Here is a 72,089-nt window from a genome sequence, read left to right as displayed (position 1 = left end):
AAGACTGTCATAACACCATCATACTTATGAGATGACACTGCCTTAAGCGTTAATGAATGCGTATCACGTTATTTTGTGCCATCCGGCAAATGATCTCACTTTTGAATCGATGTAAAACAAGCATGTCCAAAGTCGAAAAGACGAAAAATTTTGAATCCTGCCTCCAAAGTGGAAGAATTTTGATTGCGGGGGATTGATGGGGGCTTGCTACGCATGAATATCAAAAGCTCCTGCTGCGCAAAACCGCGCCGATAAAGTCAGCACTCGTACATGTCACATTGGACGTGCGCAGCGGTGCTACTTAACATTAAAAACAGCAAATATGGCGGGATATCGGCTTTAATTTACTGTTTTAATAATATTTGTAAATTAAATATGTTGAATGTTTCCATTTTTGTGCCTTTTTGATCAAAAGAAAAATGCCATTGCTTCGAGTGGGCGGGTATATTTTTTTTCCTTGCTGAGGAGCTTCTTGGCGTCAAAGTGCATCATTCGCTGTCACCTTGTAAATCTGCACTGCCCCCTAGGGCCAGGCATGAACGTTTTCATGCGGAATTTCCACATTGTTCGAATGGAGACGGGTCCATATAAATGCAAATTTGAAATTTTTCGTGCTGCGTCACCAGTAGGTGGACGGCAATGTAGTGTAAAGCGCTTTGAGAGCCTTGAAAGGTGGAAAAGCGCAATACAAGTATAACACCATTTACCATGGTCGCTGTTTTTAAAGAGTTCAATGTGAGGCGATATTACCAAACAAGACACCCTGACATGTACGACAAGATTACAGGGAAGATATGTAGCGAGAAATTGAAGCAACTTGAAGCTAGTTTAATTTCACAGCAGCAGTATTTCGCAAGAGCCCGAGAGTTGAAAGAGAACCCCACAAAGGCTAGTTGCAAGATTCTTGAAATTATTAATTAAAAAATAAATAAAGCAAATGCGACACAGAATGGCTTGCTAAAATTTGCTTAAATATATTGTTCTACATAAAGGACATCAGCCATCTGGCCCCCTTTGCAAAACGTTTGGACACCCCTGATGTAAAAGATACAAGCTCGACATAAATGGAGTTAGTGACGTCATTTACCGGATGACACTAAATGACATCGGTCACCTTCTAGCCAGACCACCGGAATCGCGCCAGCTCCAACGACCCGGGCCGGCAGGACCCCGGCAATCCAGCCAGAAGGGCAATCTCCGCACGTTCACCTTAGTCTTAACCCTTAGTACTGACTCCATTTTGAAAGGTTTAAAGAGGGCTCACTGAGAACAAGTTGACAATTTATTCGGATTAACAGTGATCAAACAGAAAGGCGAAACAGGCACAGACTCAGGCGAGGAGGAAAACTCGTTCCGAGGTCATCAATAAAAGGTTCCCGAGAAAAATGACAACGCTTAGTTTAAACATTCAGTCTTTTGAAGCCTCTCACCGGCCGGCCCTGGGCAGGAAGAAGGGTGTGTTTGGGATTATTGTCTGTTTGTGGATTGGACAGGAGGATTCAGGAGTTACTGTTGTCCGGGCAAATAGGGTTGTGGATTTTGCCACTTCAGCATCAAAAGGGCTCTTGGAGTCTTGTCAGTCATGTTATCAGTTGGATATCGGTCATTCTACGGGGCTCCTTGTGATGGGACAGAGCGTCCCGCCGGGAGAACTGATTGCGAGAGTCGGTGCATCAATCTTGCTCATGACGAACACGTTGGGCTTCCGTGATAAGAAGGTGTCGTGTATCTTTTATGCCTTATATTCTGCTTGTTTTGCTTAAAAATGGTATACGTGCTATTTATTTTAGATTGGGTGTGTTAGAGTCTCCTTCACCACATTAGTCAAAGTGAGGGAAAAAAGTAGCAGTTTATAGTCAGAAAATTACGGTACCTTTTAACCTGTTGAATATTCTGACAACTTCTTCATATGGATGATCATAATTCATTCAGTTATTGTCAAGAATTTCGTTGTTTGTTTAATTGGCTTATTAGAAAATGGAGTGCACTATTTGTACTTTACCGGCAGAGGAAGTGTACTATAGCTTTGGCTTCAACAGGTATGTTTCTTCTTAATAACTGCAACATTAGCGATTGGAAGTTGTTTGAAGATCTCAGCTAATACAAGAGTACCACATTGCAGTTAACATTTAGTCAAAATTTCACATAGATGTAGTCCCCTGTTTACGAATAAGTCCTGTTCCTGACGGGGCGATGTAACCCGGATTTCCGTGTAAATCAGAATAAACCCTTTATATACCTAAAAACAACGTCTGAATAAAAAAAAAAAACTATACAAAAACATGTATTACACGTCATTGGACTGTCCTCGCCAAGACGCTAGCGAGCTAAGCTCCGAAATGACGATGTCCGTGTAGTTTGCCGACTTTATTCAGCTGCTCATGACATCAGCACTTGCAGAATGAAACTAATATTGAATGAAATTACATTAGTCTTATCTTCAATAACAGCAATTCAAATTTGCTTTGACAAGTAGCTGCTGATACAGCAATAACAAACGATTAGCATGTAGCAGTTAGTATCAGCACATCCTCAAAAGTAATCACATAAGGTCGTACCAAGTATTCGACCACAATTGAAAATGCAGTACAAAAGGGATTATGAACAACCGTTGCCCCCGGATGCTTCACAAGCAACAAATGTGCGCGCAGGCTGTCACCTCTGTCACGGCTGCTCGGTCTGTGTGGGTATGGGGTAGGTTGGCGCGTTTGTACATGCAATCACTTCCTGTTCATAGACTTCATAATGTATTGAAGGGGGGGGGCGGGGCCGATTCATAGGGGGCCTATCTCAGTCAAGGCTGACCGAGTGGAAACACAGACAAAGAGCTTTTCTGGTGAAAATTCTTATGAATAAAGTCTTAAATCCCTGAATTCTTTATCGATATGGATGTAAAACAGTCTCGATTCTTGGTTAAAAGCACAAAAGAAAAATGGGCAGTTCACATTTATTTTACGTAAATATGTCGAATATGCTGCTAATTAAGTCACTATGGCGGCCCTCTTAGTTCAACAAAGAGTTTTTTGCATGATAGCTATGATACTAGTCAGTAAGCAAATTAGCAGCCAGCAAATGTAAACAAAAAGCTTTTTGCATTGTTTAAAATTCTTGTGATTAAATACTTAAACCCCTGTATTCTTTATAGATATGGACGTGAAACAGTCTCGATTCTTGGTTAAAAGCAAATAAATTGTGCAGTTAGCATTTATATTACGTAAATATTGCGAACTACGATGCCAGTCAGGAAGCAAATTAGGGGCCGCCAAATGTAAACAAAGAGCTTTTTCCGCTGAAAATTATTTTGAATAAATGCTTAAATCCCTGAAGTCTTTATAGATATGGATATGAAACAGTCTCGATTCTTGGTTAAAAGCAAAAAACGGGCCGTTATCATTTATTTTACGTAAATATGTCGAATGTGCTGCTAGTTAAGTCACTGTGGCGGCCCATTTAGTACAACAAAGAGCTTTTTGCGTTGAAAATTCTTGTGAATAAATGCTTAAATCCCTGCATTCTTTATATATATGGACTTAAAAACAATCTCGATTCTTGGTTAAAAGCAAAAAAAAACCGGGCAGTTGGCAGTTATTTTATATAAATTTGTCGAAGAATGACACCAATGGCTCCCATTGATTTTTTTCATAACATTTCAAAATGCATGCATGGTAGGAAAAACCTTGAATGTTCGAACAAATCACTCCTGTGGCAATCCTTCCTTATGGTATACGGTACATCTTTCGTACTTTTTCAACCTAAATCCGGCGTTAGATCACTGCATGTGACCGACTACTAATAAATAAAGCAGAAGGCGTGACGCAGTGAATGTGTCATGGCAATACATTACGAAGTCTATGTCCTGTTCTATGCTTCCTGCGCTAAAATAAAAGCTTGCATCACAAAACAAAAGTCAATGTTTAATAAAAAAAAATATGAGTGGCACCGTAAAGTCAAAATCGCGTAAGCCGGGTCCGTCATAACCCAGGGACTACCCGTTTTCTCATTTTTTTTGTTTAGGCTAAAATTATGAGTTGCCAAAAGCGACATTAGCGTTAGTTGAAAAGCTCCGATTTGACACATGTACTGCTTTGCTAGCATCCAGTAGCATTTTTAGGCAATTACAAACCTTTTAGGTGGCATTACACACTGTTTTCTACCTTTTGTAGGCCCGGTCCACCACAAATAAAGGACAAAAACAGTACAACAATAGCACACATACAGGTGTTCTGAAGAAAAAAAAAAACTTAATTGCTTCTATTCACGTTGGTGATCTTGTTTATCTACACATGCACTGCTACGATCTCTTTCATACCAGAGTCCTTCAACATACTGACTGGCTTGCCCTTTCCTTCATGTCTCTTAAATGTTTGACAGCCTTCAAGAAAGAATTTCATAAACATGCCCTCCCCTTCCGAATTCTCCATATCCCTCTGAATGAACATAAAGCTATCTATCAGCTAGCAGTAAAGGGCAGTGGAGGAGACTAGGCCATAGCGTGAGGCTAAGCCGTGTGCATGTGAGCATTTAACAACGGGGGATCAATATGAAAGGTAAGGTGTCATTGCAATCACACTTCCTGACTTGGGTGTCAAAGACATGTGCTTCCTTAAAGCGACTTTTAAGTTTGCAGGTCAAAGATTAATATATGTACAGTGGGACAAATAAGTATTTATTCAACCACCAATTGTGCAAGTTCTGCTACTTGAAAATATTAGAGGCCTGTTATTGTCAACATGGGTAAACCTCAACCATGAGAGACAGAATGTGGAAAAAACCCAGAAAATCACATTGTTTGATTTTTAAAGAATGTATTTGCAAATCATGCTGGAAAATAAGTATTTGGTCAATAGCAAAAGTTCATCTCAATACTTTGTTATGTACCCTTTGTTGGCAATAACGGAGGCCAAACGTTGTCTGTAACTCTTCACAAGCTTTTCACAAACTGTTGCTGGTATTTTGGCCCATTCCTCCTTGCAGATCTCCTCTAGAGCAGTGATGTTTTGGGGCTGTCGTTGGGCAACACGGACTTTCAACTCCCTCCGCAGATTTTCAATGGGGTTGAGATCTGGAGACTGGCTAGGCCACTCCAGGACCTTGAAATGCTTCTTACGAAGCCACTCTTTTGTTGCCCTGGCTGTGTGTTTGGAATCATTGTCATGCTGAAAGACCCTGCGACGTCTCATCTTCAATGCCCTTGCTGATGGACGGAGAATTCCACTTAAAAATCTCTCGATACATGGCCCCATTCATTCTTTCCTCTACACAGATCAGTCATCCTGGTCCCTTTGCAGAAAAACAGCCCCAAAGCATGCTGTTTCCACCCCCATGCTTCACAGAGGGTATGGTGATCTTCGGATGCAATTCAGTATTCTTTCTCCTCCAAACACGAGAACCTGTGTTTCTACCAAAAAGTTCTATTTTGGTTTCATCTGATCATAACACATTCTCCCAGTCCTCTTCTGGATCATTCAAATGCTCTCTAGCAAACCGCAGACCGGCCTGGACGTGTACTTTCTTCAGAAGGGGGACACGTCTGGCAGTGCAGAATTTGATTACCTGGCGGCACATTGTGTTACTGATAGTAGCCTTTGCTACTGTGGTCCCAGCTCTCTGCAGGCCATTCACTAGGTCCCCCTTTGTGGTTCTGGGATTTTTGCTCACCGTTCTTGTTATCATTTTGACGCCATGGGGTGAGATCTTGCATGGAGCCCCAGATCTAGGGAGATTATCAGTGGTCTTTTATGTCATCTATTTTCTAATAATTGCTCCCACAGTTGATTTCTTTACTACAAGTTTTTTTACCTATTGCAGATTCGGTCTTCCCAGCCTGGTTCAGTCTACAATTTTGTCTCCGGTCTCCTTCGACAGCTCTTTGGTCTTGGCCATAGTGGAGTTTGGAGTGTGACTGACTGAGGTTGTGGACAGGTGTCTTTTATACCGACAATGAGTTAAAACAGGTGCCATTAATACAGGTAATGAGTGGAGCCTCGTTAGACCTCGTTAGAAGAAGTTAGACCTCTTTGACAACCAGAAATCTTGCTTGTTTGTAGGTGACCAAATACTCATTTTTCACTCTAATTTGGAAATAAATTCTTTAAAAAAAATCCAACAATGTGATTTTCTGTTTTTTTTTTTTTTTTTCCACGTTCTGTCTCTCGTGGTTGACGTTTACCCATGTTGACAATTACAGGCCTCTCTAATCTTTTCAAGTAGGAAAACTTGCACAATTGGTGGTTGACTAAATACTTATTTGCCCCACTGTATATACAGGCAGTCCCCGGGTTACAACGTACTAGACTTACGCAATCTGGACCAGAGTCTCATCCGACATTTTGTCTCTAGTTAGTTTTTTTTTCATAGTTTCATAGCAAATCGCTCACACGTAGCCAGAGATGGGTAACTAGTAATGCCTTAAATGTACTCTGTTAGATTTACTTGAGTTACTTTTTGTGAAAAATGTACTCCTAAGAGTAGTTTTACCAAGCCATACTTTTTACTTGAGTAGATTTGTGAAGAAACATTTTTACATTTTACTTCTTTATTCTTCATATTAAACTTTGCGAGCGAGTAGCTCTACCAATTCCATCAATGAGACGTCACAACAATAATCACATAACTCCATCATAAGAATCGGACGCAAGCTTGCCGTTCTATTATCATGCCAGGGTATGTGGGGGTATGTGGCATTTTTGGGGGGTATATGTCAGTTTTGAAGGCCATGCACTTCCATGCCACTGACAGCTATGCCCATAATAATTTTCCATTTGTATTAAATGGCAGAAAAACGTGTGGATGTGATTTTTAAACATGCACTTAGCATTACAGTGTATTGACATTCAACTGGCAACCAAATCAGGCTATATCATTGACGGCTATACACATCCAGATTTTCCAAAATCCCAATCTATTTTGCCACATGGCAAAAAAAAAATGCCACATGCCAAAATCCATTTTGCCACATGGCAAAAAAAAAAAAAAAAGTCACATGGCAAAGAAAAAATGCCACATGGCAAAATCCATTTTGCCACATGGCAAACGCCACTTTTGGTTGCTCGCTGTCTCTCCATTTTTTTCTCTCACAGGAATTCAAAGTTTTTTGTTGTTGTTTTTTTTTGGTCTGTATTTCTCCGGCTTAATGTGGTTATGTAATAGGTTATTGTGCAGCATCATTATAACAACAGTTCATATAGATAACTTTGTGCTGAGAAAAAAAATACCATTGTTTAAAAACTTATCAAACAAAAATGAAAGCATTTACTCACAATGTTACTCATTACTTGAGTATTCTTCTCAAGATATACTTTTTTACTTGTGCTTGAGTACATTTCTCTGATGACTACTTATACTTGGGTAATATTCTCTTGAATTAAGGTACTCTTACTTGAGTCCAATTTTTGGCTACTTTACCCTCTTCTGCAAGTAACTCCAAAAACTGTAGCTGTAAACTTACTTAGAAATGCATACACCAGGGGTCCCCAAACTACGGCCCGCGAGCCAGATGCGGCCCACCTCCACATTTGGTCCGGCCCCCTGAACATTACCAGAGAGCATTTTGATGTTTTTTTTTTTTTTTTTTCTTAATAGTGTTATTTATTTGATGTTTTTTTTTTTCTGTGAAGAACCCAGAGAGGGCTATTTGGATATTATCAATTTAATTGTGTTATTATTATTTATTCTTATTATTATTAGGGCTGTCAAGCGATTAAAAATTTTAATCGAGTTAATTACAGCTTAAAAATTACTTAATTGTAATTAATTGCAATTCAAACCATCTATAAAATAAGTCATATTTTTCTGTAAATTATTGTTTGATTGGAAAGATAAGGCACAAGACGGATATATACATTCAACATACAGTACATAAGTACTGTATGTTTATTATAACAATAAATCAACAAGATGGCATTAACATTATTAACATTCTGTTAAAGTGATCCATGGATAGAAAGACTTGTAGGTCTTAAAAGATAAATGTTACTACAAGTTTTAGAAATTTTATATTAAAACCCCTCTTAATGTTTTCGTTTTATTAAAATGTGTAAAATTTTCAATCAAAAAATAAACTAGTAGCTTGCCATTGTTGATGTCGATAATTACACCATAGTCACTCATGGTGTAACACAATAAAATCAGTTGGACCCAAGCGCCAGCAGAGGGCGCCAAACACCAAAAAACAAGTAACAAGCCAACATTACACTGCTGTCATTTTAATCTGTTTGAGCGGGGCATGTGCATTAATTGCGTCAAATATTTTAACGTGATTAATTTAAAAAATTAATTACTGCCCGTTAACGCGATAATTTTGACAGCCCTAATTATTATATTATATTATGTATTATTATTATTTTTATTTCCGTTTTATTTTAGTTCCGTGAAGAACCCAGAAAGGGTTATTTGATTGTGGCTTTCTGAAAAACAATATTTTTTTTACGTTTAGGCACTCCTGCAATTGTCACACTTTTTCTGTTACATACGGACCCCGGCCCCTCATCAGAGAAGGGAAAAGTTATGTGGCCCTCACAGGACCCCTGGCATACACAAACATATTAGCAGAAACAACTTACAGCCTTATGTTGGCCAAACCAGATGGCAGCTATCCTTTATCCAGTCAGATGTCTGAGTTTGCGTCTCAGTCATATGAGACGACAGTCCAGCCAGACCCAGTGATGCCACCAGAGGGCAGTGTATCCTCTGTCATTAAACAAACTACAATACTTTTGGACTTTTTGTATAGTTATTTTGGGGTGCCTAAAGGGTTAATTCCGATTTACGCAGGAATTTGGGTTACGTCGCCAATGTAGGAACGGAAGTTCAGAACCTAGGGACTACCTGTACTGTATCTTGATGCCATAGCAACTACAATATCTTCTCAGGCACGTGTTGAGCTGTTGAAATTATTTTATATATAGGTGTAATTAACTTGGCAAATAAATAGTTGTTTTTTTATGTCAGTATAAATGGCATTTCAGGCCTTTTCTACATGTGGTTTTCTTAGAGGATAAAATAAAGTCAACAGAAATCCAATTTGCATGATTATGAAAAGAACTATCATCGCTGTCATTTTGCAAACATTTGCCTGCGCTAATAGTTAACCTAAAACGCAATCCCTGAATTGGATTTGGGCTTGCATTTTGAAGAGGTCCACGGGGCATGGATTCTCAATTTGTCATGCTGCTTTGAACTGTCACTATTCTTAGAACGGTGCAAAGATCATAAACCAGTAAAACATCAGAGCACAGGATGCGGCTGAGGGTGACTAAGCACAGCGGAGGCCCCGCACTACTCCTTACCACCAGTCACTACACACACTGGCCTGAAGTCAACACTATCTTATCTTGGGAAAGGGAGCAAGTCTGGGCTGGTCGGCAGGAAAGCAAACGCACATGGCCTTAGTGGGAATCTGGCATGTTTTTTTCAAAGAGGGCTCATTTAAACACATCGATTTCCAATCATTTGTATCATTGTATGTGTAAATGACGAATGCAATCAGTGGATAACCTGAGAGTCGAATTCTACTAAATGTTTATTTGGCTAAAAGAAAACGAGTATCATTGAAAAACAGTACTGGAAACTAGAAAATGCAATTTCAGGGAAAATTGCGATGGTAGCATTGCTTTGGCAGGTGAGTAAAATTTGGGGCAAATGGGGGTCATTATAGTCCTATAATTTTGGACAAAATTGCACAATTTACACATTAAAAAATTGCAGGACGGTAAGGGGCATAGAAGTTGTGAATAGAATTTTCCAAAACTTTACGGTCCCCCCAAAATTTGTCAAAATCTGTCCCATTCATTTCCAGTCAGAAATTGACAGCCACGTATACATTTCCCATTCATTTTCAATGGCAGGAAAACAAATGTCCTTGTGATTTTTGACCATTTACCATGACAACCCATTGCAATTAAACAGGCGCCTAAGTAAGTCAATGCCTGTGACAGTCCATGCCATTGACGGCCATGCACGTCCAAATTTCCCGTTCATTTTCAATGGCAGTAAAACCAGTGTGGTTGTGATTTTTGACCAAAAACAGGACATAGATATTCAACTGGCACCCAAGTAGTTCAATGCCATTGACAGCCATGCAGCAGGACGTGTCCCCAAAATGTCCCCAAATCAACAGAAAGGGACCTGACAGCCATGTACGTCCAAATTTCCCATTCATTTTCATTGGCAGGAAAACATAGGCTTTGCGATTTTTCAACATTTACCATGACAACCCATTGACATTAAACAGGCCCCCAAGTAAGTCGATGCCTGTGACAGCCTTGTACGTTCAGATTTCCCATTAATTTTCAATGGCAGAAAAACCTGTGTGATTGTTATTTTTGACCAAAAAATTACAGCCCATTGACATTCAACTGGCACCTAAGTAAGTTGATGCCATTGACACCCATGCAACAGGACATGTCCCAGAAATGTCCCCAAATCAACAGGAAGTGACCTGTTGACGGTATAGGCGGATCTACTATTCAGGCAAAGTAGCCTTTGGCCCCCAACCAGTTGGGGGCCCCCAACCAGCTGCCCTTGCCCCAACGAGCAAGGGCTTGTGCCACCGGAGCCAGCAGCACCCCCAACTATTCGTCATGCATAATTATGTCAGCATACCAAACAAACAAATAACACAACAAAAAAGAAAGCCATTTGAATGCTGCATTTATATTACCCCCCCCCCCCACACCAAACACACACTACATTGGACTGTTCCACGAAGACGGACTGAGTATCAGTCGCATAGCTTCATTAAGCGCCGTTTAGCTTCGCTTAGCTCCGCTTAGCTGTTCGTTAGCTTCACTTAGCTCTCCTGCGTTTTTCACGCCACTAAGCTAGCAATTTTTACAACATACTTGCTACTTTGCATGTCGGCTATCGTTTATTTCGAACACATGGGTGAACGGGCTCTCCATGAGAGCCAAAGTGCAGTGAGCGAGGGAGAAGTTGAGAACAGGCCGCTAACGCCTCTTTTAACTTTCTTCTTCTTCACACCGAACATAAAATATATGACAGCACACCCTGTGGCGAAACAATGCAGTACAGTTCCAATCAGTCATGCAATAACACTCAACATCTGGTTAACAGCAAAAGCACATCATGTTTGTCATATAAATAATGATTTCTGGAGTTAATCCCACATACTTCAGAATTAATATTATAATATGTTGAGTAAATACTACATAACACAGATTCTACACTAAGAATAGCTTTCAAATGACACTCTTCATGACAAATATGATTAGCAATGAATAATTATTATAATTATTATACTATTATATATAGTAGTATACTATAATAATATTGCCAGAATTTTTTTTTAAGAATTGTTTTGAATAATGTTGGAAAGGCAAAGTCAGTGTTCTGAATCTTTTTACTTTCCATTCTTTTGCACTAGTAAACGCTATCAGAATTTAACCTCATTGTTTATTTGTGATTAATTATTGATATTTACAGGATTATTTGTACTTTAATAAAGAATTTAAGTGTTCCAAAATGGTTTTGTGAATTAATAAGCGTCAACAAAAATGTCATTGCTCAATTAGAAAAAAAAAAAAAAAAAAAAAAATTAGATTAGTCGACTAATCGTAAAACTAGTCGGCAGACTAATCAGGAGAAAATTTGTCATTTAGGACTGGTACACATTTCCTCCACACCCTTCTCACCTTTTTAACCCCTGACCCATGAAGAGGGCCCCTGGATATGTTCGCCTTAGGCCCCAAAATTGCCAAGTCCGCCACTGGTTGACGGCCATGCTTGTCCAAATTTCCCATTCATGTTCAATGGCAGAAAAACCTGTGTGGTTGTGATTTTTGACCAAAAACCTACAAGTAGGCACCCAACTAAGTCGATGCCATTAACAGCCATGCAGCAGGACGTGTCCCCAAATTGTCCCCAAATCAGCAAGACGTGACCTGATAAATCTGTATCTACCACAGTAAAGCCCCATCATAATTTCTCCAGAAATTGCAGTTTCTAGCTATTTTATATATTTTTAATTCTGGACACATAGTCATTTGAGCACAAGGATATCATGGTTCTAGTTTCATCTTTTGCCCGGAGAGTCTCCATGAACTTACAAACTGATTTTCTAGTCTTCCCATTTGAAAGAGCCATCTTTCATTAGCATGTAAATGATCTCCTTGTAGACTGACACACATTTTATAGACTTGCAAATGAAACTTCCCCTCACCCATCACATCCCAATTGTGTCCTCCAGTGTGTGAATGAGCTCAAGACTGGACCTGCAGCCGTATGATCCATCAGCATTAGTCGCACACAGTCTCCAGACTAAACACACTCTCATTACGAAGGCCGCGAAGCGCCCGGAGGGCACTTCCTCCACAAGTTTGCTAAAGCAAGACACACTGTATATTACAACCTCAGGAGTGCAGGACTCGTATAGTAAACAATGTTTCCATGTCAGCATCACCGCAGCTACATGATTAAAGGATTTAAATGGGCACTGCATAGGAATGATGCAGCAACTGCGGAACATGCTGTTGAGTGTAAACTGCAAGATGATGTCATCTCATTCTGACCGCTGCACTGTCATTTGTGGGTCTAAGAAGCAGAGAAACACAGGAAACGCTAGTCCTGTTCTCTCACGAGCCGCTTGTCAACTACAGTGGTATTAAAAAGTATCTGAACCTTGAGAAATTTCTCACATTTCTGCAGAAAATTACCGTCAAATGTTATCTGATCTTTGTCAAAATCACACAGATGAGAAAACAGTGTCTACTTAACTAAAACCACCCAAACATTTATAGGTTTTCATATTTTAACAAGGGCCGTATACAAACAATGACAGAAGGAGGAAAATAAGCAAGTGAACTATCACATTTAATATTTTGTGGCCGCCCCTTTGGCAGCAATAACTTCTACCAGATGCTTCCTGTAGAAGTAGATCAGTCTGGCACATCGATCAGGACTAATCTTGGCCGATTCTTCTCTACAAAAGTGTTTTAGTTCAGTCAGATTCCTGGGATGTCTGGCATGAATCGCTGTCTTTGGGTCATGCCACAGCATCTCAATGGAGTTCAAGTGTTTTGACTTGGCCACTCCAGAATGTGTATTTTGTTTTTCTGAAACCATTCTGAAGTTGATTGACTTCTGTGTTTTGTATCACTATCTTGTAGCAACATCCATCTTCTTTTTCGCGTTCTGTCTGATTGACTGCCTCAGGTTTTCCTGCAAAACGTCCTGATAAACTTTTGAATTCATTTCTTCCATTAACGATTGTAAGTTGTCCAAGCCCCGATAAATCAAAACAGCCCCAAATCACGATGCTTCCTCCACCATGCTTCACGGTGGGGCTGAGGTGTTGATGTTGTGTGTTACTCCCAAACAATTCAACTTGGGTTTCATCAGTCCACAATTTTTTTTGCCAAAACTTCTGCGGCGTGTCCAAGTGCCTTTTTGCGAACATTAAACAATATTTCTTTTTTTTTTTTTAACAGCAGTAGCTGTCCGTGGAGTCATCCCATGAACACCATTCTTGGCCATAGTTTGACATATAGTTGATGTGTGCAAATAGATATTGGACTGAGCCAGTGATTTCTGTAAGTCTTTAGCAGACACTCTTGGGTTCTTTTTTACCTCTCTGAGTATTCCGCGCTGAACTCATTGGAAGTGAAGCAACAGTGCCAAGCTCTCTCCGTTTGTAGACAACTTGTCTGACTGTCAACTGATGAACATCCAGACTTTTAGAGATGGTTTTGTATCCTTTCCCAGCTTTATACAAATTTTAACAATCCTTGAATACACGTCTTCAGTTCTTCAGACTTCAACCCCATTGAGATGCTGTGGCATGACGTAAAGACAGCGATTCATGCCAGATATCCCAGGAATCTGACTGAAATACAGCATTTTTGTCAAAATGAATGGGCCAAGATTAGTCCTGATCAATGTGTCAGACTGATCTGCAGCTACAGGAACTGTCTGGTTGAAGTTAAAGGGGGGCACAAACATGAAATGTGATGTTTCACTTCCTTATTTTCCCCTTTCTGTCATTGTCTGCATGCTATGCTCATCAAAATATGAAAACCTATACATGTTTGGGTGGTTTTAGTTAAAGCAGACACGGTTTTTTCAACTGTGTGATTTTGACAAAGATTAGATCACATTTGATGTTGATTTTTATGCAGAAATGTGAGGAATCCCAAAAGGTTCAGATAATTTTTCATACCATTGTAACTGATTTCTGCGCGTCCCTCATCGGATTCCACGCCTGCCTCCCTTCCGAGCCTCCTCGTCCTGCGCCAGCTCAACAACCCCGAGCCAAGCTATCTACACCAGCCACTTTCTTGTGATCACCAATAAAATACTACTCGCCACAACCCCCGTGTGTCTGCTTTTGGATCCTTTCTCGTCACACACCCTAACATAGCGCATTTCAATCAGTGTTGTTTCTGGCGGCCCTTTTAATTGTAGTCTTGGTTTTAGTCTTTTTGACGATAATACTTATTAATCTTAGTCACATTTTAGTACTCTCAAAATGTGTTTATGTGTTATATGATTTGGGGCTGTTTTGCTTCCTCGGGGCCTGGACAACTTGCAATCATTATTGGAAGAATGAATTCAAAAGTTTATCAGGATGTTTTGCAGGAGAACCTGAGGCCGTTTGTCAGACAGTTGAAGCTTAAAAGAGGATGAATGCTGCAACAAGGTAATTATCTAAAACAAAGAAGTAAGTCAACTTCAGAATGGCTTCAGAAGAACAAAATACACGTTCTGGAGTGGCCAAGTCAAAGTCCAGACTTGAACCCTATTAACTCACGTGAAAAGTATAGCTGTCCTGCCAGCAGCCTTATTTAGAATTCCCCTTATGAATGATGGGGGGAAAAAAAAAAAAAACGTTCATTTTCAACTTATAATTATAAGTATTCTTCTAAGTTAATTTTATTGCTGACACTGCGTTTCGGGGTCATCAACATGTTGTGACCCCCCTCCGCCTATGGTTTTATGCCTGTTAAACTGACACAGCTAACCCATAATCTTATTAGTGTTTTGACAGTGAAAGTATCTAATACAAAACGTGTCAAAACGTAAGGTAGATTTTTTAATGAAGCTGATGTCAACAACCGGGGGCTTACTTCAACGAGGGAGCGCAAATCGACAGAACACCGGCTATTGTCTGTGTCAACTGAGCCGGAAAATTACGTTTACACTTAGCGCGTAAATACCGGTACACGGCCGCGCTCCTTCGTATGTCTGAAGGAGTATGTGAAGAAATAGCATGTTTGTGGGCAAGTAGCACTTCCAAGGCCAGAGCTGAATTGCAAACAAGCTTGATTCAAAGAGGCTATACGTCTGATTGTATTTGACCGTCTGAGAGACAAACATTCCAGAGTAGTGCTTAACCATCAGCTGTTTACATTCACGACAAGATACTTCACTCCCAAGTAGCTGTTAAGCATCAGGCCTTTTGAGACAAAGAGGACACGTCAAGGAGGTCAACAAAGAACCTGACACCTGGGAGAACCATTTGCATTGAATCACTGATGCAAAACAGTAAGGCTGAGGTGATTGTGAGGGGGAGTGGCAGCGTTAAAAATGGCCCAAAGATTGCAAACGCTCAGGTGATGGAACCAAAAATTCCTAACTGCTTCTGATGGTCTTAACTGCGAAGCAAGAGTTTCCTGAGGTACGAAATATACAGTGCTGGCCGAAAGTATTGGCACCCCTGCAATTCTGTAAGATAATGCTCAATTTCTCCCAGAAAAGGATTGCAATTACAAATGCTTTGACCCACTAGTTTCAGTGGGAAAGGGGCATTTGAAGGCCTCGTTTTTTTCCCCTGTAAAGTCTATGTTGATGCATTTTCCCAAAAAGCTCTACTTTTGTCTCATCTGACCAGAGAACATTTTTCAAAACGTTCTTGGCTTTCTCAGTTAAGATTTGGCAAACTCTAGCCTGGCTATTATATGTCTCTGGGTCAGAAGTAGGGTCTTCCTGGGTATCCTACCAAAGAGTCCCTTTTCATTCAGACGCTGACAGATAGTACGGGTTGACCCTGTTGTACCCTCAGACTTCAAGACAGCTTGAGCTTGTTGGGATGTTAGTCGAAGTTCTTTATCCACCATCCGCACAATCTTTCGTTGAAATGTCTCGTCAATGTTTCTTTTCGGTCCACATCTAGGGAGGTTAGCCACAGTGCCATGGGCTTTACACTCTTTAACTCATTCACTCCCAGCCATTTTCACCGGAGCAAGGCCCTTCGCTCCCAGCCGCTTTACTGGATTTGGATTGATTTTGCAAGGCCCACAAAAAATTCTGTTCTATTGCTATATAAACACGGAACCCACCAAAAGAAAGATTAGACTCTCTTCTTTCAGCAGAAAAAAGTGAGTCCATATCTTTTCCATTCTTTAGAAATCAGCATAAGAAAATAGCTCAGTTTGAGAAATGTTCCAATTGTTGATGAAAAAAACTGAGAAATTGAGCTTTTTGTGAAAGCATACAGTACATTTCGAACATAACTTTGACTTTAACGCAGCTATTTTTCGCTTATTTGACATCCCAAACATTTGAATAATGTTTTGTTCTACAAAATAACAAACAAGACAAATAGAGATTTTGATTGCAAAGTAACAATTTATTTACACATAACTAAACTATTGAACTGTTGAACTATTTGGGCACACAAAAACCGGGAAGGCTCTCGGCTGCTCTCGGTTGAATGAGGTGGCTCTGATGAGTCTGGATCAAAATCGGTCTCACTTTTTTCATCATCTTCATTGTTGGTTTCAACCTCGGGGTAAGGAGTAACTCAACGTGAGCTCCGCAGAATGCGTATGGAACCTGAAGCTCTTGTGGACGTCACTGTCTGTCTCATCAAGATAGATTTTGAAGATGGTTTCGTTTTTCTTTTCAAAACACTCCTCCAGTGTCGTTTGCCTTTTTTTTCCGATCGTTCTCCACATTTTTCTCAAATTCTCAGGCGTCTTCACAAGATCTCTTCAACTTCCGTTTCCTGGCTATTTTTCTTCACTTCCTTTCTTGGCCCGAGATGAGTTCTTACCAAATGCGCTATCAACCTCCAGTGGCCAGTTTTATTGCTTTAAAATGGGTTTTGAGCTTTGTGCATTGTATCTTAAATACATAGGAACCTATAGATGCCTCTTAACAAAAACAAAACAAAACAAAAAAACGCAAAAGACATATAATTACATTTTTGGGACACTGAAGCAATTAAAAATAGAACGTATTCATACATTTTTGGGAGCAAATGAGTTAACGGCACTGCGCACGGTAGACACAGGAACATTCAGGTCTTTGGAGATGGACTTGTAGCCTTGAGATTGCCCATGCTTCCTCTCAATTTTGCTTCTCAAGTGACCCAGACAGTTCTTCTTTCTTTTTTCCATGCTCAATGTGGTCCACACAAGGACACAGGACAGAGGTTGAGTCAACTTTAATCCATTTTAAGTAACAGTTGCTGTTAATTACACAAATTAGAGAAGCATCACATGATTTTTCAAAGGGTGCTAATATTTTTGTCCTGCTCATTTTTGGAGTTTTGTCATTGCAAGCAAAATAAATAAAGATGTTACTACCAAAGCAGTTGTAATTGCAATCATTTTCTGGGAGAAATTGAGCATTATCTGAGGGGCCGTTTACATGGTGACTCTTCGATAATACGAAAAATTTAAATGAGCCTGTCTCCATTTGAACAATGCCGCAATTCCACATGAAAACGATGTAGTATTCATGCCAGGCCCTAGGGGGTAGTGCAGATTTACAAGGCAACAGCAAATGATGCACTTTGACCCCACCAAAGTTCCTCAGCCCGGAAAAAATATGCCCGCCCACTCGAAGTAATGCCATTTTTCTTTTGTTCAAAAAGGCACAAAAAATAGAATCATTCAACATATTTAATTTAAAAATATTATTAAAACAGTAAATTAAAGCCGACATTCCACCATATTTGCTGTTTTAATGTTTTTTAATGTTTAGTAGCACCACGGCGCACGCCCAATGTGACGTGTACAAGTGCTGACGTTATCTCGTGCCGTGGGAGCCTTTGATATGCATGCCAAGGAAACCACCCTCAATCGAATTCTTCCACTTTGGAGGCAGGACTCAGAATTTTTCGTCTTCGCCGACACCATATGCACGCGAGGCCACGCCGCAACACAGTCATTGCGTCTTCGTGTCGCAGAGTCGCCATGTAAAGCGCCCCTGACAGAATTGCAGGGGTGCCAATACTTTTGGCCAGCAGTGTAGTAACAGTGCAGTGCAAATTGTGAAGTGACTGATATTCTTATTTTAGCGCCATCTCGAAGACGTAGACAGTGGCGACGAGCTCGAGTACTGTAAATGTTCACATTTATAAGACAAGATTGGCTTCCCCACATACAAGCTGTACTGGCAAAGCTCTTTTACTTGTGCTGGTATTGAACGTCTGGAACGTGTTAGACAAATTCAAACACGTGGTAAGTCAGAAGTGGGTCCAGCAAACGGAGCAATAAACATTGTAACCCGAGCACACAGGATATTCAAGAATGTGTCAGTCAAGTGAAAAGTTGATTTGCATTTTTATACGCTACCAAAACACCCCCTCCCACGGTCAACCCTAGCCATTGTGAGGCCATCAGATAGCACCTTCCAGAAGTCCACACCTGTCTGAGAGTGATGCAGAGGGGATGGATCTATGCATTTTGAGCATCAGATAGCCTCCAGCTAGGGTTAGTATTGATCTAACGCTTCAGTGGCCCTTTGTGAGTGCACCGGCTGCTTTCAAGGGACTTTTAGATAAGCAATGCTAAGAGAATTGTTTTGCTCTTTCCCTTCTTTCCTAAAACTGTCTTTCAATGTAAACCATCACTTAATTCAACACTCCATTGCTGTGGAATAAATTGTCCTCTCCCTTGACATGTGGCAGCAAATAAGCGTTTAAACATTAGCCTTGAGGGAAAGCTCCGGGATAGGGATGTATCAGAAATCACTGCTGCTTTTAAAATGTAATTCCTGACATTCGTGATACTCTGGGACGTTAGCTTTTCATCATCCATCTCTGCTTTTTGCGAGTTAGTCATGGTAAATGGAGTTACACTTGTATAGTGATTTTCCAACTTTAATACTCAAAGCATTTGGCACTATACTGCTGGCCAAAAGCATTGGAACCCCTGCAATTCTGTCAGATAATGCTCAATTTCTCCTAGAAAATGATTGCAATTACAAATGCTTTGGTAGTAATATTTTCATTTATTTTGGTTGCAATGAAAAAACACAAAAGATAGAAAAATATATATATATTAGGGCTGTCGAAATTATGTCGTTAACGGGTGTTAATTAATTTTTTTAATTAATCACTTTAAAATATTTGACGCAATTAACGCATGCACTGAATGAGCCGCTCTCGCATTGCCTCAAACAGATATCAATGACGCCGTTTATGGACATTAAGAGTAAAGAGAATGCCACCGGCCGCTTGGGGGCAGCGCAGCGCCGTTCCATACTAATGTTATTCCTTCTAATAGTGGGAGAATTAGTAGTTGTGAGACGTTTATGCCGTTGCTTTGTGCTCTACACATATTTCGGTAAGTTTGCTTTCTTTTAGTGGCAATTATGTGTCTCTTGTTGTATTTTGGGTAAGATAGGCACAGAGATATATCTGTTATAAAGGCGAGTGGACACAGGCGTTCTTTGGGCTGCGCCGTTTATTGGCATAAGCTTCTGCAACTCCTTCACAACAAACAGAAGTATCATTTAGTGAAAGCACAACAAAAAGAATATTGCTATCTCTCAAAAAAATAATGTTCACAAAAAGAAAAGCACTTCAGTCTGTAGTAATGAGGCCCTATTCTCACACAGCTAAACAACAATGCAAGGTGAACTGGCATTACTCAGAGTTTGGTCATTCAATTCTTATTATTGTTATTTTTATTCTTCTTATTATTATATTAACTCTACTTTTGTTTGAAAATTGTACAGATTTTATTAAAACAAAAATATGAAGAGGGGTTTTAATATAAAATTACTATAACTTGTAACTATAACATTTATCTTTTATGGACTACAAGTCTTACTATCCGTGGATCATTTAAACAGAAAGAATGTTCATAATGCCATTTGTGGATTTATTGTTATAATAAACAAATACAGCACTTATGTACAGTATGTTGTATGTATATATCCGTCTTGTGTCTTTCCATTCCAACAATAATTTACAGAAAAATATGGCATACTTTAGAGATGGTTTGAATTGCCATTAATTACGATTAATTAATTTTTAAGCTGTAATTAACACGCTTAAAAATTGTAATCGTTTGACAGCCCTAATATATATAATTTTACTAAGGCTGTCAAACGATTAAAATTTTTAATGGAGTTAATTACAGCTTAAAAATGAATTAATCGTAATTAATCGCAATTCAAACCATCTATAGACCCTACTCACATGACGTCACAACCACGCCCCCGCGCCATATTGTCCGTCAACTCGTCACTGTTGATGCATTACAGCTACGTAAATTCCTCCTATTATGGCGTGTTTTTCTGCTCGTTAACATTAATAATCAAAATGGTGAAGGCGTGTGTGGCAGTCGGTTGCAATAACAGAGAAGATAGACGGAGAGACTTGAAGTTCTACCGGATTCTGAGAGACCCGGAGAGGAGAGCGAGATGGGCTGCTGCAATTCGACGAGAAAACTGGGCTCCAAACGATTACCACAGATTATGTAGTAGTCATTTTATATCTGGTAAGATGCATTTAATATATATTTAGAGGGTTTTGGGCTGACAACCACAATTTAGATCATTGCTAGGCTAATCGCCGACAACATACACTCAGACGTTGTGAATGAACTACCTGAAAATATATAATTATAAGTTGTCATACAATTAATTTACAATTTCACTATTGAGGTCAAAAGCCAAAAAATAAATTCAACTAGGGACAATCTGGAGTAGTGCTATCGCACTTCATATTTATTACATATTATATATGTATGTAGTGAGAGTGCTATCGCTAAACAATATAAACATTAAAAGCCCTAGCTCCATTGACAAATGACATGAAATACATTAGACTTGACAGTGGATGTTAGCAAGAACAAAAGATTTTGAATTGAAAATTTCGTAACTCACCTTCCCGAGCACAAGATAGATTCCTGCCGAATTTTCGTGGACGAGGACCTGTTTCACCCAACCAGCAACGAAGTATTAATAAGCCTCCAAGCTCTTAAAGTTTTTTAAACTTTCGTGAGAATAGGCTGATTTTGTGTGGACAAGATAGTTGTAAATATCAGGGTCAGGCAAAGACGGCGAAGACAGCGGGTCGAAAAACATCGATTTAGGCATCAAATATGGATCTGCCGAATGGATAAACTGAAGCTTTTCCACATAACGCCTTATATGCAACGCATCCAATGGGTTTACAGCGTCAGATAACACCGGGGCTTCCATGAATTGCTTTATAAATTGCACGACTAATTGAAACCATTGAGAATAGGGCTAAAAAATGACGGACAATATGGCGGCCGGATACAGCGACACGTCATTTTGTGACGTAGGTGAGTAGGGTCTATAAAAGGTGCCATATTTTTCTGGAAATGATTGCTAGAATGGAAAGATAAGACACAAGACTGATATATACATTCAGCATATGGTACATAAGTAATGTATTTGTTTATTATAACACTAAATCAACAAGATGGCATTAACATTATTAACATTCTCAGTTCTTGAAAGATAAATCTTAGAACAAGTTATAGAAATGTTATATTAAAACCTCTCTTAATGTTTTCGTTTTATCAAAATTTGTAAACTTTTCAATCAAAAAATAAACTAGTAGCTCGCCATTGTTGATGTCAAAAATTACTTGCCTGGTACACCAGACTCACCGCTGTTCCAGCTATTGAGTCTGGCCACCGTTCACGCGGATACATTTTCCAGGGAGGAGCAAGCCACAGCAAACAGACAGCGGAGTGGACCAAACAGCGACGGGCAGACGTGACGTTAGTAAAATGACGAGGGAAGGACGAGGGACTTGCGCGCGGAAGTAAACATGCGAAGAGAGCGGAGTTTATTCAACATGGCTAGCGCGAGTTAAACTGTTGTCAATGACTCGTGTCGATGTGTTTTTGGTCATTTAAAACTGATTTTACCGTGGATTGGAACATATTCTCGGCTCTCCCGTTCACCATCTGTGTTGTGGAGACGACTTTCGACGCGCAAGAGTGACGTTGCTCGTTAAGAACACGTCACGCAAATATACGAATCCGATTTGTCGATTGATTTTGTACCTGCTCGAGAGGCCGTTAATGGGCAGGTACCCAGACTATACTCTCAGTGTTTGAAAAATACAGGGAGAATAGTCTGGCAGAGCCAGGCAAAATAATTACACCATGCTCACTCATGGTACTAACCCATAAAATCAGTTGGACCCAAGTGCCAGCAGAGGGCGCCAATCACCACAAAACAAGTAACAAGCTGACATTACACTGTACTGTCATTTTATTCTGTTTGAGCGGGGCATTTGGGTTAATTGCATCAAATATTTTAACATGATTAACACATAACAGGTGGTGCACATTTGAACCAATCAGAGCTATCTCTGCTGATCCCATGTCAGTATGTCAGCCAATTGATTGGATAAATGAGTCCAGGCGTTTTGCTTTGCTGCGTGCATTCGCACATTGACGTGACTCATCATCGTCAGACTCAGATAACTGCAGCAGCTGGGGAAACCTCCATGCCGTCCGTGGAATAAAATAAAAAATGAATATTGGTGGAAACGGATTATGCTATACAAGCACTTTATTATGCTTGTTGTTAACACTTGTGTATGTAAATCTTATGTTGGTAGATTGTTTTCTTCTTGGAGATGAAATGCATGTGTGGCAGCTTAGTTTTTATTTATTTATTTATTTATTTATTTTTTTACATAGCGTTTTGACAATTGCCGTCGTATTTTCGCAATCAAAGCACCATGTACCGGAACAGCTTTCCGGCCCTGAATCTTATACCGGAACCGTGTTCTGGCCCTGAATCTTATCCCTGAACTGCGTTCCTGACCATTCTGGCCCACTTTCACCCCTGCATAGAATGCCTGTGGAGAGATATGAAAAGGCCACCCTTCAATCTCAGAGACTTGGCACAAAATAAATGAAGACATTACTACCAAAGAATTTTTAATCGCAATCATTTTCTGTGAGAAACTGAGCATTATCTGACAAAGTTGGAGGGGTGCCAATACTTTTGGCCAGCAGTGTATGTAATCACAATAGGAACTGAACTCTTTTGTAACCCGATCGCACTTATGTTTCGCGCAGTGACCATGATCAGTGAGTGTCACGTGACAAATCATACAATACATATAAATTGATTTGTCTCACAATCAATATCCGCCTATTAACATGCTGAGGGTCACAGTGTGCTCCAGCCTATCAGTGCTGACCGAGACAAAAGGTGGACTTCACTCCCAACTGCTTGCCAGTTTGTCAAAGGGCACATTCAGAGATGGACAACCATTCACACTTACAGTCACACCGCCACTGAGAAGGAATTGATCCGTGCCGAAGTCAGGGAAATGTATACCAGTACACAATCGATGACCTTTCGCACGATCAATATGCTGCAATATTCTCAATCTACTGTAGTTTCTATAGCAGTTTCTGCCTGGAACTTCATTTTGGTTTTTTTATTGTTATACAATGGGGCAAAAAGGTATTTAGTCAACCACTAATTGTATAAGTTCTCCCACTTGAAAATATTAGAAAGGCCTGTAATTGTCAACATGGGTAAACCTCAACCATGAGAGACACAATGTGGGGAAAAAAAACCAGAAAATCACATTGTTTGATTTTTAAATAATTTATTTGCAAATCATGGTGGAAAATAAGTATTTGCTCAATACCAAAAGTTCATCTCAATACTTTGTTATGTACCCTTTGTTGGCAATAACGGAGGCCAAATGTTTTCTGTAACTCTTCACAAGCTTTTCACACACTGTTGCTGGTATTTTGGCCCATTACTCCATGCACATCTCCTCTAGAGCAGTGAGGTTTTGGGGCTGTCGCTGGGCAACACGGACTTTCAACTCCCTCCATAGATTTTCTATGGGGTTGAGATCTGGAGACTGGCTAGGCCACTCCAGGACCTTAAAATGCTTCTTACGAAGTCACTCCTTTGTTGCCCTGGCTGTGTGTTTGGGATCATTGTCATGCTGAAAGACCCAGCCACGTCTCATCTTCAATGCCCATGCTGACGGAAGGAGATTTTCACTCAAAATCTCTCGATACATGGCTCCATTCATTCTTTCTTTTACACAGATCAGTCGTCCTGGTCCCTTTGCAGAAAAACAGCCCCAACGCATGATGTTTCCACCCCCATGCTTCACAGTGGATATGGTGCAATTCAGTATTCTTTTTCCTCCAAACACGAGAACCTGTGTTTCTACCAAAAAGTTCTATTTTGTTTTCATCTGACCATAACACATTCTCCCAGTCCTCTTCTGGATCATCCAAATGCTCTCTAGCGAACCGCAGACGGGCCAGGACATGTGCTTTGTTCAGCAGGGCGACACGTCTGGCAGTGCAGGATTTGAGTCCCTGGCGGCGCATTGTGTTACTGATAGTAGCCTTTGTTACTGTAGTCCCAGCTCTCTGTAGGTCATTCACTAGGTCCCTCCATGTGGTTCTAGGAGTTTTGCTCAATGCTCTTGTTATCATTTTGACGCCAATTGAGCATTATCTGACAGAATTTCAGGGGTGCCAAAACTTTTGGCCAGCAGTGTACGTTATTAATCTCTATGCAAAGAGTTTACTTGCGTGTCGTTAGTAATCTTGGATAAGGTAATACCAGAAACTCATCTATTGTAAATACATAGTTGCCAATGAATCAGTCTACTTGAGATCAAGATAAACATATCCGTGATTGTAACACTACTGCACACAAAAATTTGCAATGTTATCAAATTATGAATTAAACAGTAAGTACAACTTTTGGAGTGAATATGAAAACATGTTTAAAATACTCCAACAGCTCTTCTCTCAGCCTTATCATGGAGGCAGTCAGGTGAGTGAAACAAGGGGGATGGGTCTGAGGGAGTTGCGTGAGGCAGACATGGTGACTAGCCCCTCCCTAGGATGACTCATAGGGCTGCACGGGCTGACACCACACCTCATTCACAGCCAATAATGAGCCATGCTAATGAGCAGGACAGCCACCCTCACGTTCATCATTAAGCAGCTTGGTGATTCATGTGTCCAGCCTGGAAGCATCATAAAGAGATAAGGCCGGGGAAGCAATAGTTATAGATCACAAATGGTCCTGAACTCATTTTTCCTGATCTTTATCTTTAGGATATTCAATAAGCTTTTTAGTAAGGTTGGAATAGCCATATCTGATTTATACCCTGCATAGACTGGTTTCTGAACCAGCAAGACCAGTACTAAAACACAACAAATCCAGCAGAACCTTATTAGATTTCTGCTAAAACACAATTCCAGCAGATCGTTGCTGATCAGGATGAACTAACCTCCTTAAACAAACCTTAATTGCTATAAAAAAAAAAAATAAAAAAAAAAAATAAAAAAAAAAATATATATATATATATATATATATATATATATATATTTTTTTTTTTTTTTTTTTTTTGAACCTCAGTGTGAATCATTTCATCTCAGCATCTTTCTCTCATGTTGCAGCCCCCTTTCCATCTATAAGCCACACCCCCTCACTATCCTCTCCTTAGCCGCCTTGGTAGAGACACTCCTCAACCCCAGCTGGGGGAAATAAGGTGGAAGGGTGTACGTGGGGGGAGGGTTTCAAAAGGGTAAGTGATTGCCCTCTAGGGGACGAAGCACAGAGAAAAGAGAGGGGCGCCTTATTGGCCTGGCCTCAAATAGCACTGCTGGCTACCACCCAGGGCCGCGAGAGAGGGAATGGGGGATGGGGGCATTGAGTTGCCAAGTCGATGGTGTTCACTCTTGACACAGCAAATGTCAACTGGGAGCCCCCCCCCAACCTACATATACACCTGGTTTTATGGGAAAGAGGGAAAATGCATTCAAAACAAGCTTGGTTGTGTGTATATCTGCTTATCTTGTGCTTTTTTTTTAAGTAGTAGGAAGTGACTGATGTCCATTCAGGTGCAGTTGTACATCTTTTGCACTTATTTTTAACTTAGCAGTGTTTCATAAATAAATATATATATTTTAAAACATATAGAATAGAATAGAATAGAATAGAATAGAATAGAATAGAATAGAATAGAATAGAATAGAATAGAATAGAATAGAATAGCCCTTTATTGTCATTCTATAGTTGTACAATGAAATTGCGGAGCATCTCCCTTTACAGTGAAGGACAAGTAAAAATCTCGAAAGAGGCTTTTAAGAATAAAAGTATAAAATCTAAATAAATATAAAATATGTATGATGTAGTCCTATGTTCAGGCAGTGCAAATAATTGAAGTGTATTCACAGCAGTTGACGGTGAAGGCATTGAATATTGCACATTAATATTGCACGTAAATAAGTATTGCACATAGAATATGTGTGAATAGAAGTTGAGTAGCATGAATTGACAGTGAAGCATTGAATATTATATTACATATTACATAGTATACGCATGTAATGAATATTGGATATTGGGTGATGTGTTGTTACATATGGCTGTTCAGGGTGGAGATGGCTTTAGCAAAGAAACTGTTCCTCAGTCTGTTTGGTCTTGTTTTTAAACACCTAAAGTGTCTCCCAGAGGGGAGCAGTTAAAACAGCTGGGAACACAGCTTAAAACACATTTCCTTTAAATAATGCTTAATCTTACTCATCACAATATCGAGGTACATACCATTAAGGTTGTTGTCTAATGGGTCATTGTACTACTATATCGTACAAATAGCTTTGCAATGACAAATCCTACTAGACAGCTCTTATTTGGTATTTTTACTTTTAGATTTTCATCACACCATACAGGTAGTCCCCGGGTTACGCCGTATTCGACTTATGCAATTTCAACTTTGCGACGTCGGAGTCTCGTCCGCCATTTTGTCTCCATTAGGTTTTTTCATAAGTCTCATAAACAATACCTTATTGTAACTCACAGTATTTGTTACCTAACTTTATTAATATGACGTGTTCTGGCCTTACAAAACGTGAAGTTGTTGAACTTTAAAGACATCAGACAAGGCAATTGTGCTTTTTAAAGCTTTTAACTTCTTTCACTTTTGATAATTTGTAAAGCGGTAACACACATATGTACACTTATGTTCAAAACGACACGTATTTTAACAATAAAACACTTGACACAAAACAATTGGTGTTCAAACGTCCATCTAGTCTGATCAATGTCTAAATTTAGATGATGAAATTAGTCTAATTTGCCTAAGAAAAGTCAGCTAGCTTAAATGCTACGAATGCTAACTTATTTAAATTCTCATACCAAATCGCTTACATGTAACTCCACAAACTTTAGGAGTAAATTTCCTTACAAATGCAGACACAAACATATATTAGCTGGAACAACTTACAGCCTTATGTGGGCCAAACCAGAGAGCAGCTGTCCTTTATCCATGTCAGACGTCTGGGTCTGCTTCTCTGTCATAAGGCCAGTCAGACCCAACGCTGCCACCAGAAGGCAGTGTATCCTCCAACACTGAACAAGATGCAACACTTTTGGACTTTTTGATAGTTATTTTGGGGGTACTTAAAGGGTTAATTCCAAATTATGTGGAAATTCAGTTAAGGCTTTTGGACATAAACAATTCCGGGGCCGTAAGGGGCATGAAGGAATTTTGAAAAAACTTACGGTTGCCCCAAAATTAAGATGCCACTGACAGCCATGTACGTATGTCCAAATTTCACATTCATTTCAATGACAGGAAAACTTAGGTCCCTGTGATTTTTATCATTTACCATGACAGCCCATTGATATTCAAGCAAGTTGATGCCCTTGACAGCCATGCATGTCCATGCCATAGACAGCCATGTTGGTCAGACGTTAGTCTGCTCCTCAGTCATAAGACGACAGTCCAGCCAGACCCAACGCTGCCACCCAGAGGGCAGTGTATCCTCCATCATTAAACAAAATACAATACTTTTGGACTTTTTGGATAGTTATTTTGGAGAACTTAAACGGTTGACTCCAGCTTACGCGGGTAACCCGGGGACTACCGGTGCTTAAATCTTGCTCGCAAATGTTTTGTAATGTGAGGTTGAAGGATTGTCTTTCCTAGATGTACATAGAGTGTCATTCTACTATCAGTGGCACACATGCAACGTTATATCACACCACAAGGGTTCATTTGATCCATGATTTTTATGCTTGATGTATTTGTGTTATTGATCTGGCATCATTTGGCCCTGTTGGAGGTCAATACAGACAATTATTGTCAGTATTTCTATGGTTTGATGGTTGTTTATTGGTAATATTGCAAATCTTAACCATTCGCCTATGTATATTTGGCTTCTTTTTAGCTGTTTACATTTACTATGAGTGAATAATATATACATATTGTTGTAATTGAGAAATGTCTGGAAATGTTGTTTATCCAGATTGGGTCACTCCTGAGAAATGTACTATATTGTTGTAAAGCCCAAATGATAACACCCATTCATTTCTAATCATGCAACCATTTTATCATTGTAAACAACTTTGCCCGTCCATATTTTTTTCAGTGAACAATCCACAAACCCCAATAATGAAAGGGAATCCTGTGTATGAGTCAGACAGATCAATGAAAGCGTACAATCTGGTGCTGATTCATAAATCTTACACATTTACATTATTTCAAACCATAGTGAAAAATCCAGATTATACAAAGCACGCTACTCTTTCTTTAATATTTCTCACTCAACTCAACATTTTGCATATTTTTCTGTAAATTATACTGAACATGGTGTTGATTTAAATGAGTGTTTAAGTATTACTTGCAGTAAAGTCAAAACCAAACCATAAACGGACAAAGTAGGCCCACAGTTTTGATTTTTCCCACTCTGAACCACTTTTTAATTTAAAGAATGTCCCTGTATCTTAAAAGATGGATGTTAATGACAACATTGGGCATATGAATGGGTTGAGTAGATATGATTTTGGTTCCTTTGCAAATTAGGAACATCATAATTAGAGGTCGGCCGATTAATCCGGCCGATATATGGAGTTTTCCCCAACATTGGAAGATAAACAAGAGAAAAATAAGCTAAAAAAAAAAGGATTTTGTTCGGGCATCTGCGTGGGCAACTGCGGCCGCCGCTGACTGACTGTAAGACCCTCGAAGGACCCTGCAGCAGCTTGTAGGAACCTTCAAGTCTGCTTATTTTGTAAATATTGTAAGATTTTTTTTTTTCTTGCATGAGAAAATATACAATGGTGCTTTAGCCCTTTAAAGCGGAAGTTAGCGGTGGTTTAATTAGTTGGTGGAGTTGATTTCAACATATTCTGTGCAGTTTGTAGGTTATTTTTTAGTTGCAGGGCTCCGGAGTGGCTAAGCTAGCGCGAGTCAATTGGGCTGAGTTAGCATAAAGAGACACAAATTTTGACAAACACCAGGGGGGGCCTTTCCCCCTCCCCCCACCCCCACCCCGGTGGCCGAAAAGTGTCATTGCGTGTAATTGACTTTCCTATGTATGATTTTAAAATTAAGAGTTTTACGGTAAAATAGTCTCTAAAAATCGTAAAGCAATGAAACAAACAACAAAAATGAATGTAATGAACAAAAAGAATATTCTTATAATGGGTCAAAATTCTTTTTCTAACAGATCAAGTGACTAGCACCTTAGAAGGTCATTTGATTTGATTTGCCAAAATAACCCAAGGACCGAAGAGGCAAGATGGTTATACGTCATTCTTTCAAACCGAAGCTTTCAAAAGCGACAACAACTACTGAGCAAGAACCAATGATTGAAAATGTGGACCATGAAACGCTAGAGAGCACCGTCAAAATGGTGAGCGGAGTTTCAATTTGCCCCACTAAAGACGCTAATTGTACAACAGAGCCACCACCAGTGTCTAGCCAAAGTACAATCAAATCACAAAAGTGAGTACACCCCTCGCATTTCTGCAGATATTTAATTATATGTTTTCATGGGACAGCACTGACAAAATGACTATTTGACACAATGAAAAGTAGTGTGTGTGCAGCTTACATTATAGAGTTCATTTATTTTCCCCTTAAAATAACTCAAAATATAACCATTAATATCTAAACTCCTGGCAACAAAAGTGAGTACACCGCATGGGAACTACGTACATCCCTAAATATCCAAATTGAGTACTGCTTGTCATTTTACCTCCAAAATGTCATGTGACTCATTACAGGAGCGCTGTCAGTGTTGCTGCAGAGACTGAAGAGGTGATGGGTCAGCCTGTTAGTGCTCAGACCATACGCCGTACTCTATAATAAATTGGTCTGCATGGCTGTCACCCCAGGACGAGGCCTCTTCTGAAGACTGTACACAGGAAAGCCCGCAAACAGTTTGTTGAAGACATGTCAACAAAGCACATGGATTACCGGAATCATGTCCTATGGTATGAAACGAGGATTCATTTGTTTGGTTTACGATGGTCTCAAGCATGTGTGGCGGCGACCAGGTGAGGAGTACAAAGATAAGTGTGTCATGCCTACAGTCAAGCATGGTGGTGGGAATGTCATAGTCTGGGGCTGCATGAGTGCTGCAGGTGTTGGAGAGTTACATTCCATTGATGGAAACATGAACTCCAACATGTACTGTGAAATACTGCAGCAGAGCATGATCCCCTCCCTCCAGAAAATGGGTCCCAGGGCAGTGTTCCAGCATGACAATGACCCCAAACACACCTCCAAGATGACCACTGCTTTAATAAAGAGGCTTAGGGTAAAGGTGATGGACTCTGCCAAGCATGTCTTCAGACTTTAACCCAATAGAACATCGTGGGGGATCCTCAAGCGGAAGGTGGAGGTTCGCAAAGTCTCAAATATCCGGCAACATCGTCATGGAGGAGTGGAAGAGCATTCCAGTGGCAACCTGTGAAGCTTTGGTCAACTCCATGCCCAGGAGAGTAAAGGCAGTTCTGGATAATAGTGGTGGCCCCACAAAATATTGACTTTTGACGTGTTGTATGTTAATATTGACAACCTTCACAAAGTAACATGACATTTTGGAGGGAAAATGACAAGCAGTACTCAATTTGGACATTTAGGGATGTAGTTTCTAAGGGATGTACTCACTTTTGTTGCCAGGGGTTTAGATATTAATGGCTATATTTTGAGTTAATTTAAGGGGAAAATAAATGAACTCTATTATATAAGCTGCACACAGACTACTTTTCATTGTGTGAAAGTGTTATTTTGTCAGTGTTGTCCCATGAAAAGATATACTTCAATATATGCAGAAATGCGAAGGTTGTACTCACTTTTGTGTTACACTGTAGGTTCCTGATCCCTCTACTACATGATCGTCCATCCAAATAAAAATTATATATACCTATATTTACTAGTATTTATTTGACCCATTTTATTGTTAAATTACAAAAGCAAATACAAGTACAATACCATGCAACACTTTCGGCAGAGGGAAAAAAACACTTGGAAAAATACTGTACTACTGACCTACTTCTTTCCCTCTACAGACACAGCCCGCGCGCGCACAAACAAACGCAATAAAACGGCAACCAAAGAGATTAACTGAAAAATAACACTTGTTTAGATGCATGTGAAGAAAAAGGAGTTGACCTCCGTTCTTTTGATATCAACTAAACAAGCACGTAGACTGCATCCAGGCGTCTGCAACAGTGTCCAAGCGCCACCTTCAGTATCCAACCTGAGAAGAGTAAGAGAGGGGAAGCAAAGAATCACTTTCCTGCACACATCCGCACACTCGTCGAATTATTTTTGCAGAAAGGATAAATATAACTCAAGAGAGGAAAATATGCTTATTTTCTGTCCACCTTCCATGGTCATCTTCTTTTGGTTTATCATGGCGAAATGTTGTCCCAGACACTGCGGAGCAACCCCAATTCCCCTCTTGTCTCCCCATCCTCCTCCCCCTCTCCGACGGGGATGACTAAAGGGTTAAGAGAAGTCTTGGATGGAGTCTGCTGGGCGGAGTGCAGAAGACGTGATTGGATCTCGCACCGTGACGCAGGCGGCACGAAAAAGCCGATAACTAGTTAAGAAGGCAGTTTGGAAGTCTGCAAAAAGAGTGCAGAGCTTGAGACGCGCGTGTTTGGACGCCCCGGAGAGAGAAAGAGAGAAAAAAAGAAAAGACCGGTGCTTGACACCAGAGAAAAGGGAAATAGAGTTTGCGAGACGTTGGCGTGGCACCATGGTGCAACACACCGACACTAGCGAGACGGACGGGAGCATGTCACGGGAGGCGACGGACTCGGAGGAGAGTGAATTTATGGCGTGCAGCCCGGTGGCCATCAACCCGGACTGGTGCAAGACGGCCACCGGTCACATTAAAAGACCCATGAACGCCTTCATGGTGTGGTCGAAAATCGAGCGGAGAAAGATCATGGAGCAATCTCCGGATATGCACAACGCCGAGATCTCCAAGCGTCTGGGCAAGCGGTGGAAGATGCTGAAGGACAGCGAAAAGATCCCGTTCATCCGGGAAGCGGAGCGTCTCCGGCTAAAACACATGGCCGACTACCCCGACTACAAGTACAGACCCAAGAAGAAACCAAAGCTCGACAGCTCCAAGTCGGCGCCGTCGCCGGAGAAGTGCGGCAAAATGGCCAAACCGCCCAGCAAGAAGTGCAGCAAGATCAAAACCAAGAGCGGCCCCAAATCTTCGCACGCCTACGCCGACGATTGCGCCGGCGCGTTCAAGGCGACAAAAGTGATCAAGAGCGAGCCGAGCGACGACGAGGAGGACGAGGACGACTACGAGGAGGACTACCATATGCACCACCACATGCACCGGGTCGGGGGGATTAAGGAGGAGCGCCTGAGGCCGTATAACCTCGCCAAAGTGCCCGCCAGCCCCACGCTGAGCTCCTCGGCGGAGTCAGAGGGGGCGAGCATGTACGAGGAGCTACGCGCTTCCTCCACCTCCACCAACAGACTCTTTTACAACATCAAGAACATTTCCAAGCAGACGCTGCACGCTGCTTCCGTCTCACCAGCATCCTCCAGGTCGGTCTCCACATCCTCCTCATCCAGCAGCTCCTCATCCGGCGAGGACGCGGACGATTTGCTGTTTGACTTTAGTTTGAATTTCGCCCCCAGCGCCTCTGGCTCGGAGCCGGGCAACCCAAATTCAGGGAACCTGTCGTTGTCCCTCGTGGATAAAGACCTGGACTCGTTCTGCGAGGGCAGCCTGGGCTCTCACTTTGAGTTCCCAGACTATTGCACGCCTGAGCTCAGTGAGATGATCGCAGGAGACTGGCTGGAGGCCAACTTCTCCGATTTGGTATTTACATACTGATTTCAAACGTAATAACACACAGAAATGAGATGTTTGTCCTGATCAAGTTGTCCCTAAAAAACCTGCCTCCCTCTTATTTTGAAGGGGCCGTTTCAGGACCAGGAGGCAAGGTGAGGTTTGAGATGCTTATGAAGCTGGTAGCAAAAAAAAAAAATGTAAAAACAAACACAAGTCTGCAGACATTTTTTTTTTCTATGTTATCTGGCAGCATGACAGGGTTTTATGGATTTTTCCTTGCCGAACAAGCGGGGGAAAACATGAACTTCTATGCATCTTATCCTCTTTTTAGACAAACTGCAGGGAGACGAAACTTGTGGACTGAATCGAGCAAATCTGTGAACCGATCAGGATGTTACTTTACAAAAAAAAAAAAACACGTTTTCTGTAATTTCTAAACCGATTTTTTTGGTAATTTTCTTTGACAAACCTCAGCGTATACACACGCCGAGGGAAACATTTTGATACATGACAGACCTCATCTTTTTAAAAGAAAATAAGATATTTTCAGGCATATTTTTGTACAGTCGAAAGGGAATGTTCTTACTGGGCTTTCAGTGAGTTTCAGGCACTTCTTCCCTTTATTCTTGTTTTGTTTTTTATTTCACGCATGCAAGGGAGTCCTGGTTTGGAAGGATTAAGTTAAAATGGGAAACGTGCGTCAAAAATGCCTTGTGGTTTTTTCAACTAGGTTTTTTTGTACAGTTGTAGAGCAGATTTGTCGAGTATTTGTAGACAATACAATGGCGTCATGGGGGATACACATACCTCAGAGCTGGAACTAGTTTCAAGATTGTATATGTACTGTAATATAGTAAAGTTAGGAGTTTATGTATATCATACTCGTGATATGTGGATGGGTCCCGATCGCAGGTGTGAAACTGGATTTTTTTTTTTTTTGTGGGTATTTTTTACGGCACATACTGTTTTTCGCCCCTTCTCATTTTTTGTGCAATATAATACTCTTTAAGAAACAGACCATCGACAATTGTAGCAAGTGATGGGAAAAATTCGAACAGACTTGTGCACTGTCGGCATCGTCTCAAAGAATGAAAACAAATCAGCTGGAACTGATGCAAAACAAGCGGCGTGATACATACAAACAGGTTTTTTTGAATGTTATTGGAAATATTACGAGGGGAAATAAACCAGTTGATTATTCTGCAAAAAAACAAACAAAAAAATGGTACGGTGTCATACGGCGGTGGTCGAAACGAGCAAAAAAGTACATTCCACACTCCTGTTTCATTAAATGAAACTTTATTTTGAAACTGACGACTGCCTTGTTTTTTATCATGAACCATAAACATGTCTATTTTATTTCTTGCACTTAAAAAGCAGTTTATTTTTATGTGAGTCTCACATATGAAGTCTGTTTGATTACAAAAAAAAAAAAAAAGGTTTTGGAATATGACTTGATTATATGCCAGACGTTTTTTTCTTGTTGGAAGTTCTGGCCGGTAGTTACTTCACATTCCGGGTGTGAACCTGTCATCTTTTTGAATAAATAACAACCTACCACCATAGATTGTGTTTGCAGTTTTTGTGAATATATGTGAAAAATGTATACTCAAACTAATACGTGAATTCACATTTAATTAAAAAACTGAAAATTACTATTGTTGAAACTGATTTACTCTAATTTATACACTCAAAAATGGTTCCTGCGCCTTTAAGAAATTGAATTGCCCGCTTGCTGGCGCTCGGCGATGTGATTGGTGGGCTCGCCGGTCCCCTTGGAGACGACGCTGGAAAGAGGAGCTGCATCCTCCCCCCATCTTTTTTCCCTCCCCCTATACCCAGCATGTGGGAGCATTCAGTGTGTCTGGCTTCCATTCAGAAAAGTAGCGCCACGCTCAGCGTTGAGCCGCTTGAGAGATGTGCTGCAAAAAAAAGAAGCACTACATCTGACATATGTTCTCTCCGAGATAAACATTTGCACTTATTCCAGGCAGATGTCATCTAATCTATGAAAATGTGTTGTTGGGAAGATAATTCCACTGTGGAAATTCAGCCATTAATTCTTCAAAATATCACAAGTGGGTAGTGTGGCATTTGGACGAGAAAAGACGGTTTAGAACGATTATGTCAGTGGATGCCGCGTGTCCTATTTAGATCAACCGGGTAGCTTGAAATAACACAAACTGACTTCAAAAATCGTAGAGACAGAGAGAACCAAAAGTGGTATTTGCAATGTGGCAAATTTGATTTTGCCATGTGGCAAACTGTATTTTGACATGTGGCATTTTTTTGGTATGTGGAAAAATGGATTTTGGTATGTGGCATTTTTTTTTTTATATGTGGCATTTTTTTGGGGGGGGTATATGGCATTTTTGCAGGCCATGCACGTCCATGCCATTGAAGGCTATTCATGTCCAAATTTTCTATTTCATATGAAATGGCAGAAAAACAAACAAACAAACAAACCAAAATCAATTTTGCCACATGGCAAAAAAATGCCACATGTCAAAATACATTTTGCCACATGTCAAAAAAAAAAAGAAAAAAAAAGCCACACGGCAAAAAAAATGCCACATGGCGAAATCAATTTTGCCACATAGCAAAAAAAAAAAAAAAAAAAGCCACATGCTAAAGAAATAATGCCACATGGGATTTTTTTGGAGGGTATATGGCATTTTTTCAGACCATGTACGTCCATGCCATTGACGCCTATGAATGTCCAAATTTTCTATTCATATTAAATGGCAGAAAATCAAATAAACAAACAAACAAACCAAAATCCATTTTTCCACATGGTAAAAAAAAACAAAAAAACGCCACATGTCAAAATACATATTGGCACATGTCAAAAAAATGAAAAAAAAAAAAAAAAAAAGCCACATGGTAAAGAAATAATGCCACATGGCAAAAAAATGTCACATGGCTAAAAAAATGCCACATGGCAAAATGGATTTTGCCATGTGGCATTTTTTTTTGTTGTTGCCATGAACCAAAATTGATTTTACCATGTGCAACTTTTTTGCCGTGTGGCAAAATGATTTTGACATGTGGCATTTTTTTGGTCTGTGGCAAAATAGATTTTTGGTTTGTGGCATTTTTTGGAGGGGTATGTGGCATTTTTGGGGGTTATATGGCAGTTTTTGTGGGCCATGCACGTCCATGCCATTGACTGCTATGCAAGTCCAAATTTTCTATTTAAATTAAATGGCATTAAATGGCAGAAAAAAAGATGTGTGACTGTGATTTTTGACCATACACTTTACATTACAGCGCATTCACATTCAACTGGCACCCAAGTCAGACTATGCCATTGACAGCTATGGACGTCCAAATTTTTCATTCAAAATGCTACATGGCACAAAAAAAAAATGCCACATGGTAAAATCAATTTTGCCACGTGGGAAAAAAAATGCCATATGTCTAAATACATTTTGCCACGTGGCAAAATACATTTAGCCTTATGGCAGAAAAATGCCAACTGACATTAGGCCACATGGGCAAAAAAAAGCCACATGGCAAAATACATTTTGCCACATGTCAAAAAAAAAAAAAAAAAAAAAAAATTCCACGTGGCAAAAACAAAACAAACAAACAAAAAAAGCCACATGGCAAATTTGTGAATTTTTTTCCGATATGCATGTGTGATACATCTTTGGAAAGCTTAACATCTCAATTTTCTGGGGGAATTTTTTTAACATTAGGGCATTTAAAAAAAAAAAAAAAATTTTTAAACAGCAAAACCCTGTCTGGAGGTGAGAGCACGCGAGAGCAGAATTACAGACGCCATGACTTTAACGAGATAATATCGCATACTTACCTTGTTTTGATCCAAAAACTCCATGTAGCATGTATCACTGAGTCTCAAGACACAGCTGTGAATGGCCACAGTTGGATTTTGGGGGGATTTTATCGGTGAAACATGGTAGTATAACAAGGGTTAAGATGCAGAAATCGCAGACATCAAGGAGTGGTCAAGATTTTCTTTTTCATATATTTACTCTTTTAAACGTTTTTTTTGTTTTTTTTGTTTTTAAATTTTCTCTGTTTGGATCGATTATTTATCATCTAACGTATCAGAGAAAATGCGACAGTAACAAAAATGATACAATTAAGCGATAGTTATGAGGTAGATATCCATGACTTTTTTACAGACGCCATTTTTTTCATTGTGACATAATTTGTGAAAGTTAAAAATATGTGAGTGAATAATTTTTTAAAGTCGTTTTTTTTTTTTTTGTTTTTTTAAACGAAATATGGGACATCAATTAATGATTCCAAGCTAAAAGCGACAGACATTTTGAATGATAAATATAATTAGTTACCTTCGTTTTATGGCTGGGTTGAAACGACAGCGGTTGCACGACGTCTGTAAACGGGTTTTCAGGGTAAAGCGGACAAATTAAAAATAGTTCGGGGGCTTCATGCGCCATGAATCTGCTAAGGCAGCATACAGACATATTGTTCTGTCAAACACAACAGTTGTTTTGGCTTAAAATACAAGTTTCTTTTAAAGAGGAGCGCAAGTGCAGAAACTGCTTTTTTAGTCTTGTCCGTGTTTTCCGCCATATATAAACATTTCCTGGAGTTCACACAACTAAGCACAGCGCTGAAAGTCCCGAAGTGTCATTTACGTCGTGCTGAATCCATTTTTGGAGAATCTGCGGGTTCGCAATTCATGGTGTTCTGTCTAATCCTGAAGTCAGTAGCAGAAAATGTCAAAGATGGCGTCACTCATTTTTCGCTCAGGAGTCTTGTCTGTACACTCGCGTATCCGTAGCGTCCGGGAGCGTCGCATTGGCGCATCGAGCTCACCAACAGTCGCCAATAACCCCATTGACTCCACAATACAGTATACAGTATATTTAAAAAACAAAACAAAAAAAAACAATATTGGATAATGTCTCGCAGCACACCCCTCAAGCTCTCACGGCACCGTGGCACACTGGTCGAAAAACATTGGGTTACTCTACTTATGGCCATATGTCATTTTACGTGCATAGAAATCTAATGACTCTTTCACTCTTGCACTAGAGACAAATGTTTCAGGATGTTGTCATAGGTGAAACTTGAGCGTAATTACAACACATCTCTCTCTGTCGCGTAAGTATGTCAAAGAATGTAAAATTATGAACTTATAAGTGCTTACGTCTTCGCACACATGCACCATACAGTCGCCTCCGAGGTGTGGCTAAAGTGCTCCACCTCTAATAGATCATATGAGCCGGGCTGCCGAGAGATTTGTGTTCATTACAGCAATAGAATCTAATGATTAATATTTTCCATGCATGGCCGCGCAGGTACTAGCCCCCCCATTAGGTCCGTTTGCAAATCTGTAATAAAACATTTATCCAGCTATTACTTTAGCTGACCTATTGGTCAAAGTTGCTAATGGGTTCCTGGGCTATTCCCAGCTGAATCTCCACATTGATTTTGTGTTCCTCTGAAATATCTGCTCAGGGCTAATGCCACTGCTACATGTTTAAATGAAATTAGTGATCCGTTGAAATTTCCTCCAATTTCCTGCTTGAATAAATAAAAAAGGGGGAATCCGGAATGCTCGGGCAGTCGATTTGAAATCATTTATTTGCATCTGAAAGTCATAGTCGAGGGGCTGAGACTTGCACAAAGACCCCATCAAAACCAAAAGAGCTGAAAGTCCAACGAGGTTAAGATACCTAGTTATACAACCCCTAGTAAAAAGTATGGAATCACCAGTCTTGGACAAACACTCACTCGGACATTTAATCATGTAGAACTAACTAAGATAAAAAGCTTGAAAAAATAATGAACTAGTTCAAAAGTGCAACTCTTTAGCATTCAGAAACGCTAAACGAAATGAATAAAAAACATTGTGGTGGTCAGTAAATGTTAATTTTATAGAGCTAGTGTGGGGAAATATATATGGAATCACTCCATTCTGAGGAACAAATATGGATTCGTGAGAAAAAACAAAGAAATGACAATCAAAACACATCTCTAGTATTTAGTAGCACCACCTCTGGTTTGATGACAGCTTGCAGTCTCTGAGGGCATTTTTTTTTTCAATAGGGTTGAGATCTGGGCTATTTGCAGGCCATGACATTGACTGGATGAGTCTTTCTCCAAGGAATGCTTGAAGAGTTTTAGCTATGTGGCATGATGCATTGTCATCTTGGAAAATGACAAACATATTTTCAGTTGAAGGGATAAGAAAGCTGTCTAAAGTTTCAATGTAAACTTGTGCATTTATTGAAGATTTAAGCACATGTATCATCTCAGTGCCGTTGCCTGACATGCAGCCCCATATCATTAAGGACTGAGGGAATTTTGATGTTTTCTTCAGACATTCATCTTTGTAAATCTCACTGCAACGGCACCAAACAAGAGTTCCAGTATCATCACCTGTCCAATGCTGTTTTCCGAAATTTCCAGATTTGCGGTGAATCAGAAACAGGCACACTTTTGCAAAATAGACAATGTTTATTGATTAGAAAATGCAGAATAAATGAGATTTATTGATTACAATCCCACAAGAGGCAAGCAAACAAGTATCAACAAATGTCAACGATGACGCTAGATTTGAGTTTCTCAACCCCAGAATCCCCGCATTACCATTACAGCAAAACAAAATGTCCCTTAGCAATGAAAATCGCTTAGCGTGACAAATGAGCGGGGAGCCAACACACTCCGGTAAGGCGGCGAAGGAACAAAGCCAGGCGATCCGTACGTGACCCACTGGCGGACTTCATTGCTGCTAAGGGACATTTCGTTTTGCTGTAACGGTAACGCGGGGATTCTGGGGTTACAGCAAAACGAAATGTCCCTTAGCAATGAAAATCGCTTACCGTGAAGTCCGTCAGCGGGTCACGTACGGATCGCCTGGCTTTGTTCCTTCGCCGCCTTACCGGAATGTGTTGGCTCCCCGCTCATTTGTCACAGTAAGCGATTTTCATTGCTAAGGGACATTTCGTTTTGCTGTAACTTTAACGCGGGGATTCTGGGGTTGACAACCCCAAATCTAGGGTCATCGTTGACATTTGTTGATACTTATTTGCTTGCTCTTGTGGGATTGTAATCAATAAATCTCATTTATTCTGCATTTTCTAATCAATAAACATTGTCTATTTTTGCAAAAGTGTATCTGTTACTGATTCACCGCGAACCTGGAAATTTGGAAAGACTCTTGACACCTTGTCCAATGCAGATTCTTGACTCTTGACAAGGTTTTTTGCTAGGGGTTGTAGCAAATCTGAAAGTGACCCACACAACTACACATCCTATTGCACAGTGATTTGCTAGAATAAAAATACATAGGATTTTCTGAAATGTATTCCACTGAAATGCAGAGGTGGGTAAACTAGCCAAACATTTTACTCAAGTAAAAATAGCGTTCAGTGTTGTTTTTGTCTACGATGACGATAATAAAAATATTTCGTTAATGAACAACTTTTTCATGGTGATGACGTAACAATGACACGCTAAAAACGTGTCTTGGGAGACTAAAAGATATCAAGATGGATGCTAGTTGCCGTCTGATAAGACGAGGACGAGACGAAAATTCACCTTAGTTTCTGTCATAAGTTCACAATGAGTGATATTTTATCATATGTGTAGTTAGCACGCATCTTAGCAGTATTTGGTTGTGTCATTCATGTGACGTGCTGCGCCCACCCGACCCCACCACCCCACACACATGTGCCCATTCAAAGCTCCTTTTTCTATTACGTCATTGTATTAGGTCAAATAATACACAAAGGAGGACCAAAATTGGTATTTGCCATGTGGCAAAATGGATTTTGCCATGTGGCATTTTTATGTCATGTGGCATTTTTTCCCCATGTGACAAAATGGATTTTGCAATGTGGCATTTTTATTTGCCATGTAACATTTTTTTTTTTTGCCATGTGACATTTTATTGCCATGTGGCAAATTTTGTTTTGCAATAAGCATTGTCAAGAGTCAAGAATCTGCATTGGACAAGGTGACGATGCTGGAACTTTTGTGCTGTTCCAGTGAGATTTACAAAGACTGAAGAAAACATTAAAATTCCCTCAGTCCTTGATGATATGGGGCTGCATGTCAGGCAAAGGCACTGGGGAAATGGCTGTGGTTAAATTTTCAATAAATGCACAAGTTTACATTGAAATTTTAGACAGCTTTCTTATCCCTTCAATTGAAAATATGTTTGTCATTTTCCATGAAGACAATGCATCATGCCAAAGAGCTAAAACTCTTCAAGCATTCCTTGGAGAAAGACTCATTCAGTCAATGTCATGGCCTGCAAATAGCCCAGATCTAAACCCTATTGAAAATCTGTGATGGAAATTGCAAAAAATGTTCCCGACCAGCAAGGATGATCTGGAAACTGCAATCAAAGAAAGATGGCACCAAATTGATGAAGAATACTCATCAAGTCCATGCCGCAGAGACTGCAAGCTGTCATAACAGCCAGAGGTGGTGCTACTACATCCTAGAGATGTGTTTTGATTGTTATTTCTTTGTTTGTTTCTCCTGATTCCATATTTTTTTCTACATATATTTCCCTGCACTTGCTCTATAAAAGTAACATTTCCTGACCACCACAATGTTTTTATTCATTTCTTTCAGTGAATTCTTTCTGAATGCCAAGGAGTTGCACTATTGCACTCATTCATTATTTTTTCAAGCTTTTTATCCGAGTTTGTTCTACATAATAAAATGTCTGAGTGAGTGCTCGTCCGAGACTGGTGATTCCATACTTTTTGCTAGGGGTTGTAGGTAATAAATCCCACAATAACAACGCCTGTTATGTTTCCCTCACATCTTCCTCCACCACCCCTCCTGCTTCCTGCATGCTGACTCTCATCCGGTGAGCTCAGATGCATTACATCATGGCTGAGCTTATGCCACTGCGCAGTAAGATTCCGTGTTGTGTCATCGTTGATCCACGTAGGCTCATCCACCCCCGATGGGGAGGCTGTCGAATATCACTATGGGAATACCGCTCAGAATGCGGTCGCTTTCGTAACGACGATAACAACACGGCTAACCTAAATTCAAACCTGTTTACTGTCCGTTCGTTTACAAGCGAGCAGAATTTATGGTACCTGAGCCTGCTGTCTGGCGCGTCTACTTGACTGACTGTCTGGATGTGTTATTTTACTTTAACAGCTCATTCAAAGCCAATAAAAATAATAAAATATCTTGATTCCAGGTGAGAAAAGGCATGAGATCTGAGACAGATTACTTTAACAGTGCTCATTAATCCCTTTACTGTAAATTTAAAAATCTTACACCCAGTGTCCTCAGCTCTAGTTTTGGCCCTAGGGGGACTCCTCCTGCTGCTGTTGATGGCTATCCAGTTGGTGTGTATGGGCTGGGAGGCAGAGAGAACAGGGTTGGGCCCATCTGCTGCAATGCTATCCACTATCATTTGTGGGGGATGTAATGGGTGGGGGCGTGGTCATGCTAGATTGTGCACACGCATGCATGTGCATACAGTGGGGCAAATAAGTATTTAGTCAACCACTAATTGTGCAAGTTCTCCCACTTGAAAAAAATATTAGAGAGGCCTGTAATTGTCAACATGGGTAAACCACAACCATGAGAGACAGAATGGGGAAAAAAAAAAAAAAAAAAAAAAAAAAAAAAATCATATTATTTGATTTTTAAAGAATTTATTTGCAAATCATGGTGGAAAATAAGTATTTGTTCAATACCAAAAGTTCATCTCAATACTTTGTTATGTACCCTTTGTTGGCAATAACAGAGGCCAAATGTTTTCTGTAACTCTTCACAAGCTTTTCACACACTGTTGCTGGTATTTTGGCCCACTCCTCCATGCAGATCTCCTTTAGAGCAGTGATGTTTTGAGGCTGTAGTTGGGCAACACGGACTTTCAACTCCCTCTGCAGATTTTCTATGGGGTTGAGAACTGAAGACTGGCTAGGCCACTCCAGCACCCTAAAATGCTTCTTACGAAGCCACTCCTTTGTTGCCCTGGCTGTGTGTTTGGGATCATTGTCATGCTGAAAGACCCAACCACGTATCATCTTCAATGCCCTTGCTGACGGAAGGAGATTTTCACTCAAAATCTCTCGATACATGGCCCCATTCATTCTTTCCTTTACACAGACCAGTCATCCTGGTCCCTTTGCAGAAAAACAGCCCCAAAGCCTGATGTTTCCACCCCCATGCTTCACAGTGGGTATGGTGCAATTCAGTATTCTTTTTCCTCCAAACAAGAGAACCTGTGTTTCTACCAAAAAGTTCTATTTTGGTTTCATCTGACCATAACACATTCTCACAGTCCTCTTCTGGATCATCCAAATGCTCTCAAGCGAACCGCAAACGGGCCTGGACGTGTACTTTCTTCAGCAGGGGGACACGTCTGGCCGTGCAGGATTTGAGTCGCTGGCAGCGCATTGTGTTACTGATCGTAGCCTTTGTTACTGTGGTCCCAGCTCTCTGTAGGTCATTTACTAGGTCCTCCCGTGTGGTTCTGGGGTTTTTGCTCCCCGTTCTTGTTATCATTTTGACGCCACGGGGTGAGGAGGGAGTTGAAAGTCCGTCTTGCCCAACGACAGCCCCATAACATCACTGCTCTAGAGGAGATCTGCATGGAGGAATGGGCCAAAATACCAGCAACAGTGTGTGAAAAGCTTGTGAAGAGTTACAGAAAACGTTTGGCCTCCGTTATTGCCAACAAAGGGTACATAACAAAGTATTGAGATGAACTTTTGGTATAGCCCAAATACTTATTTTCCACCATGATTTGCAAATAAATTCTTTAAAAATCAAACAATGTGATTTTCTGTTTTTTTTTTTTTTCCACATTCTGTCTCTCATGGTTGAGGTTTACCCATGTTGACAATTACAGGCCTCTCTAACATTTTCAAGTGGTAGAACTTGCACAATTAGTGGAAATTAGTGGAATTAGTCGAAATACTTATTTGCCCCACTCTATTTGAAATGGATGAATATCTGATTCAGACTTCCCCCATTCAGTTTATTGAATTTAGTCTAGCTTTTAGCAGTGTTGTTTTCGTCAACGATGACTATAACGATAATATTTCGTCAACAAACAATTTTTCCATGACGATAACGAGATGACAACAAGCTAAAAACATATCTTGGAAGACCAAAACTTAACAACACAAATGCCAGTTTTTGTCTGACAAGACAAGAACAAGACGAAAATGCGCTATAGTTTTCGTCACATGTTAACAATGTCTGACATTTTATGTGTAGTTAGAAAGGGTGTAACGGTACATGTATTTGCATTGAACCGTTTCGGTACGGAGGCGTACCGAACGAGTTTCTGACGTAATGTAACCCTTACTTTTTGAGGCTGTGAGTCGATCAGGTTACAGTTTCTTTGTATAGATTATATTTACTCCGTCTTCTCTACTATAATGAGGACCAACACGGTACGACAGTATAACCCAGAAACGTCAACAGCGCAACAACGAGGCCGCCGCGAGAACGCAGTGAAACGCGGGCGTTAAAGTCAATCAGCCAATGCCCACCAGTCGGAGTACGGCTGCGTGTTAGACGCGTCTCAACAGCGACTCAACACGACGCACGTGAAAAGAATGGCAGTGTTTATTATTTGATGCGAGACCCGACCCTCCTGCGTCAATACTACTACCGGTAGCTAGGATCGGGCAGACCGGAAGTCACTCGTGTAAAAATACAGTGGATCGGGTCAATTTTCAAACTAATATGCAATCGTAACCCACTTTTTGAGTCCATTAGATCTCTTGAGTGGTAGATCGGGGCACAGTTGACTTGTCTTTGTTGATTTACTGCTGTCTTCTCTGCTATAATAATAACCAACACGGCCCCGTGTTCAATACAAAACCCTCCTACCACAACAAAACGAGTAGGAAATAATATTCACATAGGAACTAAAGTTATACAACATAAAATATACAATATAAATGAATACTACATCACATTTGTAAAATATAAACACATAATAAAATAAATAATAGCCCATTTAAATAAAATAAATTGAAATGAGCTAAAATATCTGTAATTAAATGATAAGAATAATACACAGATCAAATTTATTAATTTCTGGGTGGCGCTTTAACTTGAGAAAATCCACCAATAAAGCTTTTGAAGACCGTTCATAAGAAAAAAAAAATGTTTCATTGAGGCATTTAATTTGTAAAATACATGTTAAAATCTTTTTCATTGGGATTGCTTTTCTCTTCAGCACAGGACTTCTCTTTTCTTCTTTCTTTAAAAAAGAAAGCTGACCAATACCCGGGGTCTGAAAGTCAAATTGTTGTTGGATTATCTTAAAACATCCGCTACTTTTTGAGCAGAATTCTAGCTTTGTATAGGCTAATGTTCCGGTCGTTGAAAGCACAAAGGTGTGTAATAAACAACTAGCACATTTATATTTTGCATTTTGTTTTCTTACTGTATCAAAAACGAACCGAACCGTGACCTCAAAACCGAGGTACGTACCGAACCCATTTTTGTGTACCGTTACACCCCTAGTAGTTAGCCTGCCTGGTTGTGTCAGTCATGTGACGTGCTGCTACCCACCAACTAAAACTAAACTAAAAGAGCTTTCTGAAGACCTGCGATCAAGGATTGTTGATTTGTATAAAGTTGGGAAAGGATACACAATCATCTCTAAAAGTCACCAATCGACAGTCAGAGAAGTTGTCGACAAATGGAGAGAGTTTGGCACTGTTGCTTCTTTCCCAAGGAGTGGCCGTCCACCAAAGATGTCGCCAAGAGTTCAGCGCAGAATACTCTGAGAGGTAAAAAAGAACCCTAGAGTGTCTGCCAAAGACCTACAGAATTCACTGGCACAGTCCAATATCTCTGTGCCAAAAATCAACTATAGGTAAAACTATGGCCGAGTATGGTGTTCATGGGAGGACACCTCAGAGGAAGCCACTGCTGTCTAAAAAAACCCAAGCATTGTTGCTCCTTTAATGTTCACAGAAAGGCACTCGAAATATTTTGTGGACTGATGAAACCAAAGTTGAATTGTTTGGTAGTAACAGACAATGTCAGGTGTGGAGGAAAAATGAAACAGCTCACCAACATCAACAACTCACCTACACCGTGAAGTATGGTGGAGGGAGCATCATGATTTGGGGCTGTTTTGCTGCCTCGGGGCCTGGACAACTTGCAATCATTAATGGAAGAATGAATTTAAAAGTTTTGCATGATGTTTTGCAGAAAAACCTGAGGCCTTCTGCCAGACAGTTGTAGCTAGAGATGTCCCGATCGATCGGCATCGATCAGGTCCTATCACGTCATTTTCAAAGTATCGGAATCGGCACAAAAATATCGGACATGCCTTTTTTTGATATATATATATTTTGAATAAATCGTTTTCTAATTGTATTTAACGTTACAGATATAATATGTTACACTCATCCAGAGTCTTCAGTTTTGGCTTAAGGTAGGGTTATCAAATTTATCCCGATAATGGCGTTAATTAATTTTTAAAAAATTGTATCACGTTAAAATATTTAATGCAATTAATGCATAAGCTGCACGACCCACTCACGCATTGTCGCGTTCAATCTGTAATGGCGTCGTTTTACCTATATAGAGAGCTAAAAAGCAGCGTAAAATGAGTAGAGTGAATTTTGGAAGCCAATAGAGCCTTTTTTTGGCTAAAGCCTTACAATCCCTCTCTCAGCAATTAAAAATATTGTGAGAGCTAATGTGGGGAAGAAAGGTAGTAGTTGATCATTTTCTTAAGACCCTATGTTATTTCCCAAGGCAGAGAAGATATATCAATTGGTAGCACTACGCACAGTCATGGTTCCACTTCCCATCATGCATTTGGGCAAAGCTACAGAATCATTTACTGAAAGCTCAACAAATACACTAGATGGCAATATTTAGTCACAATATACAAAGTCACATTTGTCCTTTAAGAATTACAAGTCTTTCTATCCGTGGATCCCTCTCACAGAAAGAATGTTAATGTAAATGCCATCTTGACGATTTATTGTCATAATAAACAAATACAGTACTTATGTACTGTATGTTGAATGTATATATTCGTCCGAGTTTTATTCATTTTTCTCTTAATGCATTGCCAAAATGTATATGATCCCGAAAAATTATCGGGAATGATTGGAATTGAATCGGGAGCAAAAAAAAAAAAAAAAAGGAATCGGATCGGGAAATATCGGGATCGGCAGATACTCAAACTAAAACGATCGTGATCGGATCCGGAGCAAAAAAACATGATCGGAACAACCCTAGTTGTAGCTAAAAAGAGGATGAATGCTGCAACAAGACAATGATCCAAAACACAGAAGTAAATCAACTTCAGATACACGTTCTGGAGTGGCCAAGTCAAAGTCCAGACTTGAACCCCATTGAGATGCTGTGGCATGACCTAAAGACAGTGATTCATGCCAGACATCCCAGGAATCTGACTGAACTGCAGCAGTTTTGTAGAGACGAACGGGCCAAGATTACTCCTAATCGATGTGCCAGACTGATCTGCAGCTCCAGGAAGCGTCTGGTTGAAGTTATTGCTACCATAGGGGGGTCACAAAATATTACATGGGATGGTTCACTTACCTATTTTTTCCCCTTCTGTTATTGTTTGCACACTATCTTCATTAAAATATGAAAACCGATAAATATTTGGGTGGTTTTAGTTAAAGCAGAAACAGTTTTTTCATCTGTGTGGTTTTAACAAAGATCAGATCACATGGTGATTTTACGCAGAAATGTGAGAAATTCCAAAAGGGTCAGATACTTTTTCATACCATTGTAGAAACACAACATTGGTTGTCTGCATTGACAGCCTGAGGAAGATGTTGTCAAGGAAGTGTGTATATTGGCTGTTGCGTTGAAAAACTGTACGGCCTAATATGAATACTACATTGTAGTCACCGGATTTACGACGTTGTTCGATTGGGGATCGAAATCGATGTCCGGTTGTGTGTATCCGTATCTGTAGTGGGGTGTCTCGTGTGGATTCTGTCGTGAAGTCTCTGTGTAAAGGGGGTCTTAGTGGAGTCTCAGTGGCTTGTCGGGGATTGTTTGAGCCGGCAGTATTGTCTCGCCAACACAGAAACAAACAGTTCAATCAATCCTCCTTGAATATGTTCTGACACGTGGGGAGATCTCACTGGGATAAGGTCACTTTTCTGCGGGGAGCAGCCGCGGGTCGTTCATCAGTCATTTGAATTATCTATCGGGAGGGTGGGGGGCTCACGAACTCTTATCCGCACCTGCTTCTCTTTTCAACTCAGAGTAATCCTATTAATGAAAACGGAGTCCTTTGGATGACATTCTTCCGATTTGGGATCGAGAATTCTGTTTGCGCCGCGCACTGTCGGAGAAAACAATTTCCAAATCATTTCATAGACGCCTCAATGAGAGGATCAGTGTAATTAGAGGCGTTTTGTAATGACATTTGCTCGGAGAGCAATCATTAAAGTTAGTTGGCCTTATTTTGCTCAGTTTGGGATTTGCAGAGCTCTGTTTGCAGTTAATTGTGACTGCATATTTGATATTTGCCTGTACAGCAACCGCAGGAGCACGGCCTTGCTTTTTAATGAGAAAATTGGAATAAACTCGGTGATTTAAGACAAGGTTATTATGGGAGCAAACTTTAGCGTATGCAAGGGCGTAAGTTTGCATAGGGATGGTAGGGACATAACACTACTAGGTTTTAAGATGCTCAGATTGTCCTCACTAACTTTTAAAGCAACCTTATTTGCATTAAATAATGAGTTCAGTTATATAGATAATTTAGAACGTCGTCCGATACTATGTTGTAAGAACAGAATAGACCCGACCATTATTAAGTGAATTATTTTCATTATTATCAGACATACATGTACCCCTTTTTCACTTGCTGAATGTGCCGATATTCTGCCAAAAGCTCCTACATCAGCAAAACGTCCTACATTAGTCGAATTTGACACCCAAAGTACTACTGTGCGCTCTAAACTTGTTTTGTTTAGATGCATACAGGAATAACGTACTAAAAATGCCTGCAGAAAACACTTAAATGTAGTTATATCAAATAAGGACGGTTTAAATACGCTACGTGACTAATGTGGTCAACTGCTTCAAAGCTAACACAAAAAACACAATGGTTAAAAGTATAAGAGGGTAATACTTGCAAAAAGTATTTTTGAGGCAGTGAAAAGGTTCTAAATAACAAAAATAAAAACAAAAATAGTGAGTACTCGCCGCTTCCAACCCATGTGCGCGTGCACGTGGATGCATGCGCAAGCCCGCTGAGCATTGTGTCGGACGTTTCGCCGCGTAGTAAGGAATGGCCGAACACCGGTCCATTTTTTTCCCCCTTAAACGCACATTTGATTGGCTGATGAGTTGACCACCCCTCAACCGCTCACATACACACACATACACACAGCCCCGACACAGACAACATGTTGACAAAAGTCCGCCTCCTCCACACCCTTCCAAAAGGAGGGATATTAGAAGTATTTTTTTCGGCCAGCAGCAGTCTCTGTAAGTTCAGTAAAAAGACGTCAGTGTTGTAGAGGTGGGGAACACACCACTAATTTGCTACTGAAAGTCCGACCCGCATCAGAATTAGCATAACCATAGGCTTCATAATGTATTAAGGCCGATTCATAGGGGGCCTATCTACAGTGTATCACAAAAGTGAGTACACCCCTCGCATTTTTGCTGATATTTAAGTATATCTTTTCATGGGACAACATAGACAAAATGACACTCTAACACAAGCAATAGTAGTCTGTGTGCAGCTTATATATTAGGGTTAATTTATTTTCCCTTCAAAATAACTCCAAATATAGCCATTAATATCTAAACCCCTGGTAACAAAAGTGAGTACACCGCATAGAAACTACGTACATGCCTAAATGTCCAAATTGAATACCGCTTGTCATTTTCCCTCCAAAATGTCATGTGACTCGTTACAGGAGTGCTGTCAGCATTGCTGCAGAGATTGAAGAGGTGGGGGATCAGCCTGTTAGTGCTCAGACCATACGCTGCACTCTGCATCAAATTGGTGTGCATGGCTGTCACCCCAGGAGGAAGCCTCTTCTGAAGACAGCACACAAGAAAGTCCGCGAACAGTTTGCTGAAGACATGTCAACAAAGCACATGGATTACTGGAAACATATCCTATGTCTGATAAGACGGGCGGGCTTATACTGTCTTCAGAAGAGGCTTCCTCCTGGGGTGACAGCCATGCACACCAATTTGATGTAGAGTGCAGCGTATGGTCTGAGCACTAACAGGCTGACCCCACACCTCTTCAATCTCTGCAGCAATGCTGACAGCATTCCTGTAACGAGTCACATGGCATTTTGGAGGGAAAATGACTAGTGGTACTCAATTTGGACATTTAGGGATGTACGTAGTTTCTATGCGGTGTACTCACTTTTGTTGCCAGGGGTTTAGATATTAATGGCTATATTTGGAGTTATTTTGGGGTGGAAATAAATGAACCCTAATATATAAGCTGCACACAGACTACTTTTCATTGTGTTAAAGTGTCATTTTGTCAGTGTTGTCCCATGAAAACATACAGTGGGGCAAATAAGTATTTAGTCAACCACCAATTGTGCAAGTTCTCCTACTTGAAAAGATTAGAGAGGCCTGTAATTGTCAACATGGATAAAGCTCAACCATGAGAGACAGAATGTGAAAAAAAACAACAGAAAATCACATTGTTTGATTTTTAAATAATTTATTTCCAAATTAGAGTGGAAAATAAGTATTTGGTCACCTACAAACAAGTAAGATTTTTTACTGTCAAAGAGGTCTAACTTCTTCTAACGAGGTCTAACGAGGCTCCACTCGTTACCTGTATAAATGGAACCTGGTTTAACTCATTATCGGTATAAAAGACTCCTGTCCATAACCTCAGTCAGTCACACTCCAAACTCCACTATGGCCAAGACCAAAGAGCTGTCGAAGGACACCAGAGACAAAATTGTACCCCTGCACCAGGCTGGGAAGATTGAATCTGCAATAGGTAAAATGCATTCAAGACCACTGATAATCCCCCTCGATCTGGGGCTCCATGCAGGATCTCACCCCATGGCATCAAAATGATAACAAGAACGATGAGCAAAAATCCAAGAACCACACGGAGGGACCTAGTGAATGATCTACAGAGAGCTGGGACCACAGTAACAAAGGCTACTATCAGTAACACAATGCGCCCCAGGGACTCAAATCCTGCACTGCCAGACGTGTCCCCCTGCTGAAGAAAGTACATGTCTAGGCCCATCTGCGGTTTGCTAGAGAAAACATTTGGATGATCCAGAAGAGGACTGGGAGAATGTGTGATGGTCAGATGGAACCAAAATAGAACTTTTTGGTAGAAACACAGGTTCTCTTGTTTGGAGGAAAATAAAATACTGAATTGCACCATACCCACTGTTAAGCATTGGGCTATTTTTCTGCAAAGGGACCAGGACGACTGATCTCTGTAAAGGAAAGAATGAATGGGGCCATGTATCAAGATATTTTGAGGGAAAATCTCCTTATGTCAGCAAGGGCATTTAAGATGAGACGTGGCTGGGTCTTTCAGCATGACATTGATCCCAAACACACAGCCAGGGCAACAAAGGAATGGCTTCGTAAGAAGAATTTCAAGGTCCTGGAGTGGCTTAGCCAGTCTCCAGATCTCAACCCCATATAAAATCTATGGAGGGAGTTGAAAGTCCGTGTTGCCCAACGACAGCCCCAAAACATCACTGCTCTAGAGGAGATCTGCATGGAGGAATGGGCCAAAATACCAGCAACAGTGTGTGAAAAGCTTGTGAAGAGTTACAGAAAACGTTTGGCCTCCGTTATTGCCAACAAAGGGTACATAACAAATTATTGAGATTAACTTTTGGTATTGACTGCATACTTATTTCCCACCATGATTTGAAAATAAATTCTTTAAAAATTTAACAATATGATTTTCTGTTTTTTTTTTTTCACATTCTGTCCCTCATGGTTGAGGTTTACCCATGTCGACAATTACACGCCTGTCTAATATTTTCAAGTGGGAGAACATGCACAATTAGTGGTTGAGTAAATACTTATTTGCCCCACTGTGTACTTAAATATCTGCAGAAATGCGAGGGGTATACTCACTTTTGTGATTCACTGTATGTATACATGGTCATATTGCTATCTGATCAAAGGGATGTGTAATACTTCACCATAATTTCAGCACTCAGTACTGTTGGGGAAAGTCTGATTAGCTATGTGCATGGATTTAAAGCTAAAGCAATACCTCCTCCCCCGCTTTTGGAGCAAGGATTGCATGAGCGCGAGAGTTGCTGGGGTTTTTGTGGGTGTTATTGGCCCAGCAAGATACATGAACCTAAAATAAACCAACTGTATATGGTTCTCACCACAAACTAATGGTTTAATCTAGAGCGTTTGGGCCAACCTAGCTGTATTGTAAACCCGATTTAAAAGAGGTAAAGTACCTCTCTGCAAGTCTCCACTTTAATGGCACCGGCAACAGACATTCATGACCCCCTACCTGACCAAACCAGGATTAAGCAAAGCAGTAATCTAGATTCAAAAGTGCAGCTCAAAGGGAGCCCATGCAATTTCCCCCTAAAGCTAGAGCAAAGCCAGCAGTTGGTCATTCATATGCATCTGAAATCTAATACTCCGCTGCTGTTCCCCCGCTGTGAACCGCCCCTCTCCCTCCCTCGCTGACTCACTTGTGAACCTCAACTGCACCAGTGCAATCTGACCATTCCATGCCTCGTTCTCCCTCCCCCAGCTCTTTCTATCTACTAGCATGTTACCCAGGTGACACCGCCAGGGAATCCCCTCACAGTTCAACCAAATGCTGGGTTTGTCTCGCCATTGCTGCATCAGTAAATAATTAGCACACCGAGTCCTTCATGGCGGAACACAGGAAGCATGGATTGCTTAACATGGAGGTTTCACTGATTGTTACCAAGGAGCATTACAGCCTGGCTGAAAAATCAGGGGAGGGAGAAGACAGTTTCCGTATTTTACAGACTATAAGGCAGGGTTCACTCGATCCGGAGCTCGGTGCCACTTTTCCTGTCTTGTTTTCCACGTCTCTCAGCGTTTTGGCAAAATATTTTTTGGACTGATGAAACAAAGTTGAATTGCTTGGGAATATCACAAAATGTCATGTGTGGAGGAAAAGTGGAATAGCTTCATCCCCACTGTGAAGTATGGTGGAGGGAGCATCATGATTTGGGGCTGTTTTACTGCCTCAGGGCCTGGACAACTCGCAATCTTTAATGGAAGAATGAATTCGAAAGGATGTTTCACAGGAAAACCTGAGGCCGTCTGCCAGACAGTTGAAGCTAAAAAGAGGGTGGATGCTGCAACAAGACAATGATCGAAAACACAGAAGTAAATCAATTTCAGAATGGTTTCAGAAGAACAAAATGCATCTTCTGGAATGGCCAAGTCAAATTCCAGACTTGAACCCCTTTGAGATGCTGTGCCTAATGACAGCGATTCATGCCATACATCCCAGGAATCTGACTGAACTACAGCAGATTTGTAGAGAAGAATGGGCCTGATCGATGTAACAGACTGATCTGCAGCTACAGGAAGCATCTGGTTGAAGTTATTGCTGCCAAAAGGGGGGGCCCACAAAATATTTAAATGTGATGGTTCACATATTTTTCCCCCCTTCTGTCATTGTTTGCATGTTATCCTCATTAGAATATGAAAACCTATAAATGTTTGGGTGGGTTTTACTTAAAGCAGACACTATTGTTTCATCTGTGTGATTTTGACAAAGATCAGGTCACATTTGATGGTGATTTTATGCAGAAATGTGAGAAATTCCAAAAGGTTCAGATACTTTACAATACCACTGTACGAGAGTTAACTCCAGCGTGTTTAGTGTGTCTAGCGGTGGTAAAACATTTCCAAAAAATCCTGTTCAATGGAGTTTTTATTTTTTTAACCCTGATACAGTATCTTAAAGTAACACTTTTTAGAGTTGCAATTGCAATACCGTGAAACGGTGATATTTTTGCTTAAAATTATTGTTAGAGGCAGGAATTTGAGCACAACTTGTTATGTTGTTGCAAAGGATTATAGAATACATGTGTGTGAAGTGGGTGTGTCAATGTCACCTAATTAATATCACCTGTGACTACCTTGGAAAGTTTGATTGAGGTCGGCAGAGAGGAGGCAGGGTGCCCGCTTGGTTTAAATCAGGGCTAAAAATGCTTTTGTTTAGCGCTGCATATCCATAACTGGCTATATATTTCAATCTACCTGCTTTCTATTCCTCTTGTGCTTATCTCCATTGCTGATTTCAATTATTAGTAGTAGTAGTAGTTTTTGTTTTATTTTTATTTCTGTTTTATTTTTATTTATTTTTATTCTATTTGTGATTAAATGCGATCTTTTGTCTTGGTTTTTACGTTGTATTGATTTAAATGTGATTTTTATGATCTTCATGTGATGTAAAGCACTTTGAATTGCCTTGTGTTCAATTGTGCTATATAAATAAATTTGCCTTGCCTTGCTTTGCCTTGTATGTGTTTTAAGTTCACGGTGCACACTTTTGCGAAATATATATAGTAGACAAACGTGTGTTAATGTGTGTTGAGCTCAATTGGATGGGAAATTGTCAAAGTTAGGCTGCATTAGTCACGTGATCAAACAACGTTTATGATCCATGCGATCACATTAAGACAAAATGTGCCAAATGAACGCCATCGGAGGACAGTTCCAGCCTCACGCGAGTTCGTGGATGCAGCACGTCTGACAGAGCCCCGCTCTTCCCTCTATGTGAGTAACTGGACACTCACACAACAGTTATCATACCGTCAGAATCTCATACCGGCACATGGCTAATGTAGAGACGTTCGTAAGTAGAGGTACCACTGTCAATAAAATGCTCTTAATATCAAGGGATCGTTCTGTGTTAAATTCAGAGTTAAATTCACTGGAACGTTCAGTTCTCTTACCTGTGAAAAGATGCAAGTTGTGGCTTCAGATCTCATACAGTGGTATCAAAAAGTATCTGAACCTTTTGGAATTTCTCGCATTTCTGCATAAAATCGCCATCAAATGTGATCTGATCTTTGTCAAAACCACACAAATGAAAAAACAGTGTCAGCTTTAGCTACAACCACTCAAACATTTATTGGTTTTCATATTTTAATGAGGATAGTATGCAAGCAATGACAGAAGGGGGGAAAAATAAGTCAACCATCACATTCAATATTTTGTGGCCCCCACTTTGGCAGCAAGAACTTCAACCAGACGCTTCCTGTAGCTGCAGATCAGTCTAGCACATCGATCAGGACTACTCTTGGCCCATTCTTCTCTACAAAACTGCTGTAGGTCAGTCAGATTCCTGGGATGTCTGGCATGAATCGCTGTCTTTAGGTCATGGCACAGCATCTCAATGGGGTTCAAGTCTGGACTTTGACTTGGCCACTCCGGAACGTGTATTTTGTTCTTCTGAAACCATTCCGAAGTTGATTTATTTCTGAGTTTTGGATCATTGTCTTGTTGCAGCATCCATCCTCTTTTTAGCTTCAACTGTCTGACAGACGGCCTCAGGTTTTCCTGCAAAACTTTTGAATTCATTCTTCCATTAATGATTGCAAGTTGTCCAGGCCCTGAGGCATCAAAACAGCCCCAAAATCATGATGCTTATTCCACTATGCTTAACGGTGGGGATGAGGTGTTGATGTTGGTGAGCTGTTCCATTTTTCCTCAACAAATGACATTGTGTGTTACTCCCAAACAATTCAACTTTGGTTTCATCAGTCTACAAAATATTTTGCCCAAACGTCTGTGGAGTGTCCAAGTGCCTTTTTGCAAACATTCAACGAGAGACAATGTTTTTTTTTTTTTTTTAGACAGCAGTGTCTTCCTCCGTCGAGTCCTCCCATGAAGTGATGTGTCCACAGAGATATTGGACTGTGCCATTGATTTCTGTAAATCAAGGGTTCTTTTTTTTTTACCTCTCTGAGTATTCTGCGCTGAGTATTCTGCACTGAACTCTTGCTGTCATCTTTGGTGGACAGCCACTCCTTGGGAGAGAAGCAACAGTGCCAAACTCTCCATTTGTAGACAACTTCTTTGACTGTTGACTGATGAACATTCAGACTTCTAGAGAGGGTTTTCTATCCTTTCCCAGCTTTATACAAATCAACAATCCTTGATCGCAGGTCTTCAGACAGCTTTTTTGACCGAGCCTTAATGCACATCAGACAATGCTTCTCATCAAAACAATTATTACCGGGTGTATGTTTTATAGTAGGCAAGGCAGCTGTAAACCACTCATGGGCGATTGGGCATGCACCTGACTTAAATTGTTTGGTAAAAATTGGTTTCACTTGTTCTTAAGTCTCCTTTGGCATGGGTTCACTTACTTATTTTCCCACCTTCTGTCATTGTTAGCATGCTAGCCTCATTAAAATATGAAAACCTATAAATGTTTGGGTGGTTTTAGTTAAAGCCGACACTGTTTTTACATCTGTGCGATTTTGACAAAGATAAGATCACATTTGATGATGATTTTATGCAGAAATGTGAGAAATTCCAAAAGGTTCAGACACTTTTTCATACCACTGTACACTTACCCTGACTCGGTACTTGTTTCCTGGCTGATCAGAGTTATTCATTTCATTGAGCCAACAGAGAACAGCTGTTGCTGCGTCATTACAAATGGGCACAGGCAGTCCGGAGTGTCCTTACAGATATAAGAGACATGGGCCTGCTGTTTCTTGATGTTCTGAATGACCTACATTTCTGTATTTTTTATTTTTATTTTTTTTACAACAAAGTTCATAAAATTGTAGATGAGTAATCTCGGTTTCAACAGTAATGCAATTGGACATCAAGCTTTCTCATTCATAGTAATAGGCATGGAATACTTTCTCAAAAAGTGTCCTTCATTTTAGTACTGCAACGATGAATCGAATAGAGTAATTCAATTAGATAAAAGATTTCAATAAAATTTTGCTGCTTTGAGTATTTGTTTAAAGTGGCATTGTAATGGTTTGTTTTGAAAGTGTTTGCATTAGTTGCATACAGTTTTATTGATTTGGATGGATACACTGCCCCCCAGTGGCAACAGTGAATATGACATAACTCATTTCACATGGCTGAATCCAGCTGCTCCCTGTTAAGACCAACATAAGCCAAGATTTAGTTTGAGCAAATGTTTTTTTTTTTGCATTTGTAATTTAGTTTATATGTATATTTAGCTTTTTTTTTGTCTGAACATATGTTTGGACCATTTGTTAAGAGCATTGTGTGAAGAAAGAAAAAGTTAGCATTTTATAGCATTTAAACCAGCAGACTTTTGCTATGCAAGTGTTTGCATTTAGTTTTATTGATTTGGGTGGATACACTGCCCTTTAGTGGCAACAGTGATAATGACATACCTCATTTCACATGGCTGAATCCAGCTGCTCCCTGTTAAGACAAACATAAGCTTTTGTTTGAGATAGTTTTTTAATGCATTTGTAATTTAGTTTATAGGAACATTTAGCTGTTTTTGTGGGAATATGTGTTTGAACTATTTGTTAAGAGCATTATAAAAAAAAAAAAAAAAAAAAAAAAAAAACATTTTATAGCATGTGCAAGGTAGCCAATTGGTCTTTTGTTTTCAGATCCTCATTTATTCATACCGTTTGAGGCTCAGCTCAGGAACTTATTATTCGAACTAACTAGTTCATCGATTCATCGACTACTAAAATTATCGATAGCTGCAGCCCTACTTCATTTTAATAAGACACCATTAATTGGTATTTGGTAATAGTCTGAACACCAGGTGCACTACATAAAAGAAAAAAAAAATACCCAATATAAGAGATGGACAATATATATAACCAATAACCAGCAACAAACTATCCAGTGGATATACACACAGACCTCCATGTTACTTTTCTGTGTTAGCTAAAAATCTATCAAATCAGAGTGATTTGTTGTAAATAGCCAAATTAAGTTTCTACAGTATGTTCCCTGATTCCACCCCCAACCACCACACACAAAAGTAGGTTACTGCTAACATTGGAGCCTGGATTGGTTTTGGCGATTCATCTTCCGTGCAGCTCTCAGCACCTTCACTCGGCCTTGTGATGGTATTATCACCGGTGTTTTTCACGGCGAGATGGTAGAAGCTCTCTGGTGCAGCATCTCTGATGAAGCATGCATGTCACATAACACAATACCGGCAATATAGCCAAGCGTATTCCCAGCTGAACAGGACTGCTATTTAAAACGAAACAAAAAGAGTAAAATTAGTAATTTATCTGAATGGCTCTTTGAAATGAACCGATCATATACAGCCAACTCCTTTCAAAGAACCATGCATCCCATCTCTAGGTGGCAGTGCTACCTAGATATACTGTACTGTATAAAACTTTGAACAGCATAGATCCCAATGAGGCTTTCCAAGGGCTGGTTGGCACATTGTCTCGATACTTTTAGTTCTAATTGTAAGCTCATTCCACACTCAGGGAGCAATAATTGTCAAGATATTCCTTGACATACCAAAAGTGCTTCCCCAACATCTTTAAAACGTATTTACCTTGATTTTTTTTTAATAATCAGGGTGAAATGTTGCACTTTTTAATTGTTGTGTTTAATCACCTAGGGCCTAGGCAATATTCAGACCACTTTTGATAGCAACCAAATAGAACTGTATATATCTTGATGATTATTAGAAATAATCATAATTTATAGTTATTTTTCCCATGTGGTTTGAATTGTATCATTTGATTTCCCTATATTGCATAGGATCTTATCGCTTCCAAATCAAGCCAACTCATTATTTAATTGGTTTGGCTTTAATTATATATTTTTCTTTTTGAGGGGTATCATAACCTTTTAATAGTGGTGTCCAAATTTAGAGTTGTGTGCCTTCAATGTGCCGCAACAAATTTAAAAAATGATTAATTAAAGATCTATGCTAATTTTCATTAGCTTGTCTAAGAAAGTCCAACAGTATGTTAGCAACAAGCTAACTAGCTATTAGCAATTTTATTAATAATTCATTTTAGGACCAAAACCAATTCATTTCCTATGGCACATTCAATATTTCACCAAAATTTCACAATTTTTGGGGTGGAGGACATCCTACAGCCCGCTTCAGTTATTTGCATTCCATCGAAGTTAGTCAACACATGCAGTGATCCAAACGCCGGATTTAGCTTGAAAAAGTATGAAAGCTGTACCGCATACAAACGGGAAGGATCGTCTCAGGAGTGATTTGTTCGAGGATACAAGGTAATTGTTATATTTTTCGTACCTCCTATGTATTTTGAAATGTTGTGAAAATAATCAATGGGAGAAATGAACCGCTACAGATTAGCACCATTCTTCGACATATTTACGTAAAATAAACACTAAATGCATTTTTTTGTTGTTGTTGTTACTTTTAACCAAGAATCGAGATGGTTTTACGTTCATATCTATGAAGAATTCAGGGATTTAAGCATTTATTTACCACAAGAATTTTCAACGGAAAAAGCTCTTTGTTTACATATGGCGGCCGGTAATTTCCTTACTGAGTAGCCTCATACTTCACAATATTTAGGTAAAATAAGTGCTACCTGCACGTTTGTTTTTTGCTTTTAACCAAGAATCGACTGTTTTACATCCATATCTATAAAGCACTCAGCGATTTAAGCATTTATTCACAAGAATTTTCACCGAAAAATTTTTGTTTACATATGACTGCTTCCACATTGACTATCTTTGTACTTCGACACATTTACATAAAGTAATGCTAACTGCACTTTTTTTTTGCTTTTAACCAAAATTTGAGACTGTTTTATGTCCACATCTATAAAGAACTCAGGGATTTAAGCACTCATTCACAAGAATTTTCACCGGAAATCTCAGTTTACATATGGCGGCCACCACATTGACAGACTAGCATCGTACTTCGACATATTTATGTAAAGTAATGCTAACTGCACTCTTTTATTTGTTGTTGTTGTTACTTTTAACCAAGATTTGAGACTGTTTTACGTCCATATCTATAAAGAACTGAGGGATGTAAGCACTTATTCACAAGAATTTTCACCGGAAATCTCAGTTTACCTATGGTGGCCGCCACATTGACAGACAGACTAGCATCGTACTTCGACATATTTACGTAAATAAATGCTAACTGCACGTTTTTTTTTTTTTCCAAGACTCGAGACTGTTTTACGTCCATGTCTATAAAGCATTCAGGGATTTAATTATTTATTCACAAGAATTTTCACCAGAAAAGCTGTTTACATATGACGGCCGCCACACTGACTAACAGACTAGCATCGTACTTCAGCATATTTACCTAAAATAAATGCTAACTGCACATTTTTTTGTTGTTGTTGTTACTTTTAACCAAGAATCGAGATTGTTTTACGTCCATATCTAAAAAGGATTCAGGGATTTAAGCATTGGGATGATAGGACAGTCACACACTAATATGTGGGGTGATGAGATGAGGGACACAACTCTGATCAGAAAGAGACTGCTCATTGATTTTCAGAACCGCAACGCGCCAGACAAGTAAGCAAAAGTGCTGCAAATGTATATCAAACATAGCAGATTTCCTGGCCTTGGTGTGACATGCTCATGCTTTAAACATGCTAAGCATGTGTTAGCCTCAAGCAAGTTTGACTAGGCATAGACGAGATGAAACTGCGTGTGATTGAGAATCAGTGCGGTAAAATGACCGAGGCGAGAAAAGGTGCCACTGTGATTCCATGAATTATTAGACTTTTCTGCAGATTAGTTAATTAGGAAGGGTAATGTAGTAATTAACATGATGGCCAGTTGGTAAAGCACATTCCTGACTCATACGATCCCATTTTCCATATCCCTGTGAGCTGGACGTTCCCTCATCATAAGAACTCACTAATAATCTCATTAGGCCTTAGAACAGAAACTATACTCATCCTTTAAGTCACGGTTCCGAGCGTGTAATTGCTGTGCATTTCAAGCAGTTTTGTCTACGGTAACAGAAACTTGCTGAAAAGTTACTGACACCGAAAGCCGATTGTAAACACTGGGCAGTTCCCTTGTCATGCCACTGAATTTGCCATGACTGAAAATATTTTTTGAATGTCACGCTGGCTTCCAGCTCTTCTAAGGGAAAAAGACAAAACATTAGTCTTCCACGTCAGCTTCAATTTGAGCGAGTGAGCGAATGAGCAAGACTCAGACATTGATCGGGAGAGATTTGCCGTCAAAGATAAACTCTCTGGACTTCATGGCAATAAAGATGTGCTACAACTTGTTAAAGAAAAGAAGTTGTTGTTTCTGGAACCATTTCAATCACAGTGCAAACCTGTTACTGTCAACACTGCATGGCAATTGTGAATGATATCTAATTCACTAACACTTCAGTGCGCCTTAGAAGCGATTGCTCTTATGGCACTTTCACACTAGCACTGTTTGGTACATTTTAAATGGACCATAAAACACATGTTTAACTACCGCTAGACACACTAAACACGCTGGAGTTCTCTCGTAGCTGGCGGGAAACGTTCACTAAACATACTGTTTACTAGAGGTGGGAATCTTTGGGCACCTAACGATTCAATCACGATTCAGAGGCTCCGATTCGATTATAAAACGATTATTGATGCACCACAATCCCCCCGCTTTTAATTTTTTGTACACTCGTTCCAAAATTGTTCAAAAATCCTCTCAGGCTAAACAAACTACTATTTCAGTATCAAGTTAACCCTTAAATACAGTAAATAAAATACTCAAGTCCCCATTCTGTATTGGCAGCTTTAAACTAAATTCAATTAATTTAATTAATTAAAGTTGTTAAAATTGCTCCCGTTAATCCATAATTTCCCTTCTTGCTACTTTAGATGTGATTTTTTTTTTAACTGTTTCATCATTTAAAGATAGATTCAAGACAAGATTTTGCCAATTTTTTTTTTTTTTTTTTTTTTTTTTTTAGATAATAAGTAATTAGGTTCGCTACAACAGAGCCTTCTAGAGAAGTCTACTGCTTTAAGATGGCGCCTGTTTACTAGCGTGGGAAAGTCTGTCATTCCGCATCTAGTTCTTGGTATAGGATCTAACAGGGCCGTCTGTCATTTCACATCTAGTTCTAGATATATGTGATATCTACAATAGCGGTATGTTGCCATTATGTTTGTAGCAACTAGCAACTGGGCGCTGTTTGTAGCGGCTGTGAATAAAAACTCACCATTTTGATACTCTAACATTTCATATGTCTCATGAACAGTCTCACCATTTTTGTGGAGGATCCAACTAACCCTAAACCCCAAAAACACCCAACTTTGCTAACCCGCCCCGGTCAGGCCTGTGAATGAAAACTCACCATTTTGATAACATAACATCTCATATGTCTCATGAACAGTCTCACCATTTTTGTGGAGGATCCAACTAACTGCCTAGGCGCAATTATCTCAACCCTCAAGCTGTTTATCGACTAAAATTGCATGTTTTTTAACATTCAATCCAAAATACCCGATTTCCTGTTGGGTTTAGAATATGGGTGCAAGAGACTTTTTGGAGCAGTTTTGCACAATGCATCCACTACCCAAATTTCATCGCTCTATGTTAAAAAAAAACCTAAAGGGAGAGGCCTTTTTTTTTTTTTTAAATTCAATTGGGCACAACTGAGCCATTTTGTTACATTTTTTCACAACGTTGATAAATTTACGCGATGTATGTGCAAATTTTGGTGAGTTTTCCTGCATGTTGAGGCCTCCACATTGTGCATTTTCATTTGCCATTACAAAAGAATAACAATAATCCTTTGCAAAACAATAGGGCCTCGCATCTGTTGGTGCTCGGGCCCTAAATATTGACTATTAAATATGCACTACAATGCGCTAAACCTTTGTTCAGAATCAGCCTCTTATCACTGGTTAAGACGGCTTTCATTGCCTCCATTCGCGCAGTGTCACAGTGCTTTAAATAGTGTGGACGCTGACAGTCTACAGAGTTGACAGTGTTTCTTGCTACTTCATGCAAACTGAATAGTGAACAGTGTGAATGAAGAATGAAAATAAATACACAGTGCCTTTCCCAGCCATACCGAACCCTTTCACTTGCAGTGGGGCTGTGAGCTGCAGTAATTAGACAAACGCCATCAGGCCCCTGCCTCCTGACAAGTGATCAACAAACAATGATTTATGGTACCATCTTGTATCAGGGGGATGACCATTGATTTAAAATTGCAAAGAGAGCGCACACGCATGCAGACGCATGCCACAGATGACCATGCGCATAAATCAAATGCTATAAGGCTACATTCACTCGTGTTGTTTTTATGCTGACCTGTCCCTTTTACCTGCCATTCCATTTTAATAAACATCAAAAAAGCCTCGGACATTTGTTTGATGACTGACTGCGTCGTACGGTTTTCTAAATCCTGTAAAGGAATCATCTGCGGATCAATGTTGTCGCTCCGTCATTCTGTAAATGCTGATTCCGCATATTTACGATATTGATCGTCACAGAAGCAAGCAAACACAATAATGTGCCTATGTTTTACTGCCTGGTGAGTGTGATATGAGCACATTGTGTAGTGATGGTATGCCCAAGTAAGCTTTCTTGACAGGTAATCTGCATACTTTATCACTTCACCAGATGTTTGGTCATAATGTATTTTGCTTGCACTGAGATCCTAGGCTCATATTTCGATATGAAAGCAGAGGTTTGTTTGATTCCTGATTAATGAGTAATGAAACAGCTTTTAGATATTACAGGAAGGAAAACATCAATATGAGATATGCTGAGCGAGAACAGTGCCTTTATTATGTTAGCACTCTCATCAGCTGATTGGTCACTGCTTTACGACATGGAAGATATTGGGATGCAGGGGCGTCACTTGGTTTTGAGACCGGGTGGGGGGCAGCTTAGCCCCCAGGAGATGCGCAAAACTTCACAAATAGCTAACAAAGACTGATAGTTTATTTTTTAATACAGTAAAACAATAGGGGGGAATGGCCACAATCGCAAGTTACTTGGTAGATGGAAGCATCAAAGAATGTGTGTGTGTATATAATCATTTTCTTGGCTTTCTCCACTTTCTGCTACTCACCTTTCCAGTACATTCATCCAACAGTGTATTGTTTTGACTATCCACTGATGATAATCATGAATGAGCTAAGCTCCTGTACTCATCTATGCGTAAAGTGAGAAACACAGCTGATGCTCCAGAACAGGGGCTGGCAACCCAACTTATAGGGGCAGTTTACATGGCGACTCTGCGACACAAAGACCATAATGACTGAGTAGCGGACTTGCCTCGCGTGCATATGGTGCCGGCGAAGACGGAAAATTCAGAATCCTGCCTCCAAAGTGGAAGAATCCGATTGCGGGGGGTTGAGGCGGGCTTCCTCGGCATGCATATCAAAGGCTCTTGCGGCGCGACACTGCGCCGTAACGTCATCACTCGTAGACGTCACATTGTGCGTACGCAGCGGTGCTACTAAACATTAAAAACAGCAAATATGGCGGAATGTCGGCTTTAATTTACTGTTTTAATAATATTTTTAAATTAAATATGTTGAACGTTTCAATTTTTTGCCTTTTTGAACAAAAGAAAAATGACATTGCTTCGAATGGGCGGGCATATTTTTTTCCGGGCTGAGGGAGCTTGGTGGGGTCAAAGTGCATCATTCTCTGTTGCCCTGTAAATCTGCACTGCCCCCTAGGGTCTGGCATGAATACGACATCGTTTTCATGCGGAATTGCGACATTGTTCAAATGGAGACGCAAATTCAAATGCAAATTTGACATTTTTCGTATTCTCGGCGAGTCACCATGTAAATGGCCCCATAGAGCCATATTGTAGCAACAAACAAAAAAACACATAGATATAGTCGCAAAAAGTTGAAAGCCATAGACTTCATAATGATATTGACCGATCAGATTCAACCTTCATTGTGCCACGCCTTCAAGTAGGGGGCCATCCCACATTCCTTTTTTTAGTTATTAGCATTCGGTTGCAGCGACACATGCAGCGATTCAACACCGGATTTATGTTGGAAAAAGTACCAAAGCTGTACCGCATACAAACAGGAAGAATTGTGTCAGGATTAGTGTTTTTAATAACGGCTTTAGAATATAACAGCGTTACTAACAGCGTTATTTTCTTCAGTCGTGCGTAATCTAATTACTTTTCTCATCTTGTAAACCCCGTTACCGTTACTGAGGCGGGAAAGGCGTGCGTTACTATGCGTTACGATGTTGGTTGACTGACATGAGAAAAGTCTAAAAAAGACGGACTCACGGAGACGAGAGAGCCGAGCAGGAGTGGGGAGGAGGCAAGGGAGTGTGACGCCGTTGCAAACGCGATGCTACTATGCTAGGTGGCTGTAGCCGATAGCCTACAAACTACGCCCTCATGCTTCAGTAGATATCACATACTGTATATACAGAACTAGATGCAAATGACAGACACGGGGGCATTAGCAACATGTATGATAAAGAACTACATGAGTTAGTAAACAGCCGCCATCTTAAAGCAGTAGACTTCTCAGGAAGGCTCTGTTGTAGAGAACCTTCCTAGCGAACCGAAGTAACTTTTTTTCTAAAGTGCTCCTAAATCGGCAAAACTTCTATCTTTAAATGATGAGAGTTTTAAAACTTACACATGTCGAAAATAGACAGAAGGGAACTAATGCAATAACGGGAGCAATTTTAAAAACGTTAACGTTTGATTCACAACATTAAATGACTTCCACACATAGCAAAGGTTACTATCTAGTTATCGCAATATCCGCAATACCCCTGTGTCGAGTTAAGTTTAGGGTAAAGAATTGGGCTAGGGCCAATTGTCCCAAAAACCCTTTAAACTTCACATTGTGTGACCTGTTTTTTGTTTTTGTTTTTTTTTTTAGAGTAAAAAAAATGAAAATTATCACCAGTTACTTTGCCAAGTAACTAATTACTCTTAGATTCAGGTAACTGAGTTACTAACGCAATTACTTTTTTGGAGAAGTAATTTGTAACTGTAATTATTTACTTTTTTAAAGTAAAGTTAACAACACTGGTCAGGAGTGATTTGTTCCAGGATTCAAGGTACTTACTCTGCATTTTGAAACGATATGAAAAAAATAAATGGGAGAAATTAGCCACTACAGCATTGGCATTATACTTCACAATATTTACGTAAAATAAATGCTAATAATAATAATATTGACCGGTTATATGATTTAAACTAATATTCTGGCAACTTCTTAGTAAAAATGTCAGCATTTTATACAAATTAACACAAAACCAAATTTTTTAGCGAGTATTAAGAATATTTTAGGGGGCTGAAGCCCCCCTAAAATAGGCCCAATGTTGGGATGCCATATTAGTTGTCGAACATTAAGCAATGACACAAGCATAGAGGGCATGAGCAAATGTTCTGAAACATTTGATATTAGTTCACTAAGAAGCACAGCGGTATTGTTTTTTTTCCTGTATGTGTTAGACAAACGTTAAGTGCCTTCAAGACTTTGGACAGTGTGGGGATGAACTCTGCATTGTCTTTCCTTACCACAGATTGATCGCCGCCGCACTCACGTCGATACGTGTCTAAACATGACATTAATAAGGTGACTTGCCGAACTGTTTATCCTGCAACAGCAGGGGAGTATAATGGCTAGGTTCATACCCCAGGTCTTAATGCAGAATTCAGATTTTTTTGTCATGTCTTTTTGGCGTGCTCGTTCAGACTGCCTTTTTCCATTGAGCCCATACAAGTATCACGCAAGCACACTAATTCGCAAATCGAGATGCGCTGAGCAAACTGACGCGTATGCGCAGCAGCATCAAAACAAACGACCACACATGCTGGCTCAACGTCATTCAAAGTTGATCATATTTTGTTTAAAAAAAAAAAAAAAGAGGATACAAATAACAGACATAAATAATCCTTGTTTATTCTTATATTCAAAGTTTTTATGGGTTTATAGCATGCACGCACTGTCCGTGCATGACTCACATACAGTGAGGCAAATAAGTATTTAGTCAACCACTAATTGTGCAAGTTATCCTACTTGAAAAGATTAGAGAGGCCTGTAATTGTCAACATTGGTAAACCATGAGAGACAGAATGTGTGAAAAAAAAAATCACATTGTTTGATTTTTAAAGAATTTATTTCCAAATTAGAGTGGAAAATAAGTATTTGTCACCTAAAAACAAGCAAGATTTCTGGCTGTCAAAGAAGTCTAACTTCTTCTAACGAGGTCTAACGAGGCTCCACTCGTTACCTGTATTAATGGCACCTGTTTTAACCCATTATCGGTATAAAAGACACCTGTCCACCTGTGTGTCAGTCACACTCCAAACTCCACTATGGCCAAGACCAAAGAGCTGTCGAAGGACACCAGAGACAAAATTGTAGACCTGCACCACCAGGCTGGGAAGACTGAATCTGCAATAGGTAAAAGGCTTGGTGTAAAGAAATCAATTGTGGGAGCAATTATTAGACAATGTAAGACATACAAAACCACTGATAATCTCCGTCGATCTGGGGCTCCATGCAAGATCTCACCCCGTGGCGTCAAAATGATAACAAGAACGGTGAGCAAAAATCCCAGAACCACACGGGGGGACCGAGTGAATGACCTACAGAGAGCTGGGACCACAGTAACAAAGGCTACTATCAGTAACACAATGCGCCGCCAGGGACTCAAATCCTGCACGGCCAGACGTGTCCCCCTGCTGAAGCCAGTACACGTCCAGGCCCATCTGGGGTTCGCTAGAGATCATTTGGATGATCCAGAAGAGGAATGGGAGAATGTGTTATGGTCAGATGAAACCAAAATAGAACTTTTTGGTTGAAACACAGGTTCTCGTGTTTGGAGGACAAAGAATACTGAATTGCATCCGAAGAACACCATACCCACAGTGAAGCTTGGGGGTGGAAACATAATTCCTTGGGGCTTTTTTTCTGCAAAGGGGCCAGGACGACGGATCTGTGTAAAGGAAAGAATGAATGGGGCCATGTATCGAGAGATTTTGAGTGAAAATCTCCTTCCATCAGCAAGGGCATTGAAGATGAGACATGGCTGGGTCTTTCAGCATGACAATGATCGCAAACACACAGCCAGGGCAATAAAGGAGTGGCTTTGTAAGAAGCATTTCAAGGTCCTGGAGTGGCCTAGCCAGTCTCCAGATCTCACCCCATAGAAAATCTGTGGAGGGAGTTGAAAGTCCGTGTTGCCCAACGACAGCCCCAAAACATTACTGCTCTAGAGTAGATCTGCATGGAGGAATGGGCCAAAATACCAGAAACAGTGTGTGAAAAGCTTGTAAAGAGTCACAGAAAACGTTTGGCCTCCGTTAGTGCCAACAAAGGGTACATAACAAAGTATTGAGATAAACTTTTGGTATTGACCAAATACTTATTTTCCACCATGATTTGCAAATAAATTATTCAAAAATCAAACAATGGGATTTTCTGTTTTTTTTTTTCCACATTCTGTGTCTCATGGTTGAGGTCTCTCATGGTTTACCCATGTTGACAATTACAGGCCTCTCTAATATTTTCAAGTGGGAGAACTTGCACAATTACTGGTTGACTAAATACTTATTTGCCCCACTGTACATACGGACGGTAGGCCCAGACTTTCGGCCGTGTAAGCAATCTTGAAATATTGCTCATTTGAACCAGAGAAAAAAACCAAGCATTCTCAGGCTTATTCTCAACCCATTTTATTTTTTTATAGCTGTTGTCAAAGCCACGTTCAAGGCGTTAACGCTAATGCACAGCTGCACCACTGCCGTAGCACCCTGTCTCTCTCGCACTTTGCTGACATAATTGCTGCATGAATTCCGATTTGGGGGACTTCACAGTTCAGACCGCAGCCACATTCTGGAAAAATACGGCCCAGATGGGATTTAAATCACATACGAAAGTGACCCAGATCGGATTTGAAATGATCCACTTCTATGCGACTTGCCCCGTTCGGACCATCAAGTTAATGCCTGACTCGGGTCGGAAAAGCACGATAAAACTGGGATTCGTGCATTAAGACCTGCGGTCCTTACTTAGCCTAAGAGATGCATCAGACGCTACGACCGTATCATCGTGTGGGCATAGTTTGTAGCGGACGTTGGCAGCTGTTGGGTATCATTGTCTGCAGGAGCTCAATAACGTTCCTGATTATTTGATTCAGGTGTGTTGGGGGGAGGGAAACATGATAAACAAGCTGGATAGGAGCTCTCTAGGATCGGACATGGGCACCCCTGACTTAAGGCAAAAATCCATTGAGATTAGTTGTTTTTGTGAAGGCACGACTACATTGGAAACTGTAGAAGAAGCTATGTATACTTAAAATGTTAACGTTTCCCTGCTTTAACACACAGTGGAGCAGTGGAATAGGTAGGTATGCAGTATGATTCAACTGTTAGAGATTCATGTATCTCACCCCATGTCAATTGTCCTTAACCTCTTTCAGATGGGAGATGACAAAAAGACCTCTTCTAGCACACAGATAAGCAGTTGTCATAGGAAATATCAATATGTGAATGGCTACAGTTTTATCCATTGATTAAACACTAAGCAAATGCATAAGCACTCAACCCTGAAGCCACGCCGGTAACTACCCCTCCTCCATTTTTGTGATTTAGGGCATATTTGCGCAATGATCTCTAAGTGCGGTGTCATTCCCGCACAGTTCACTATATTTGTGAGGGCATAATCAATAGCTCCATTTGAACTTTAATAGATCGGGATAGAAACTAGAGGTAGTGAGGAAAGCAATGCTTCATAAGTCCAGGCCTATGTTTTCTGGGAAATAGCCCCATCAACATTGACGAAGCAATGACGAATAGGAATTATGATTTGACAGGGCAAAAATTGCCACTTAGGAAAAAACGACAAATGTTCGTAAAACCCTTTCGGTATCTTGAGTCTGCCATAGGGTAGGTTGCCGACGGGCTTACACTCCCAAGGGATTCACACGATTACTGATTTCTAGATCACAGAGCTGATTTGTGTACACTCCACCCCTTCCAATCACTTAGCTTATAGACTCCCCCACCCCCTCCCCTTCTTTCACTGATCAACAGGCTCTCCCACATGGTGTCAAGTGGAAATACATCCCGCTGAAGATAGCACCAGCATATTCATAGTTAGTGTAGTGTAGGTTCAATGTATTTCTTGTTGTTGTTTGTGTCGCTTTTCTTTCTTGTGTTTCTTCTGTTCCCCCACAACCCCTTCCTGCTCGCTGTTTTGTCATAATAAACGAGGTATGTTGAATGATCACAATGGGAGTATGTCATGCGCTCAATATGAAACATTAAAATTGTTCAGACCAACCGGACACTTAGACTTCCATTCTCCGTGTCAAACAGCTGAACAGGACAGGTTTAAAAAAAATAACAAAAATAAAAAAATCTGGAAAAAGGCTTCGAAGCACAAGTTGACAATTTATTCAGCGATCAAACAGCAAGGCAAAACAGCGACCGACCCAGGGGAGGATTCAGGGTCACCATATCACCAGTCAACAAAAGGTTCCCGAGAAAAAAATGACAACGATTAGGTAAACATTGTTTTTGTGGAGGCTCCCGCCAGATGGGCTGTGGGCAGAAAGAAGGTGTGTTTGGGTGTTGTTTAGGATTATTGTCTGTTTGTGGATTGGACAGGTGGATTTGGGAGTTACTGTTGTCAGGGCAACGAGGGTTGTGGATTTTGCCACCTCAGTGTCAACGGGGCTCTTGGAGACTTATCAGTCGTGTTATCATTTGGGCTTCGGGCTTTTTTTGGTGTTCCTTGTGTTGGGACAGGGCGTCCCGCCATTTGTTTGGGACTGTCCTGAAGAACTGATTGCGAGAGTTGGTAGCGCAGACGTAGGCTTGTCAGCGGCAATCTTGTTCAGTCAGTTGCATGACGCACACGTTGTGCTTCCGTGATAATAAGGTGTCATGTATCTCTAATGCCCTATAATCTGCTTGTTTTCCTTATACTATGGTATTAGTGCTATTTATTTTATATTGGGTGTGTTAGAGTAATACAAACAGTAAATATGAGAAATGATACTATTGCCTGATTGATTATATTAAGTGTGATAGAGTAATGCAAACAGTTAGGCGGTGCCTACGAGAAAAGGTACTATCTCCTTCAAAAGTCACTATTGACCTATCGCAGCAGCATGTGATATAAATTCACAGAATTTCAAAGGCTTTCCAGTATTCATGTCACATAATCCCAAACCAGTAGAATAGAGGCAAACTGACTCTTGGGCTACTGCAGGTCATGGTCAAATAGAAGTTTTACTACAGGCGCTATCTCATTTTGATGGTCATTAAACAATCAACTGAGAATAATCTGCTCCGATCTCAATTAGAGGGAAGCCAATTCTCCCGGTGCTCTGATGGCCTTTCTGAGATCCACCGAGCCGTACCGCATGTGCTGCTTCCGATGGTACCTTAGAGATTTCACGATGTGTGAATGATCTTTATGATGGCAGAGGAAAATGCCATGAGCAAAGTATTATTCACGAATAGGGGGTGTAAAGGGTAAAACTTGCATGTGTGTTCCTGTGATTCATTAATTTTGGCAATGACGGATGGAAGATCCTTACACGCTATTATCAGAATATTGTGTAAAAAAATATCGTATTTATACAGTGATACCAAAGTGAAAGTTTCCAAAAATGAGGTCTAGAGAGCTGGACTTAGGTTAAGGGAAAGTATATTTCAATCTAAAATGTTCATGCAGTTGATGGGTCAAAATGGGACTGTTATGTGTTTGTTTGTTTGTTTGAGTTTTAATTTGATTGCACGTTTCCAAGTGAATTCCATTCTGCAAATGGTCGGTTTTTAAATTAGTCACACTGTAACATCACACTGTGCCTCATTATGCAAGTACCTGCCCTTTTCTTTCTTCATACACTTCCACTAAT

At 40.1% G+C, this 72,089-nt stretch overlaps 1 protein-coding gene across 1 annotated transcript; it reads left to right on the top strand.

Moving 5' to 3' along the window:
- The first annotated feature begins 32,075 nt into the window (after positions 1-32,075).
- On the top strand, positions 32,076-36,077 carry sox11a (SRY-box transcription factor 11a). Its single transcript, XM_057858496.1, has one exon. It carries the CDS (start codon positions 32,238-32,240, stop codon positions 33,342-33,344), a length of 1,107 nt encoding a protein of 368 aa, XP_057714479.1. The 5' UTR covers positions 32,076-32,237; the 3' UTR covers positions 33,345-36,077.
- The last annotated feature ends 36,012 nt before the right edge of the window (positions 36,078-72,089 follow it).

This window comes from Corythoichthys intestinalis, chromosome 15, assembly GCF_030265065.1.
Source record: "Corythoichthys intestinalis isolate RoL2023-P3 chromosome 15, ASM3026506v1, whole genome shotgun sequence".
NCBI lineage: Eukaryota > Metazoa > Chordata > Actinopteri > Syngnathiformes > Syngnathidae > Corythoichthys > Corythoichthys intestinalis.
Note: the sequence above shows the minus strand (reverse complement) of the source record. Positions and strands in the feature narration are given on the sequence as shown.

What these genes read in the sequence shown, in the direction of transcription:
- sox11a (XM_057858496.1), top strand. Translation starts at nt 32,238, where the DNA reads ATGGTGCAACACACCGACACTAGCGAGACGGACGGGAGCATGTCACGG.